The sequence below is a fragment of the Nomascus leucogenys genome, chromosome 16 (assembly GCF_006542625.1).
Source record: "Nomascus leucogenys isolate Asia chromosome 16, Asia_NLE_v1, whole genome shotgun sequence".
Taxonomy (NCBI): domain Eukaryota; kingdom Metazoa; phylum Chordata; class Mammalia; order Primates; family Hylobatidae; genus Nomascus; species Nomascus leucogenys.
The window spans coordinates 88,185,022-88,257,110 of NC_044396.1; the positions used below are offsets into that span (position 1 = coordinate 88,185,022).

The 72,089-nt window shown below is 39.0% G+C and overlaps 1 long non-coding RNA gene across 2 annotated transcripts; it reads left to right on the forward strand.

Annotated features, from left to right (window-relative positions):
• The first annotated feature begins 2,485 nt into the window (after positions 1–2,485).
• LOC115830657 lies at positions 2,486–40,969 on the forward strand. 2 transcript variants are annotated; one of them, XR_004026195.1, is made up of 5 exons: positions 2,486–2,882; positions 4,119–4,259; positions 13,124–13,243; positions 13,833–14,051; positions 40,868–40,969. It is a non-coding gene; the product is annotated as an uncharacterized LOC115830657 (long non-coding RNA). The 2 variants fall into 2 exon arrangements; XR_004026196.1 differs by lacking the exon at positions 13,833–14,051.
• The last annotated feature ends 31,120 nt before the right edge of the window (positions 40,970–72,089 follow it).

Genomic DNA, 72,089 nt, shown 5'->3' on the forward strand with positions numbered 1-72,089 from the left:
GAAGAACTGCCTGAGACTGAGTAATTTATAAAGGAAAGAGGTTTAATTGACTCACAGTTCAGCATGGCTGGAGAGGCCTCAGGAAACTTATAATCATGGTGGAAGATGAAGGAGAAGCAAGCCACCTTCTTCACAAGGCAGCAGGAAGGAGAAGTGCCGAGTGAAGGGGGAAGAGCCCCTTATAAAACCATCAGATCTCATGAGAACAAACTCAGGCTCACCAGAACAGCATGAGAGTAACTGCCCCCATAATTCAGTTACCTCCACATGGTCTCTCCTTTGACATGTGGGGATTATGAGGATTATGGGGATTACAACTCAAGATGAGATTTGGGTGGGGATACAAAGCATAACTATATCAACTGGATATTTTCTTGGGTTTTTGCCTGACTACTGGCTCCTTTTGGGGATGGCTCTCTGTGAATTTCTCAGAGCACACACTGTTTTATCCAATTCTTTGTTTCCAAGTATTATGACGTTACCTAGGGAGGTGTTGTTATTGGGCTCAGGGCATAACTCTTTTAAGATCAGCAAAGGGACACTAAAAGAACTGCCATCTCTCTTACAAATAAAACCAGCATCCTGAAAGTTGTCCCTGAAAAATATCATGATTTGAGGGATGTAGCTTCTACTACCTCCACCTCCACACTGCCTTTGGCGGGTGGTGGGAGATGGGGTGGGGGTTGTTGTTTCTTTGATGCTCTGGACCAAGGATGGTCATCAATATATTCTATATAATCATTTGTACAGTGGAAACCAGGGTAAAACATTAAGTTAGAGATGGTGAAGCCTCTGTGTTAACCAAAAAACCAATGCATCAAGTCATACACAATTCCACAATGTGTTTTCAAGTTATGGCTTGGTTTCTAGGGCTTATGGGATAGACTTTTCTGGACATTCGTAGACTCTCTCTTATGTGTTAGGTGACATCTTAACACCTTCTTCCCGGAATCTAGATATTTAAAGTCTTGATAGTCTCAACCTACAAAGAGAGGGGCAGGATCTCTCTTCACCATCTGCTGAAGGATTTCCTTCTGAGACCAGTGTTGCTTCCTACAATTCTGCCCTTATTTGCAAAAACAACACATACTATTCACCCAAATTAGGTTCTATCAACACAAATATATACAGAAACAGACAGTTGAAATTCCATATTTATCCTAGAGATACCACAGATGCTGCTAGGATGGAGACTGGCAAATATGCATGCTGGTTAGAGTGGAGCCCAGAACTCTAGGAATAGCTCCTATTAATGTAATCCAACTTATTCATAACAACTCCCTACAGTAAACTAACATTGACTGTCTTCTAATACGGGTGTCAGTGTCCACAAAGAACACACAGAAGACCACAAAGAACACACAGTCCAACAATATTTATGAGTTGCTGAAGCAAGGGATACCACACGCCATGTAATATGGTTTGGCTATGTCCCCACCCAAATTTCATCTTGAATTATAGGTCCCACAATTCCCACATGTCCCGAGAGGGACCCAGTGGGAGGTAATTGAATCATGGCAGCAGTTTCCCCCCCATACTGTTCTCGTGGTAGTGAATAAGTCTCACGAGATCTGATGGTTTTATAAGGGGAAACACCTTTCACTTGATTCTCTCATTTCTCTCTTCCCTGCCACCAGATAAGATGTGACTTGCTCCTCCTTGCCTTCTGCCATGATTGTGAGGCCTCCCCAGTCATGTGGAACTGTGAGTCCATTAAACCTCTTTCATTTATAATTACCCAGTTTCAGGTATGTCTTTATTAGCAGCATGAGAAGGGACTAATACACCATGGAAAACTATGGGGACTCCCACTAGGAGGATGTTGAGAGGAGCTTGCTATAGAATTTGGGCTTATGTTAGTTGATTTTGGGGACAGTTCACAGAAGTGGGAGTTTGCTGTGTTGTGGGTTGTTGTCAGGAATTGGGGTAATACTATGACTGGATAGCAATAATTTTGCTATCCTCCTGCTTCATGATTAATTCCTCCTGCTTCTTGGTTGCAGGATAAATTATTGAAACATCTGGTATTTAAAAAATGGCTGTGCAATTGCATTTAAGACTCTGATCAGTAGACATTGACCAACTGTAGCACAAGCAATTACTGGAAACAAAATGGTTCTTCATCTTTGTAGTAGTTCCTGAGGCCAGGAGGCTAGATGTTCAAACCCAGACCAAAAAACCAAACAAACAAGGCAAAAAACATATCTCAAAGTCCAGCTGCGTCTGTTCTGGAAAGTCAGATGGATTTTTCTTTTATCCTAGCCCCAGTCTGTTCTATTCAACTTGCTTTATTTATATACAGGCACGGCAAGATGTGCTTCTAGTAAAACTCCTTGTCTAGCTGAAAGAACATTAGAGGCTATGTAATTATCCACCACAACGTTTGGTTGTCAGGCCTTTGGGAAAGTTGTTGTGTCATGTGATTTTTGCTGGGGTCATACATTAGTTTTGAACCCTTTTTTTTTTTCTAATAGCATTATGCCTACCAGGAGAACTGGAACCCAAGCTGAACCCTTCTTGGATGATAATGTGGCCACTAAACAACCATTTATATCTGCTGTATCAACATGAATGATCTCATTCAAGAAATCTACTCACAGTTCCAGAAATTTCACTCTGTGCTCTCATAAACACTTTTCCTTTATAAATTACACTTATCACTGAGTATAGGCCACTGGACAGGTACATCTGTACAAAGATAGGAAATATAAATTGCTACCTAACTGAAAACCTTCTGCCACCTGTTTGGATACACAAAAGCAGAAAGCAATGTATTTTATTTTTGAAGAAAAGAAAGAGATCAGGCTCTGAACACCGACTCTGTGCTACCCACTAAGATATTTTGCACTCATCTATTTTTATTCTCCAAACTACTTCATGAGGTGAGGTTCAAATGCTCAATATGCTGTGAAAAGTGGGTAAAGTAGTCTCTGCCCTTTGTGTCTGCTCAGTAAACTATGCTTTCTTCATTAGGAAACACTCATAATATCCTTTGAGAAATCCACCTTCCCTATGTCCATAGGATATTTATGGAGTTAATCTCTGCTCTTTACTTGCAGGGTTGGGAATTTACCCCAAATCTGGTCAATCAGAGTGGTTAGTTTGATGTGGCACATCAAACCCAAGTTTGTCGAATTAGCATGAGTCCAAGAAATGTTTTTGGAACAAATAGGGGAGAAAGAGGCCTTTTCCTTGTGGATTTCTAGGCAATAGGGACAAGGCAAGTATAGAAATACTAGAGATCATCATCTGAGAAGTCCTGCTGGAGATAATCAAAGAAAACAGAAAAACAAAACAATGATGAGAGGATGATGGTGACAGTGTGAAACTGAGTCCTCAGGACACACGTGAATATGAATACAGCTGTGCTTAAAGCCTGTTTTCACTTAACTTCTTAGTTATGCAATCTAGGAAAATATTCATTTGTTTTCCCCTTAGCAATTTGGGTTGCATTTTTCTCTTGGGCAGGTGGAAGGGGAGAGGCTCATCAAGACAAAATTTCTTGCCTAAAAGCAAAGTTAGAATTAGGACAACTGGAGTTTCACTGAGTCATTTTGAGTCAGAGACCCATTCTCTGCCAGAAGACATAGTAAAGGAGAGTGAGAGTGAGTGCTCTGAAAACTCAGGGGAGATGAAAGCTTCATGAAGAAGATATGAACGATTAATAAAGCTTTGATAAACCATGTTCAGTAGAATGTCCTTCAGCATTTTTCATTGTGATATCTCGTCCTTGATAATCACAAGTAAATTTGTCTTTCTTTGTGGCAGGAACACCATTCTAGGGACAAATACAGAATTATCCACAACCCTGCAGGCAATTCACATCACTCATGCTTTTTGTAACCACTGGATTTTGAGACAGTGAAGTCCATTCAAAAGCAATTTGTTTTAATTTTTGAATTATTCCAAGGCAGGAGCAACAACTTTCATCACAGACCCTCTAGGTCCCCAATAATTGTGTCTCATTTTACTTTATATCTGCAATATTTAGCATAGTGCCTGACATACAAAATATTCTCAATAAGTGTTTGTTAAATGATTGAGTGGATTAATTAATTCTACCAGTGGCATAACAACCAAACACCTGATTCTTATCTGTCTGCTATCAATTTCCCCAGAGTTCAAATGGTGCCAGCTCTTCTCATTGATAAATGGACTCATCGTTCCTTCCATTGTGGATCATAGAACACCTGTCTTCTAGGAAACAAAAGTCCAGTTCTCTAACAGCCTAAGTTTCCATTATCCTCACAAGAGCAAAGGTAAGTCTCTCCCTTAAAAGGCTGTGAATAACAATATGCTCTGCCTTCATGATGCAAACAGGGCAGCTGACTTAAAATATAAATAATGACCTGAAAGCAAGGTAATTTGGAACTATTTCATAGCTGATGAGCCATGATTCCTCCCTATCATCAATGCATCTAAAACAGGCTCTCCTATCACCTTGTTCAACCTCTATCATAAAATTAATTACCTCTGGATAGACCCCATTTAATTGCTCACAAAATTGATCTTTTCAGATTTTATGGTAACTAGTATGTCATCAACAAAAGTGCCTAGAATAAATGGGATGCTTATTATACACTTTGAAATAAAACAAATCCATGATAGATATAGGAAGCTTTGACATGTGTGTCTCTAGTACCGTAACAGACACTTGTAGACAAGTGCACAATACCCCCAAAGATCTTTTCCTGGGTAGATTCTTTATTTAAAAAAAAAATAAAAAGGTACTTTGATTCAGTTAGAACATTAAATGCATTTCATTTCAAATAAGTATAAGGACTATTATTATTGTTCACGCATTTGTTAATTGTTTTATTCAATCTAGAGGCAGTTTGGGTATGGAAAGAACTTGTGATTTGGAGTTAGAAGAACTTGAATTCTAACCTTGTCTCCTGTATGTAATAACCACTTTCCTTGGAAAATTACCTTTTCTAAACTTATCCTCAGTAAATTAATTATAATAATATTTATATCTTTCAATTTTTTTGTAGTTTTTGAGATGGAGTCTCACTCTGTCACCCAGGCTGGAGTGCAGTGGCATGATCTCAGTTCACTGCAACCTCTGCCTCTAGGGTTCAAGCAATTCCCCTGACCCAGCCTCCCAAGTAGCTGGGACTACAGTCACATGCCACCATGCCTGGCTAAGTTTTTTTGTATTTTTACTAGAGACAAGGTTTCACTATGTTGGCCAGGTTGGTCTTGAACTCCTGACCTCAAGTGATCTGCCTGCCTCGACTTGCTGGGATTATAGCCATGAGCCACCACGTCCAGCCAATAATATTTATTTCATAGAGTGTTGTTAAGTTTAAATAAGATGATGAATACAAAACACCTAATAAAAGTCCTGGTCCAATAAAAAGACATTTAATCAGTGTTAGATGCTATTACGTTACTATCACTGCTATTAATAAACCAACAAGAAAACCCACATGTCATTGAAGTGAGATAGCTTGAGCTTGATAGAAAGATGATAGGTTTTAATAGATCAGTGTTTGGATTCCAACTATGATTTAGAATCTGTATATCCTTAGGTGAGTTACTGAATCTCTCATGCTCCATATTCTCATATATGTGCGTTTATATATGTAAGTTTAACACTTACAGAATCAGATGAAATGGTGCATGAGCGGGAGCTCAGAGCCATGCTTACTGTAGGGACCCCACATATATGGAAACCCTGGCTTCGGCCTCCGCACTTCTCCTCTTATTTCTCTTTGGAGTGGTAGGGATGAGGCCTGTGAAATGCATCTGTTGTTTACTTCAATTGGCTGAAGAGCTGGACAGAGGGGCAGGATTCTGACCAGAGGAAAAAGATCATTATTGCCTACATTTGGTGGAGCTCAGGAGCTGAATAATTCTATTACATTCTCAGGTGATGATTGCCCCAAAAGACAGGCCTGGCCAAGCATCCAGTCTTAGGACTGGGTGGGTGTGTCCAGGGCACACATTCTCTATCCTTTACTATCAAACTTTATGCCTTAGTACTCGACTCCTCAAACCACATTTTTCAGTTGAAGAAAATTATTTTTCTTCCTTTAAGATTCGTCTCTCTTTTAGCACCTGACTTTAGCCCTCGTGGTTCCTTCTGTCTGCTGCACTTGGATTCAGCTTCCGCTTGTTTCACTTAGACATTGCTATTCACTCTCATAATCTAGAGGACATGCCATGTCCTCCTCAGAGTCTTCTCTTAACCTCCAAGTCTAGGTTAGATGCTCTTTGTAATCAGCACGCGATTCCCCTCCCATGATGCTTACTACACTGCCCTATGAGCCCTGGCTTGTCCAGCTATAATTTACAGACTTAAACTCGATGAACTTACCTGTCTGTCCTATTCACCTTTAGGTTCATTCAGTGCAGGTTTTCAGTGACGATTTGTTGAATTGTTAGAAGGAAGATATACTAGAGTGGAAAGCTCATAGGTCAGAGAAGTGTCAAGATCAAATGTCAAGGCCACTTGGCTTAGAGCTCAAAGGACAAACCTCCATCCAGATAATCCAAAGGGCAGCGTCAATAAAAACGGCCCAACCAGAACCCAAGAAGTCAGAGTAGTCAGAGTGAAGGAAAAAAGCAATGGAGTGGCCAAGAGAAGAGGCATAGACTAGATTTGGATTTCTGCTGCCCTTATTGCAGTCTCTGGTTAGCCGTGATGGCAGTGAAATGGGAATGTTCCCTTATCCCCCTCACAGGGCATGTGCCAGGGATGTGGTTCACTTCTTCGGTGCCCTGCTGCTCAAACCCCTAGAGGGAGCATGCAGATGGGCAGATCATGAGGAGCGTTTTTGGGATCCAAACCCACGACAGCACCTAGGGTTGAGTGTTTACAGCTCCCAAAGCCCCGCTGGGCATGTGCTACAGTGCGCCCTTTCAGTTTTGCTGTCTGCAGCTCAGTTAGACCCTCTGTCTTATCGCAAGGACAGAGGGCTTTCTGTATCCCGGCTTCTTGCCCTAGTGTACCAGAAAAGTCAGATCACACGTGGGCTTGGAGGATGGGTGCATGGTTTTACTGGGTGGTGAAGGTTGCTCTCAGTGAGGTGGATAGGGAACCATAAGGGGGATGGAATGGGAGGAAGACCTTCCTCCCGAGTCGGCTGGACTCTCCTCCCACCTCCTGGGCTGAATGCTTCTTTGTCCTGCCGTCAATGGCCTGCCAGTGTCTGCTGGTGTTTGTCGATGTGCTCTTCTGCTCCTCTTGAAGTCCAGCCACTTGTGTCTGTGCCTGCTAGGATCTTGGGTTTTTATGGGCACAGGATGGGGATATGGTGGGCCAGAATGGTCTTGGAAAATGCGACATTTGGACGCAAAAATAGGAGTGCCTGTTCCCACTTAAATCCATCCGCACAGGCTTGAGGGTGGAGCCCTCGCCAGGGACCCCACCCTTCTCTACCCAGCACTTCCCTGCTTCTGTCTCCTATCAGTAGGCCAGATGTAGCTGGTCTTAGAGGTCTTAAATAAAGGGGTTTGAACCATGGGCTGGGAAGAGAAATAGAGGTGGCTCCCAACTGGCATTATCTACAAGTTTCTACAGGATGGACATAACACAGTATATGTTATTAAGAGCATTCATTCTACAGAAAAGTTGGTTCTGTGACTAGGAGATTTTTGAAAATGCTGGGTTAAGCCAAGTTAACTATAGTCTTACCAGACTTCTGAGAATCTTTATAATGCTAATATCAATTTCTAAGCTCTGACCATTTACCAAACAACATGACCATATAATCCTTTCTCTTTTTTAACGGATAATTTCATTGAGCTAGTATTCCATGAGACATGGGTTTAGAAAATATTGCGGTGCACTATTCTTAGTGTTTTGTATTATTTTCACGGCTGCTATCAATTCATGTGTTTATTTATAGCTGGCCTCGTTTTGGAAAAGATTTAAAGCAATCAGTACAGAGATGATCATTAGAGTTTAGCTTTGCTTGGGGCTTTTTACACTAACTGTTTTTCTTGACCTGGAATTAAAATCTTCCTTCATGAATTCTATTGAAAACATCAGAAGTTATTACTTTCCTCTGGCAGAAAAGATTCTCAGAGGTAGCATCAAGCTAGCTCATGAAGGTGGGAAAGTGAATGAGGGTTTCCAAGATCTAGTTTCTGAGTTTTTGACTTAGGATGCAACACAGACCCCAGTGCCTTATAGAGCAGATCCAGGGAGAAGACTAGTCATGATGTGGGAACCAGGGAGATGGGGAGACTCTGTGTCATTGTTCCACAATGCCGTTAAAAGTAATGGCAAAAACCGCAATTACTTTTGCACCAATCTAATACATAGGTACAGCTGCCTGACCTTGGCAAAACTTGCTTAACTTTCTGGGTCTCAAATTTATTGTGTGCATATCCTAAATAGTAGTATCTATATCAAAAGGTCATTAGACATTAAATGAAGTAAGGTTTATAGACTCCCTACCACAGAGGAGAAGCTCAATTAATATTTTGGCTATAATGATATTGATAAAGGCACAGATTCTCATCTTCAAGGTTGCCCTAGAGCCAAGGTTTGTAGCTCCTTTCTGTTTTGGTCAATCTCTCATTCTTCCCCAAATATTCCCTTTATCCATTTACTAGGGTAAAATTTCCTGCTTTTTCTGGGAGGGTCCCCTGGAACCCTAAAGAAATATGAATTATATCTGTACCTGGTCTCCTAAAATAATGTGTTTTCTTCTTCAGCTGAGACCAACTACATGTGGGGAGAGAAATGTAAGGGAGCTGCCCCCAAGGAGCTCTGTGCAATGTGCTGATGGATTGAGGGTGGCACTTTGTGTCTAATTACCAGTGTGGGAGGGCAGGGGCATGGAGGAAGGAGGAGAAAAATTGAATGGCAAAGGAAGCGAGGAAAAGAGACCAGGAGTTTTCTGCAAAGAAAGAAGAGTTAGAGGCCAGGCGTGGTGGCTCACGCCTATAATCCCAGCAATTTGGGAGGCCGAGGTGGGTGGATCACGAGGTCAGGAGTTCAAGACCAGCCTGGCCAACATGGCGAAACCCCATCTATACCAAAAATACAAAAAAAAAATTAGCTGGGCATGGTGGCGGGTGCTTGTAATCGCAGCTACTCAGGAGACTGAGGCAGGAGAATTGCTTGAACCCAGGAGGTGGATGTTGCAGTGAGCCGAGATTGTGCCACTACACTCAAGCCTGGGCGACAAGAGTGAAATTCCATCTCAAAAAAAACAACCAAACAAAACAACAACAAAATAAAAAAAATAGAAAAGAAGAAGAAAGAAGAGTTAGAAAACCACAGTATTCCTCCCATGAGTTGCACACACCCACCTGTTCTCAACAAGAAAATCTGGACAGCATGGAAGCTGCTTAGTTATATCGTGTGTAGCAATATAACCAAGTATAATATAACTAAAAACATGTTTAGCAATGACCTAAATAAAAAAACTGAGCTGTGCATTTCATTCATTTCATTTACTGTCATCCCCACACACATTCTTTTTTTTTTTTTCTTTTTTTTGAGACAGAGTCTCGCTCTGTCGCCCAGGCTGGAGTGGCACCATCTTGGCTCACTGGAAGCTCTGCCTCCCGGGTTCCCACCATTCTCCTGCCTCAGCCTCCCCAGTAGCTGGGACTACAGGCACCTGCCACCACGCCCAACTAAGTTTTTCTATTTTTAGTGGAGACGAGGTTTCACCATGTTAGCCAGGATGGTCTTGATCTTCTGACCTCATGATCCACCTGCCTTGGCCTCCCAAAGTGCTGGGATTGCAGGCATGAGCCATAGCGCCCGGCCAACACACACATTCTTTGTAAGCAGGTTTTTAAAAATTTTAAACTTTTAAAATGCTTATTTTTTAAATGATGACACTTTTCATTCAGTAATCCCCCTTTCAGAAAATATCCTATGAAAATGATCTAAAATGCAAGCAAATATTGGGCACATTTTGGGTCAGATGGCCTTCCATGCTCAAATGAGTAGAGTAGTTTTGTTCAATCAGTTTATCACTGTCATCTAGATTTAGAATGAGCTGGTTCTCCAGGTCTCCAATGATGCTGTGAGTAACCTTGATGAGGGTGTCTTGGTGTTCCATGATGTGGAGTTTGAGGAAGCTGACTCACTTTCTCACCATGACTTTCAGCTGTGTGCCATGCCTTTACCTGAGTCATCTGTTGCTCTCCAAATCCTGGCTCTGAATGGGTTTCACACATGTGCCTCTGTGTAAATCCTAAATTCCTGTTGATATTTTTTTCTCAGAGAGTCACATCCATAGGACTCAAAGCAGCTCTTATTTTTTTTTTTTTTGCCTCAGTATATTAACAATCTTATAACATTCCTCCCCAGAGTGTAGAATTAGCTTACAGTCATGAAAGGGTGGGTTTCATCTGTTTTCATCAGAATGTTCTATATCCACTGATTAATTTGCTTTTTCTTCAGTGACTCAGAGATGATTTCCTTTTCAGAAAACAAAAGAATTTTCTGACACATCTATCAGGGTAAAAAATTGAACACACATACACACAAACACTCTGTCCTCCAAAATACATATAATATCTGCTATTTCTTACAAGTGAGGTTGCTTGCTCAATATTTGAGTAAAACTAGTGATCAAGAAAGTTATGACTTTGTGTATCCTCACATTCTGCATTCATCTGCCATCCCATTGCAGAAACATGGGGCCACCCACTAATTGTCATATAGAGAAAATGAAAGTGGTATTGCAAAGCATGTGGCTTAAAGTGGGTGCTAAGGAAATGACAAGTGTTAACGAAAATGAAATTGCATAGGATATGGTTTTTCTTTACATCTGGGATCAGGCAGATACCGAAACTTTATTTGCCCATGGACAAGAGAAAGACGGGAAGGAAATCCTCCCATAGTGCCTACTACGTGTGTTTTAACATGTTTAGTGTTTTATTCATGTTATCAGAAAGTCAAACTTGTTTGACTCATGGAGTCTAATAAAACCACTTTATATTTGCTTCTAACCCTTTTAAACCCATTTAGGGCTAGCCATATTTTTGCTTCCCCTCAGTGACTTTCCCTGACTTCCTTGATTACACTTTATTTGCAAACACCATCTGAAGTCAGCAATTGAAAATGTCTAGTCCCCGTGAATTTTAGCTTGGAAAGCTGGGAGCTTACAAGTGCTCACTCATCCGACTCTCTCCATCCTGGGCACTTAGAAAAATAATATTTCCTAACTTGCATTGCAATTAGGTTTGCTGCCTACTTGTTGAATTCTGGCCATTGGAATATGAAAAAAAAAGTGAAGCTGTCAACCAGAGTCCTGTCAACCCCTCTCCCCAACACATATGCATACCCACTGACAAAATGTAGACATGTTATAGGAGGAGAAATGCAGATGTGTGGTGTGAATTGACTGGCTCTGTGGGGTTTGTCATCTCATCTATCTAGTCTGTCTTGACTAATTTCCTGAACTTGATTTAGTTTTAAATCTTCTTTCCTCAACAAGCTGGCACTGATTTTGAACCGTCCATTTAAAGTGACAGAGGGTGGCAATGTCCTCCTGTTTTTTCCCCCCACTGGGTCATTCTCTCTCCAAACTCATAAAATAGTTTTTTTCTTTGTTTTTCTTTTTTTTTTTTTTTTTTTTTTTTTTTTGAGATGGAGTCTCGCTCTGTCACCCAAGCTGGAGTGCAGTGGCGTGATCTCAGCTCACTGCAACCTCCGACTCCCTGGTTTAAGCGATTCTCCTTCCTCAGCATCCTGAGTAGCTGGGATTACAGGCATGCACCACCACGCCCAGCTAATTTTCGTATTTTTAGAAGAGATGGGGTTTCACCATGTTGGCCAGGATGGTATTATCTCCTGAACTCACAATCCACCCGCCTCGGCCTACCAAAGTGCTGGAATTACAGGCGTGAGCCACCGCGCCCGGCCCCAAACTCATAAAATAGTTTTCTGACCCCTCCAAGCAGAGAGGTGAGAGTTGAGGTAATGTGAACAACAAAGATTGTATCTGGTGTTTTCACATTTCGCAGATGAGTAGAGCTTGCCCTTTCGGTTTTTTGGGAGAGTGTTTTCGTGAGTTTCTGGTATTCTAGCACTGCGATTCCTATGATGTGGCCTCCTTTGGTTGTCTCCTCCCAAATTACCATTGGGCTTCTGCCATAACAAAAAACTACACAGCCCATTACTGCTAGGTTTTATCACCCTGGAAGGCTGCCCTTTCTGGCAAGACCCCTTTAGAGAGGATCCAGGGCTCCCATCCTACCTCATCTGGTCCCGAAGCCCCATGTATGTTTGGCTCTCAGAGAGGGTGACCTGACTTTACTTCCCAGGTGTGGCCCTCCACCCTGCAGCCTAAAGTTATGACAATATTCTCAGGCATGGATCAGCACCCATTCTTGCCCCTCTGCCTCAACTGCAGGAACACAAGTCAAACCATACAGTGCTGCAACAGTCTTCTTATCAGGCTCTCACCCCTCCACACTTGCATCAGCCCCAGTGTTCTTTCCAAAAGTACCCTTTGCAGACTCCTGACTCTGTCTACCCTTTTATATCCTCGTTTTGTGATAGCTACACAACCAGTTATTTTTCCATGGTGTTCTGTCCCACTTCACTTTGGAATGTAGCATCTGTTGAATTCATGCCTCATGAAGCATGAAGAGTTCCATTTTAACATCCCGTTACACATACATTGTCTCATTTAAACTCCATACGTGCCCTATGAGCTATATTAACTCTTACTTCATTGGTAAGAAACATAAACTTAAGGGAGGTTAACAGGGCCATATATGTAATAAGTCAGAACATATGAGGAAAAGGACTCTCTCTCTCTTATCACTTCTGCATCACTGAACATGCAACAGTAACTGGCACATAGGATATGCTTGAGATTTTTTCCTATATAAAGAAATAATATGAGAATTTACAAATGAGTTGCTATTTACTCTATACCGGGGTTTTCAGTCTTGGCACTGTGGATATTTGGGACAGACAACTCTTCATTGTGGGGGCCTGCCCTGTGCTTTAGAGAGTGATAATCAACATCCCTGGCCTCGACCCATGAGAAGTCAGTCTCAGCCCTTGTAATTAGGCATATCTCCGGGACTAGGTAGAGTACATGAAATTGTTTACAGATATAATGGGAATCACTTCAAAGCCTAGCACTTAGAAACTTTCTATGTATGATTCTTCATTCTCTTTTACCCACAGATTGGATGATACAGAGATGAACACCAAAACTATTTTAGAAACTACATGTGGAAGACCACTGAGATATAAAACTTAGAAAAAAATTGGTCCTGAATCAATGCCTTGAAGACAGTTGCACAGGTTAGTTTGCTGGAGCATATTCATCTTTAGAATGTTTCATAAGAAGAAATAAACTTTTACTCTGCTAAGTCATTGAGATTTGATTATTTATTTCTTATAGCAGCTAGTGTTACCATAGCTAACTCACTCTTTGCATAGACTTAGATAAGTAAAAATGAGAGCTGATATAAAGAGAAAAAGTGTAGTTAATTATATCTCAAGTGATTCATCGGTGTGATAAAATTCCAAAAAGTAATGCACAACAATGGATCAGTTAGACTCAAGAGAGACAAAGATGTGAAAGAGAACATGCTACACACCAGGGGTTCTTTTCTGTTTAACTTTTTCTGAGGTGATATCAGAAAATAAGGGAAAATAATGAAAAAAATAAGGGAAAGACTCTTTGCTTTAAGAAGACCCTCATGAGATTATTTTTTTGGAAAATAATTAAGATTTATATTAGGCAAGGTAACTGCATTAGTTTTTTAGTGCTGCATAAAAAATGACCACAAATTTAGCATCTTAAAACTGCATGCATTCATGCATTCGTTATCTCACAATTTCTATAGCTCAGAAGCGTGGGTAGAGTTTAACTGGGTCTTCTGCTCAGGGTACCACCAGGCTGAAATCCAGGTGTTCACCAGGATTTTTCTTCACCCGGAGGCTCAACTGGAGAAGATTCTGCTTCCAAGCTCCATCACATTGTTAGAAAATTAACTTCCTGTGGCTAGAGGATTCGTGGCACCTTGCTTCTTCAAAGCCAGCAATGGAAAGAGTCTTCTGCTCCAAGACTGACATGTAGTCACTCAGAAAGGGATCATATAATGAGGTAATGACCACCCAGAATAATATCCCTTTTGATTAAGTTAAAGTCAATCGATTAGAGACTTGAATTGCATCTGAAAAATTTATTTTCTTTACCATACAACATAAATTAAAGCTCAGTATGGATCAGCAAGAGGACTCTGCATTTTCAAAGATGTTTGGAAACCAGTCTTTTTCTGTCTTTGTCTCCACCTACATTTAAGTTCTTTGAAGTCTCTCCACACAGCTACAAATAGAAAAAGAGAATTACAAATTGTCTATGGGAGATCTGTTATTTAATGGGTCAGTTCTAAGCATGAAGCAAGTTACTCCTACTCACATTTCATTGGCTGGATGTCACCTCTGTGTAGTTGCAGGGAAGTTGTAAAACGTAGTCTAGCTGTGTGCCCAAAAAGAGAAAAAAGTGGACATTGTTCCCAGTTCTCAGTCCACCCTTCTGATCACTGCCAAAGTATCCGTTTCCCTTGTCTGTCCCACAGCAAACCTCTCATATCTTTCCCAAGAGAATCAAGCTGGATATTTCACATCCCAATGCATCCTGTTCAAAATCTAATATGGAGCATCTCCAAGAGGTGCTCAGCTTTTCCATCGGGTCTGGGTAGGTCTTCCTATCATTCAATAATTTATTTTAAAGAAAAAGAAATTGTCTATCCTCCAATCTTCCTCAATTTTGAAGAAATTCTAAATCAGAAAGTGAACAAATGAGAAACCACAGAAGAAGCTGCTCTGCAGCAATTTGGGTGTCCCACTGAACAGGCTTTATGAAGGTCATCCACCCTGAGAAGGCAGGTGCATTTCCTAATTAAATCCTGCTTCTGCTCTTTGGAAGAAACATCATTGTCCCTTGTTCTTTATGGATCTTTGCTCTATCCTCTGGGAGTTTTTTCTTGTCCATTTTCCAGGGTGCATATTTCAGATCTGACAGGTTTCTGTAAATCTGTAAAGTCCACTTCTGCTGGTATACATATGGAGTCTTGAAAGCTGTTTTATTTTTATTTTTGGGATGGAGTCTTGCCCTGTCACTCAGGCTGGAGTGCAGTGGCATGATCTTGGCTCACTGCAACCTCCACTTCCGAGGTTCAAACGGTTCTCTTGCCTCAGCCTCCCAAGTAGCTGGGATTACAGGCACCCACCACCATGCCAAGTTAATTTTTGTAATTTCAGTAGAGACAGCATTTCTCCATGTTGGCCAGGCTGATCTCAAACTCCTGGCCTCAGGTGATCCACCCACTTGGACTCCCAAGGTGCTGGAATTACAGGCAGGAGCCACCACTCTTGGCCTTGAGAGCTGTTTTAAGTATCAAAAATGATGGTTTCCAGCTTCATCCATGTCCCTGCAAAGGACATAAACTCATCCTTTATTATGGCTGCATAGTATTCCATGATGTATATATGCCACGTTTTCTTTATCCAATCTATCATTGATGGGCATTTGGGTTGGTTCCAAGTCTGGAAACCATCATTCTCAGCAAGCTAACACAGGAACAGAAAACCAAACACTGAATGTTCTCACTCCTAAGTAGAAGCTGAGCAATGAGGACACATGGACACAGGGCAGGGAACATCACACACCAGGGCCTGTCGAGGGGTAGGAGGTTAGGGGAAGGATAGCACTAGGAGAAATACTTAATGTAGATGATGGGTTGATGGGTGCAGCAAACCACAATGGCACACGTATACCTATGTAACTAACCTGCATGTTCTGCACATGTATCCCAGAACTTAAAGTATAATAAACAAACAAACAAACAAACAAACATCAAAGAATCAAAGGCTGTTTGGTAGTATTTTTACAATATGATTTATCCCCAAAGTAAGAGGGTTATAATCTACTTGTTGCTTCCTTCCCCATGCCTCTTACTTTCCACTTAATGGGTTGACATTCTGAGGCACGTTGCATAAGCCTTCTCAGAAGGTCTTGTTATGATTGGCACCTGTCACACACAGCAGTGACCACTGTCATTATATATCTTAGGTTGGAACTTTCTCTTTGCCTGCATTGTTTTCCTAGTCTTTCATTCTTACTCAAATAAGACACCCAAACGTAAAACTGTCTCAGGCTCTGCTTTCAAGACAACTAGGCTGAGACACTACTTTTTGCAGAAATGCTAAATCTTCAAGGGTCTTTGTCAATCCAAGGCTTTTTCAATCTTACTTCCTATTTTGAGGTCTCAGAAGTGGTGATTTTACCAACCCTTTAAGGTCCCAAATGTCTGAACTGCCGCTTGTCTCTTTCTTTTTCTACTTATAAAGTAGCCAGTTATTGACTAACATCATCATTTTCTTTTAATACTTTCCTAAGATCAGCCAATATAAAGCAACACACATTGTCACCCCGACTCCTCCTGGTCACTCCTTTAGAGCTATATGCTCAGTCAACACATGTACTGCTCCCAAATTAAGTCAAGCAACAGTTTTAATTGAAACTTTTCACTTTTTTTATTATTTTTATGTTTTCTAATTTTTTTATTATTATACTTTAGGTTTTAGGGTACATGTGCACAATGTGCAGGTTTGTTACATATGTATCCATGTGCCGTGTTAATTTGCTGCACCCATTAACTCGTCATTTAGCATTAGGTATATTTCCTAATGCTGTCCCTCCCCACTCCCCGCAACCCACAACAGTCCCCAGAGTGTGATGTTCCCCTTCCTGTGTCCATGAGTTCTCATTGTTCAATTCCCACTTATGAGTGAGAACATGCAGTGTTTGGTTTTTTGTCCTTGTGATAGTTTACTGACAATGATGTTTTCCAGTTTCATCCATGTCCCTACAAAGGACATGAACTCATCATTTTTTATGGCTGCATAGTATTCCATGGTGTATATGTGCCACATTTTCTTAATCCAGTCTATCATTGTTGGACATTTGGGTTGGTTCCAAGTCTTTGCTATTGTGAATAGTGCCACAAAAAACATACGTGTGCATGTGTCTTTATAGCAGCATGATTTATATTCCTTTGGGTGTATACCCAGTAATGTGATGGCTGGGTCAAATGGAAACTTTTATAAGATAATTGTAAATTCACATATGATTACAATAAATACTACACAGATATCATTTCTATGCTTGTCTCAGTTTCCTCTAATAGCAATATCTTGAAAAACTATATTAAATATCGCAACAAGGACTTTGAGATTTATACAGTCCACTGAACATAATTCAAATTGGCCCAGTTTTACTTTATGCATGTATGTGTATATCAAGTTCTCTATAATTTTATCACTCTTGTAGGCTCATGTATCTACCACCACCGTCAAGATACTAAGAAGTCCCAACACCACAAAGATCCTTATTTTGCCTTTTTACAACTATCCCCATGACTATGCTTTTTCCATCCTGACCAGCTCTGTCACTAACTCCTAACCACTAATCTGTTCTCCATTTTTAACATTTTATCATTTCAAAATGCTGTATACATTTAATAATACAGAATTTAACCTTTAGGAATTTACTCTTTTCATGCAGCAGAATTCTCTGCAGATTCACTCAAGTTGCTGTTTATTCATCCTTATTGCTGCATAGTATTCCATGCTACCTATGTACCAGAGATTGTTAACCATTCCACTGTTGAAGGACATTCAGACTCATTCACATTTCTGGCTATTACAAATAAGGCTATTATGAATACTCATGTAGAGGTTTTTGTATGAAAATAAGTTTTCATTCCTTTGGGAGAAATGCCCAAGTATGTAACTTCCTGGTCATAAGGTAAATTTATGTGTATGTGCAGTTGTATATGGAACTGTCAAACTGTTTTTCAGTGGGTATACTAATATACATTCCTAACAGCAATGTATGACTGATTCATTTTCTCTGTATTGTCACCAGCCTTTGGTGATGATGTTTTTTATTATTAATTTCACCCCTTCTGATAGGGGTATAGTGGTATATCATTGTTGTTTTAATTTGCATTTCTCTGACAGCTAATGATGTTGGACATTGTTTTTATGTGCTATTTGTTTTATTCATATCCTCTTCAGTGAAATGTCTCTTCATCTTTTTAAACTGTTGAGTCTAGAGAGTTCTTTATATGTACTAAACACCAGTCCTTTGCCAGATATAAAGTTTGCAATATTTTCTCCTAGATTGTAGGTTGTATTTTCTTCTTCACATAGACTTTTCTTCTTCTTCACATAGACTTGCTCATCATCACGGCCATCAGAGAAATGCAAATCAAAACCACAATGAGGTATCATTTCACACCAGTTAGAATACGATCATTAAAAAGTCAGGAAACAACAGGTGCTGGAGAGGATGTGAAGAAATGGGAACACTTTTACACTGTTGGTGGGACTGTAAACTAGTTCAACCATTGTGGAAGACAGTGTGGCAATTCCTCAAGGATCTAGAACTAGAAATACCATTTGACCCAGCCATCCCATTACTGGGTATATACCCAAAGGAATATAAATCATGCTTCTATAAAGACACATGCACACGTATGTTTATTGCGGCACTATTCACAATAGCAAAGACTTGGAACCAACCCAAATGTCCAACAACGATAGACTGGATTAAGAAAATGTGGCACATACACACCATGGAATACTATGCAGCCATAAAAAATGATGAGTTCATGTCCTTTGTAGGGACATGGATGAAGCCGGAAACGATCATTCTCAGCAAACTATCGCAAGGACAAAAAACTAAACACCATATGTTCTCACTCATAGGTGGGAATTGGACAATGAGAACACTTGGACACAGGAGGGGAACATCACACACCGGGGCCTGTCGTGGGGTGCAGAGAGGGAGGAGGGATAGCATTCGGAGATATACCTAATGTAAATGACGAGTTAATGGGTGCAGCACACCAACATGGTACATACATATGTAACAAACCTGCAGGTTGTGCACATGTGCCCTAGAACTTAAAGTTCTTTATTATATTTTATATATTTATTAAAGTATAATAATAAAAAAAGAATAAAAACCAATTCTTCTTTCCCTAAAGAAAAAAAAAGAACTTTCTTTGTAGCCACTGATGAGATGCAATTTATCAATTTTTTTCTTTTTTGGATTATGCTTTTGGTGTCTAGTCTGGGAACTCTTAGACTATTCTTAGATCCTAAAGATTTTCCTCTTTTGTCTTAAAGTTTTATAGATTTGTGTTTTATATTTAAGTCTATGATCAATTTTGAGTTGATTACTTTATGATGTGTGAGGTTTACATTAAAGTACAATTTTTTGGCCTATGAATGACCAAATGACCCTGCCTTATGGGTTTAAAAGATCATCTTTCCTCCATTAAATCACCTTCTTACCCTTGCCAAAATCAGTTAAACATATTTGTGTGCATCTGGTTCTAGGATCTTGGTTTTATTCTGTTGATTTATGTGTCTAACCATTTAGTAACACAACACAATCTTAATTACTGCAGCTATATGGTAAAGCATTTTCACTTGTATTAAGTCCACATGCTGAGATATTTTCTATATTGTAGTTTTTAGTTTCTTAATTTCCATTTGGCTATTTTTTAGTAACTTCTTTTGCTGAGATTTTTCAGTTTTTCATTTGTCTCAAAATAATTTGTGATTGAATTTTGTAGCATTTTTATAACTACTTTTAAAAAATTTGTGTCATGTAATTCTAACATTGGATTCATCTCGGTATGGCATCAGTTGATTTTCTTATTCAAGTTATGATTTGGTGGTGGTGGGGTATGATATTAAAGGTAATTTTCAGCTATATCCTCAACATTTTGTCTGTTATATTAGAATAGTTTTGTTTCTATTTAAATATTTTATTTTTGCAGGCAGTCATCTAGTCTAGGTTTAGAATGCAGCCTTTGGCCTAATTCATGAACTGTGGTTTCAAGGAGAGTTTAATTTGCAGAACCTTTACAGTGTTACCCTCACCTACTTGGTGCGGCGCTGCTGGGTTCCCACTGGTTCTGGCTAGTGCTCCCTCAGGGTGCAGATGCGGGGTTCTCAAGTCTAGCCACTAGGTGTCTTTCATTGGTGAAAGGTATAGTGGGATCCCCACTTACTGAAGCCTCTGATTCTTCTGCTGTCTCTGGATGGGGAAGGAGACTCTTGGGTCTGTGCGGACAAAGAGGCTCCATGGACTTGGCTGCTTGCTTTACTGGGTCATTACTGCAATCATGCCTGACCCATACAGAATCTTTTAATGGAAAAAGTCAGTCTCAGGCCCAATGGGAAAGAAGAGCTCTTTGCCTGGACTCCTACTGTTTTAGGGTCTACCAATCAACCCCTTTTGATGGTGGTTTTGGGATAAACTGATGTTGTCAGAAAGGCTCCTGTTGTATTTGCAGGCAGAATGAGCCTACCTGAGCTATCCTCTGTTGGTGAGTCAGGGATTAGTAAATGCCAGGTCTGGGTGGCCTTCCCCAGTTAGATGACAGGATAAAACATGCCCTGCTGCTGTGCTGTGCTGTTCTCCAGTCTTGGAGTTTCCAAATCAGCTCGCCCTCTTCCTACACCCCTTAGAGTTCTCCTTTGGTTATCTCTTCCACCAGTTCTGGGGTTTATAGTGGCATTTCCTGGAGAGGAACAAGGAAAAGCTATGCCATCTTATTCGTACCAGAAGTCCAAGAAACATTTGTACCAAGTGTTTGGTTATGATATAAGAAGGCCCTGTCCTTTTATTCTCTGATACATGTTTCTGCACTACCCATAATAAATAATCAGATTTGAGGTACATTTTTCTGCCCCAAATAGGATTTGCCCTTTATCAAAGACATGTGTATTGCTGTCTATAGCCTGTTGATATGAACACATCATCCTTCACCTAATATACAATATGTTCCACAGCCAGGCCATTGTTTCTCTATTTTATTTTTAATTCCTCCCACATACACACCTTACAAACATTCCTGATTTGCTGGCCTTAACCAACGTTTCCACCTCTATTCAAATTGTCCCTTCTACCTGAAATGTTCTCTCTCCCGTGCTTTTTTAGAAATGCTTGTGGGATTTCACCTCGTGTTCTAATGATTGGGAAAGTCAGGGTCAACTTCTAAAAGACTGTGGATGCCAAGTTAAGGTTTTTGCACTTTAGCCTGTAGGTAAAAGCAATTTCCTGGCTGGCCTCAATCCTCTGAGAACCCTTATTAGTGGTTACTGAGGCCGTACTGTCTGGGTTACTTGATTTGTAAAGAGGGAAGCATGCCTCACTGCTTTGTTTTGGAAGTCAGTTGACATTCAGTTATTAGACTAATCCAAATTGTGTTTTCCAATGAATGTCTCAAGGGAAAGATTCCAATTCACTTTGGCTACTTAAGAGAAGTTGTCAGAGTAAATTAAGGACTCTGCTCTTGCTCAGGCAGTGGACATCTCTAGCATAATACCTGTTGGTTTTTCTTGATGTGCAGAATACCCTTGTTTGAAGTCTGATTGGGCCACATAGCCATAGAGAAAGTGGTTCTTCTGGCAGGGCACAGTGGCTCACGCCTGTAATCCCAGCACTTTGGGAGGCCAAGGCAGGTAGATCACGAGGTCAGGAGATCGAGACCATCCTGGCTAACATGGTGAAACCCCATCTCTATTAAAAATACAAAAAAATTAGCCGGGTGTGGTGGTGGCGCCTGTAATCCCAGCTACTCGGGAGGCTGAGGCAGGAGCATGGCGTGAACCCGGGAGGTGGAGCTTGTGGCGAACCAAGATTGCGCCACTGCACTCCAGCCTGGGCTACAGAACGAGACTCCATCTCAAAAAAAAAAAAAAAGAAAAAAACAGAAAGTGGTTCTTCTGTAGAGAAATAAACATACATCCAAAAATATAGCTTCCATGAATTTATATGCCTATTATATTTAAGACACTAGGTTCTAGAAAGTGTATGAAAATGTTAACAATATAGCGCCTGTGTTCAGCAGGTATAAAATGTTTATTTATTCACTCATGCACTCCTTATTCAATCACCTTTTCATATACTGATTTAATATTTACTCTTTGCCAGTTACCTGCCGGTTCTTTTGCTAAGTGCTAGTGTTATAAGGAATAAGGCTTATATCCCTCAAGGAGTTCTTCACCAATCAGAGGACAGGTTCTCATACAGAGTCTTATCAAACGATGTGACAGAGCAGTGGCTTACTGCCACACTGTTACCACAGACATGCAGGACCCCACAAAATATAAATAGGAGATTTCTAACTCAAAATGCAGGAAAATTAGGCATTCCAAAAAAGCTATGGAGGAGATTTTAAAGGGTGAATAGGCATTAAGGCAGAGAAAATAATGCAGGCACTCAGAGGCGTGGACACAGGCTAGGAGAAAAGTTGCATCCTGTTTGTCTGAACACTGAAGAGTAAGAGATAGCCTTGGAGAGGTAGGCAGGGAAGAGTCACTAACAAGCATTAATGGCTGTGATTTGCATGGTGCTTTACTGTTTACAGCTTGCTTTGTTTGATTATCACACAAAAATCCTTGATGATTAATTCAACTCATGTGGCTCAGTATGCAAGTGTTACATGAAGATCCATTAAATTAAGCACCTATCTAACTGCCTCCTTCTCTCCCTTTTATCTTTCCTTTCCTCATTTGTCCATGTGTTGTTTCTCCTTTCCTCCTTCCCTCCCTCTCTCCCTCTCTTTCTTTCTTCAAAAAATATTTACTGAATACCTACTAAGTTCCCTGAGCAATGTTAGACAACAGAGACGAATGTGAAAAACAATTGAAAAAAAAAACCCTTATAAATTTTGCATTATAGTCTAGAAAAACCATATCCAAGTTAAAAGGCAAACATTTAAATATTTAAAATTATTCTGAGTTACATGTTAGGAAGAAAAAATAAGAGAGGCTGAAATGGTAGATAAAATAATGATAAGGAAATATTCTAATACAGTGATATTTCAATTAGATTCAAAAGAAGAAAAGAACCCCCAATAAACATAGTTGTAGAGGAAACAAAATAGAGAAAGCAAAATTCAAAGTGCCAGAGTGTAGAGTAAGATTTGAAATGAGACTGGTGCAGATGGATCGCAGAGGGGGAAAAGAAATACAATGTCAATGGTAATTACACACAGGGGCCAGGTCATCCAGGACTTTGCAGGCCTGTGAAGGGGATTTGGAATTTATTTGAAGTGTAATGGGAAGACACTGGCTAGTTTTAGCCACGGACTGGCATCATCTGGTTTGTATTTTTAATAGTATACTCTGAGTGCTCTGTGGAGAAACAGAATGTAGCAGACAGTGAGACTGGAAGATCTGAGACCAGTCAGGAGGCCATTTAAATAATCCAGGTGAGAGATGATAGGGGTCACACTATTGTTGGCAGTAAAAGATGAGAAAAAAGTAAAGATGGTGCAAACTTTTCAAGATAGGCTCAAGAGGTCTTCAGAATGGAAAGAATGGGGATTTGCTAGTAAGTGTGAGAGAATCAACAGTTACTCCTAAGATTCTGGCTTAAAAACTGGATGGATGATGTGCTTATTTATTTGCTGAAATTGGGAACTCAGAGTGGATCGCAGCTTCCCCACCCCAATGCATATATATATATATATATATATATATATGCAAGACAGATATATATATGTGAGATTTTATATATATATATATATATATATGTTCATATCAGCAGCAGCAGTGGACTCTGTGAGGATCTGGTTGAGTTTGATTCTGATCATCCAAGCACACGAGCTGCAGGACCAGCTCCACAATCAGGAACATGGAGTTTTTATCCGATTTCTTTGCAGTGAAGGCAGGTAGGCACATGGCCTGGCTGCTGCAATTGGATGTGCTCATAGGAGACATCAGGTCAGACTCAGTATCCAGAAGAAGGTGGAGGCATACAGAATCAGTCACAGCAAGACAGACATCTGACTTTCAGCAAAGTCAGTGCAGGCTACAGAGCCCTGTTCTCAGCGAGAGCAGCTTTTTTATATGTTTTATTTATTACATCTACCTATGATATTATTTGGCTCTGTGTCCCCACCCAAATCTCACCTTGAATTGTAATAATCCCCATGTGTCAAGGGGTGGGACCAGGTGGAGATATTTGAATCTTGGGGATGGTTTCCCTCATACTGTCCTTGATAGTGAGTGAGTTCTCATGAGGTCTGATGGTTTTATAAGGAGCTTCTGCCTTCACTCAGCACTCATTCTCTCTCCTGACACCCTGTGAAGAGTTGCCTTTCGCCATGATTGTAAGTTTCCTGAGGCTTCCCCAGCCACGCAGAGCTGTGAGTCAATTAAACCTCTTTTCTTTATAAATTATCAAATCTTGAGTATTTCTTCATAGCAGCGTGAAAATGAACTAATCCAACCTATTTACTTACTCATGTGCTCCTTATTCAATCGCCTTATTTTCTTTTTCTGACACTCCAGGAAAGAACCATGGATCTGTTTAGGACACGTTCATGTTATGAGACATTAAAGAGATATAAAAGGAACATTTGGTTGTTTAAGTCTGGGGATCAGAAGTGAGGTTGGGGCCAGAAATACCAATTTGGAAATTACCAGCAAAATAGGCATTAGAATATATGAGAGCAAGGGGAAAGGGAAAACAGAGTCAATGCATAGAAAGTGACAATATGAAGACTGACCATCAAGTTGGTGATATGATTTTGCAAAATGTAAACTCAGGTCTGTTGAGGGCCCTACTGTGGCTACTGGTTTTATTTCAGGATATTCATCTATTACTGAGCCCCACCTAGATGCTCAAAACTCTCTGGCACTTTCATGAACCAACAATACAACTTATCCGACTATCAACTAGACTGTGGGAAAAATTCACACATACACAGAAAGAGAGAGAGGTGAGAGAGAGAGAATACAGACTCATCTATTTAACTGAATTAATAGCTTTTAGGAAAAAATCTTTGATTAGTAGTGGCCTTTTTTAAATGAGGCACTAGTGAGTAAGTATTGGCTTAACTAAATCAGTTATTGTGTCAGTATTATTTGGATAAGCAGCCTTTCTGCAAATAGATGAGTAGTAGGGAGAGCAGAAGGAACATTCAGATAAAAGTCAAGCCTGGACAAGGCAGGAAGCATGAAAGGTCATGGAGTGCTGAAGATGCTTGGTTCTCTTAGAGCATCAAGTTGCAGAGGGAAGCAGCAAAATCTTTGACTTTGTATAGGTTTCACGGAGACACACAGTTAGTGGCAGGTGGGAGATTTGATTTCAGCTCTCTTGACTCTAATAAGTGCAGAGCTCTTTCCTTTATCCATGCTTTTCTTGTCTTCAGTTTTTTACCTGCTTAATAATTTGGCCTGTGATATGTGATATGATTTAGCTGTGTCCTCACCCAAAATCTCATCTTGAATTGTAATCCCCATAACCCCCGTGTGTCAAGGGAGAGACCAGGTGGAGGTGATTGGATAATGGGGGAAGTTTCCCCCATGCTGTTCTCATGATAATGAGTGAGTTCTCATGAGATTTAATGGTTTCATACCTGTTTGGTGTTTTCTCCTGTGTTCATTTCTCCCTCCTGCTGCCTTGTGACTTAGGTACCTTGTTAATCTCTTTGCCCTTCACAATGATTCTAAGTTTCCTGAGGCCTCCACAGCCATGCTGAACTGTGAGTCAATTAAACCTCCTCCCTTTATAAATTACCCAGTCTTGGGCGGTTCTTTATAGCAGTGTGAGAACAGACTAATATAGCCTGTTTTTTAAACTTATTTTTATGTGGCTATCTGAAGCATTACCATTGTGTGTATAGCTCACGTCCTATTTCTATCATACGGTGTTGCACTTGAATACTTTCTTTAAGCCAAATCTGCACCCTGAAAATCTGGGCCCTAGGATGGGACCTACTCAAAGAAAGTTTTGATAGTGTGGGTGCCAGGAGCAAATACTCAATTGTTCATCATGGGTTCAAGTTCCTGCGAACTATCTGATGGCTCTTGGACCCTGCGTTCTGTTTCTTCATCTGTAAAATTTAGGTTCTTGTGAGGATTAATTTTAAAAGAAACACATAAGCAATTAACTCCTGAAATGAACCAGCTGTGGGGCCTTAAATAAGTTATGAAATGTTCCCATGTCTTCGCTTTGTAAAGTAGTGTGGAATCATTAGTTGTGCAGCTCTATCAATCTCCTCTCATTACAGGATTGCAGTGTGACTAGAAGGTTAGTTGTTGTATACTTGGGTAAATTATGTAGTTTCTCTGTCTCTTTGTTTTCTTTTCTAAATAGGAGGATGATAAGACCTTATAGAGTTGTGAGAATTAAATAAGATTTTCAAGTAAAGGATTTACTACAATGCCTGGCATACAGTGAGTACTGAATACATGCTTGCAATGATAATGATGATGATGTGATGATAGAATCAACAGGAACGTAAAAGGAATCCAATTCCATTTACTCCTGTTGCCTCTTCAATACAAACATGATACAGCACCCACTTGCAGGTGCAACTGTGAAGGCCAAGAACTGTGGCAGCTGCCAAGAAAAGGAGATGGCCTCTTGCCAGGTGCAGAGGTGCTAGCGTGGCTGTCAGGAAGTGACAGAGCATTTGCTGAGAAGTCAACATTTGCTGACAGCTCACACATCAAAGCATTTTTTCACAGCTTTCAGTGCTGTTACCATATGCCAGTGTTCATGGGAACAGCCATGCCTGGATAAACCAGATAAACTGAGGAATCAAAAGGCATATTCAGACCAAGACTAAAGAGAACCTTCTTCACCTCCTCTATACTTGTTCAATATCACCACTCAGGACACCTTAATTGCCTCGCTGCCTTTCTGAGTAGGTCACTGAGAACCTTGTTCAACCTTATCTGTCCATGTCTGTAGCTGCTATGCTGACTCAGGCCACTTGCCAAACCATTACCATGCCAATACAATGTCAATGACCATTTCAACACCCTCAGCAGCTTCCCACTGCTCAAGAACCGTGACAAACGAGATTGGGAACACTGAAGTAAAGAAGCTAAAATATCATAAGGATGAAATTTTGACCAAAAGACAGAGGTATTTTTGTAAGTGTCTATATGATCTTCTATTCCTCTACCCATATCTGCTAACATTCCAAATGCATTTACTATCCTGCTCCCCATTAATGAATCTGTTCCAGCCACCCTGGCCTCCTTACCCTTTCCCTAGCAAGCCAAGCGTATTACTGCCTCAGAAACTTCACTTGGTCTTATTGCCTAAAATCCTCCTTCTCCAGGTGTCCCTGTGGCTTGCTTCCTCATTCTGTTCCATTTTTGCTGAATATTTTCTTATGAATGAAGACTTATTAGACCTCCCTGAATATAACAGCAGCCCCCAATGGCATCGTTGTATCTCTTTCTTGATAGGACTTACACACATAAACCTATGTATCCCTTGATTCCCTCTACTAACATAAAACTTTGTGTAGGCACTTCCTTGAATTTTTTTCAATGAGTACATTCTCAGATCCAAGATGAATGTCATAAAATAAGCCCTTGATGAATATTTGTAAAATAAATGGATAGAATAAATGAAGGGCCACTGGAGAAACGTGTTAGTAGGTTTTTCTGCCTCTGGTGACTTCTACCTTAAGTTCACCCCCTTATGTTATCTTTAAAGCAGATCTTACCATAAAGGATTCACTTAAATGCCATCAATGGTTTTCTATTGCTTGGGAATTACAATGAGATTGGGAGGGTCAAAGTCACAGAATTAAAATAGTATGATGATATTCTGACCAAGTGACTTAGGAGTAGTCAAACCTTCCCCTATCCCATCACACTCCCCTTGCGAAGCCTACGTGCACAAGAAGGAAAATAAAACAAATTACCCTTTAGTATTTACTAAGGCTCTGGCCACAAACCTTAATGCAAAACCTTAGATATGAACTAATAAACAAGGCTGAGCTCATGGAAAGATCAATTTTACTAAAACTAAATGTTTCACCAAGATTCACCAAGTCTAGCCAGGCTATTTCCCTCTCTGTGACTCCCAAGCTCCCACTCCTCAAACCCAACCTGATAGCTCTGATCTTATAGCCATGATGTGAAGAAATGACAACCCCTTTTTCTCAGGTAAAAAGGAACTAGAACCATAAAATGGGGATTGGCATAGGAAACCGCTCCTGGGTATGACCTGTCACCAGTCCCAGATAATACAGTCCTCTTGGAATTCTTCTAATATGTCACATCACTGGGCTGAGGTTTTAAGTCTTCTAATACAGTGATGTTTCAATTAGATTCAAAGGAAGAAAAGAATCCCCGATAAACATAGTTGTAGAGGAAGCAAAGTAGAGAAAGCAAAGTTCAAAGTGCCAGAGTGTAGAGTGAGATTTGAAATGAGACTGGTGCAGATGGATCACAGAGGGGGAAAAGAAATACAATGCCAATGGTAATTACACAGGGGCTAGGTCATACAAAAATGCCCTAAAATCTTGAACCCTATCTGAATCAAAAAGATTGGCATTTGGTGCATTGAGAGAGGTATGGTAAGAATGAGCACTCTCTAGAAGCCATTTTATTGATTTTTGTTTTTCATGTTAACTCACTTAAATTAATAGTAATGTTTCTGGATGATTGGTCAGGGTTGGCTGTAGCCCTGGTAGAAGGAGATGATAGGAATCTTAAAGTCCTGCTCACCACCTTGGGCAGCTTTCTCTAAACCTTCCTATGTTCTACACATTCTCTTGTGACCTTTGAAATGTATCATTCGAATTCTAATAATTCTTAAATAAGGGTTTTTATTATTTTTATTTCTTAAACCTAAGTTTAATATAAGAGACATGATAGTGGGATTTTTTCTTTTAAATTTTTTAAATTCAGGGGTCCCTGTGCAGGATGTACATGTTCGTTACATAGGTAAATGTGTGTAATGGGTGTTTGTCGTATAGACTATTTCATTACCCAGGTATTAAGACTAGTATCCATTAGTTATTTTTCCTGATCATCTCCCTCCTTCCATCCTCCATCCTATGATAGGCCCCAGACTGTGTTTTTCCCTTCTATGTGTCCATGTGTTCTCATTATTCAGCTCCCATTTATAAGTGAGAACATGCAGTGTTTGGTTTTCTGCTCCTGTGTTAGTTTGCTAAGGATAACGGCCTCCAATTCCATCCATGTTCCTGCAAAGGACATGATCTTGTTCATTTTAATGAATGCATAGTATTCCATGGTGTATATGTACCACATATTTCTTATCCAGTCTATCATTGATGGGCATTTAGGTTGATTCCATGTCTTTGCTATTGTGAACAGTGCTGGAGTGAACATATGTGTGTATGTGTCTTCATAATAGAACGATTTATATTTCTCTGGATATATACCCAGTAATGGGATTTCTGGGTTAAATGGTATGTCTGTCTCTAGGTCTCTGAGGAATCGCCACACTTTCTTCCACAGTGTTTGAACCAATTTACACGCCCACCGACGGTGTAAAAGCATTCCGTTTTCTCCAAAACTTCACCAGCATCTGTTATTTTTTGACTTTTTAGTAATAGCCAAAGAATGTTTTTTAGATCATAAATCACAAAAATACCTTAATTCAGATAACCTCAAAAAAACACTATCCAAAAATTTACCATTCATTCCATTTAGTAGTTTCAATTGTCCAACTAAGCTTTCCCAATAGGTTATATAAAGTGTATTACTTTTATAATATTAATTGCTAATCACTAATTTTTAATACTAATAGGGCTTACATAACAAATACCACAGATTGAGTAGCTTAAACAATGTAAATTTATTTTCTCACCACTCTGGAGGCTGGAGGGAAGTGATCAAGGTGCCAGTAGAGGGTTGATTTCTGAAGCTTCTCTCCTCAGCTCTCTTCTGCTAGTGTCCTCAGATGGTGTCTCTGTGCATATCTGTGTCCTAATTGTCTCTTCTTATAAAGATACAGTCATATTGAATGAGGGCCCACCCTAATGGCCTCATTTTAACTTAATTAGTTTTTGAAGGCCTTACCTATCTCTAAGCAGTCTGAGGTATTGGGGGTTAGAACATTAACATATGAATTTGGGGAAAGCACAGTTCAGCCCGTAACACCACGAAATTTCATGTGTCAGAATTGAATTGCAAATAATCATGCTCAGCAACATAAATGCCAGAAATGTGGATAATACGGAATTTTTATTACTGATTTCCTCACAGTCAGATCAGACTTTCAAAACAGAAACCCACCATCCCTTTCAGAAAAATTTAACTCTCAATACATGCCCTTTCTTTCTTGTCTTCTCAGCTTCAGGTAACGGGGTCTCAGGCAGATACCCACATGGAGTCCGGGCTCTGTTTTCAACACCCAAGGCAAGGACAGTGTCTACACAAACCATGGATTCATCGACGCTCACCGTGACCACAGCCTGTTTTTCTCAACCTCAAGCTTTTCTGACTTTTCAAACAGAAGTCGCTTAAGAGGGCAGAGGAGTCCCTTTGTTATCTGCTCATCCCATTTCTCCCACTTCATTTCCTGCCATTCCTTATTGCTTCCTATTTTCAGGATGATATTGCTTCTCATTCGGATCTTCACAGAAATTTACTCTCGTCTGTAGTCACTGAATTTATTTTTCCTACACAGCTAGAGTGATCTTTCAAAAATATAAATAAATGTCCCTACTTCAGAGACATCCTGAGATTCTGTTTCACCTTCAGCATAAAGGGCAAACATCTTAGTATGGCAGAAGAGCCTGTTTATTTCCTAATGCCTGTCTACGAGTCTGCAGCCTCATTTCCTGAATGCCCCTATGCAAAACATATATTCCAGCAATTTTGAGCTACCTACTTTTCCCCAAATATGCTATGTTGCACTTCTCCCATTCCCTGCTTCACAAAATACATTTACAATGTTCCAGCCTGTTCCAAAAGCAAACCCTGAGGGCCATATTACATTTCTGCTTTCATTCCTTAACCCCCTTCATGTAGAAAAGATTCCAAACCCCTCCGGATTTCATGAGAGTGTTATCTTTAGAATTTTGTTTTCTCCCCGTGTTTTCTGCTCTCTCCTTTAGTGCGTGACCTTATTATTTATTTTTCAGAATTGTTGAGACAAGAGCAAAATCAGATTCTGTTTCCATAATTGGCAGTGACACCAAAGAAACCGCATTGCATGCCATCGTTGAGTCAGTCTTTGTTACCTTTGCTTAAGCACACACTGCTCCTACAGTGGCCTCTTGGATGAGTCTAGGTAGCATCGACGCATGCCTGGGCACTTGGGTGAGCTGGCAGGGCTGGCCTACATGCAGCCTCTTTGCATGAGCCTTGAGGAACCTCCTGAAAGGGAATTCCTGCTGAAGAAAAGGACACAGTGAACTTGGTATGGTAAGAGGCCTTAGCCTTCAAAAGGAAGGCTGATTCTGAGTCCAGGAAGGTGACCGTTCTTAAACAGAACAGACACATTTCTGCTCTGCCCTACATCTCTCACCTCAACCACATACATCCTCTGCATCCACAACAGACACCCTGGGTGTCTTTCTGTTCCTCAATGTTAAGTTGTGCTGCTGTATCACCAGCGTTGCGTAAAAGTGTCACTCTCTCCACGACCTCCTCTCCCAGTTTTTTAACCCATTTTTGCCACTGAGCCCTCATAGCTTCACTATGACTTTATGTGAGAATTAATTTTTCCCCTTTTTCTGGGACAGGATGGATGAAAGGCACAAGGAAGGAAGAACATACATTGATTGCATGTTATGTATCAAGTACATTATCTATTATCTGTATCATTGTATTATCAAAAAACATCCCATATGTTTTTTATACCATATTTTTTAATCAAAAATGTACCATAATTGTTTAAAAAAACCTACCATACAATTGTAATTCTTTTCCCTGTTTTAAAGATGATCAAGCTGAGAATGAGATGCTGAGTTGTTAATCTAGTTGTTACAGCCAGCAGGTGGAAGAACAGCAACAGAATCCAGATCTTTTCAAGACCAGAGCTGATGTTCTAATGTCCTAATCCAGCCATGGGCTGACCATGAGTCTCCTCTGGGCTTCTCTGGGCTCACTGATGTAGTGACACTAATGGCAGGTACCTCAGCCCCTGTATCACACATCCTGCTGCTTCTGTCTTTCCAGAGCTCTGCTTCTGTTTCACCTCTGTCCTTTCTAGTGGATGTTGGCTTCATGCTCTGCTTCCAAGTGTAGACCCTTATTGTTCTAAACCATTCAGTGTATTACATTCCCTTATAATAGGAGTGATTTAATTAGACCAGGAGAACTGAATGATAGGTCCAGCACTCTATGCCTGGGGGAGATGCCTCTGTGCTGTCATCTTGAATATGAACATAGAAGCACATTCTCTGCTTTTGGTAGCCCTCTTGTGACTGCAAGGAATGCCAGACTCAGAATTAGGAAAAAGCTGGAGCTTAAAATAGCATGAGAGAGAGAGAGAGAGAGAGAGAAACTTTTGTATTATTCACCCTTTCATGAATTTTTTCATAATTTCCAATAGTTGCCTCTAAAAGCGTTATGACTGATATGGATGTATTGGTCATTATGACTGACATGGATGTATTGGTATGACTGATATGGACGTATTGGCTGGTATTCTCTAGAGGGACAGGACTAATAGGATAGATGTATACATGAAAGGGAGTTTATTACAGATAATTGACTCACACAGTCACCAGGTGATGTCCCACAATAGGCCGTCTGCCAGCTGAGGAACAAGGAAGCCAGCCCGAGTCTCAAAACCTCAAAAGTAGGGAAACTGACAGTGCAGCCTTCAGTCTGTGACTGAAAGCCCAAGTGCCCCTGGCAAACCACTGGTATAAGCCCAAGATTACAAAATCTGAAGAACTTGGAGTCTGATGTTCGAGGGCAGGAAGCATCCTGCAAGGGAGAAAGATGAAAGCCAGAAGACTTGTCCAGTTTAGTCCTTCCAAATTCTTCTGCCTGCTTTTATCCTAGCCACCTGGCAGCTGATTAGACTGTGACAACCCAGATTGAAGGTGGGTCTGCCTCTCCCAGTCCACTGACTCAAATGTTAATATCCTTTGGCAGCACCCTCACAGACACACCCAGGAACAATACTTTGTATACTTCAATCCAGTCAAGTTGACACTCAATATTAGCCATCACAATGGCTTATCACAGGTTTTATTAGTCTCTCTCTCCTCCTCTCTACACACAGTCACCAGCACTGTGGCAGATGATGGAGGTTTCTCCTAAATAGACAGCCCACCTGTTACCTGGTTTCCTCCAACTCACCTTCATGTCCTTTCCTAAACATCCCTTTCTCAGGGAGAAATCCACTGACCTCCAGGCCCCTAATTGTACATTCTTTTCACACTTTGTACCTTTTCTTCTTAGTATTTTTTTTCAAAATCTAAACTGATTATTTGAGTGAATGCTTACTATGAGATCATTCACTAGATGATGAGCTTCCTCAGAGTGGGGCAATTTTGGCTAAGCTTGACCCTGTTTCTGTAGTCTCAAGCGTAATCTGGGCACAGAAAACATTTGTACAAGGGCTGAATGCATAAATAAACGAAGAGCCAGCTTTTAATAAATGTGTGTTGAGTGGGAATTGAGATTCAACATATTTGTATGTAATGTGGATTCAGGAGTGACACTGACAATTTATATGCACTGAGTGCCTTGGATTCTCCTACAAACTCGATGCATTGGTTTGACTCTGCTGTCTTTGAAGGTGGTAACTGGAGTTCATTGGAAATGTTGTATTTGCCAGTTCCACTTTATTTCCTCAGCCTGGATTTCAGAGGCAAGCAGCATGCCTTTCATTTATCCAACTTATCTAGAGCCTATTCAATAGAATAATCAACTTCCAGCATGTTTCACACTTGTTGCTTGTCAAAGCCTCTTACAGTCAAGAAATGTAAGTAATCAGTGCAGTGTACCTGACAACAAGTAGGATGAGAGGTTCAGGATTTTAATTTTGTTCTTTCTTCAAGAACAAGTGTCTCTCTGGCAGCTGGAGTGACCTTTCTGTTCTCCTTTACACAATGTGAAAGCATGTTATTGGCCTTTCAGCAAGGCCTCTTTATGTACTTTCTGCGTATTTTCTCCTTATCTTCTTTGACTTCTCACCACAGTGTTTTATGATATATTTTTACTTGCCTGTCTTTCCCAAATCTATCATGACTCACTTAACGACGAAACTTTTGAGTCAGTCACCTGGTCCCCGGTTATCGTTTCATGTAAACATGTTTCCTGAAGGTTACCACAGGCACTACATGCTATGTCAGCCATGACAAAAACACAAACGAGGCTTCTGGATGAATACGATGCCTGAGGGAATGAGTAAGAGTTCTGTATGAGACAATTTTGGGTGCTCAGGAAATACATGTGGCATGAGTCAACAAATGAATTGGATGAATGAAGGACAAAGGACTGATGGATATTAAATTATCTTGAACAAAAAAAGCCATCTGTTAAGTCTCAGCATATGTTGTATTTAAAATAAACACTAGTCTGACATCTGCAAGGAAATAAAAAGTAATTGGAAATTTACTAGTATATTTATATAATAAAAATGGAAGATTTTGCATAATTTTAAATACAATTGATCTTTCAAAATCCTGTGTACAATGTGCTTATGCCCCACACTCAAATCTTCCTACTTGCAACCCCACCACATTTCTCTGTCGTATCTCTGTTGTTCCCAAGCCCTCTTTGGACTCTATTTCGCTGCTGTCTTATATACTCCCTGCTACTCATATACTACAGATTAATTTGGTCTTCCTGAAGGTGGCTTGATGATCTTCTCACTGAGTAAACGTGACCTATTCTATTAACTTCTGAAATCTTGACTTGTTTTTAACCCTTTTCTCTTATAGCATCAAAAAACCGTGGGTATCTAATAAGCAAACACAGAATATTATTTGTTAGATGAAAAAAGGCAAAAGGCTTGGTCATCTTTTGTTTCAGTCATACTAGAGAGAAAACTATATCTGCAGTCTGAAATTTTGTCTCTCTTAACTCAGTAGTTAATTACTGTGCATGTTGGTTCACTGTTTTTCTTTTTTCTTTTGTTTCCTTTAGATCTCACTGTTCTCATCTAAAAAATGGGACAGTGAGGCTGGGCAGGGTGGCTCACGCCTGTAATCCCAGCACTTTGGGATGCCAAGGCGGGTGAATCACAAGGTCAGGAGTTCAAGGCCAGCCTAGCCAACATGATTAAACCCTGTCTCTACTAAAAATACAAAAAATTAGCTGGATGTGGTGGTGGGCACCTGTAATCCCAGCTACTCGGGAGGCTGAGGCAGGAGAATGGCGTGAACCCAGGAGGCAGAGCTGGCAGTGAGCCGAGATCGCGCCACTGCAGTCCAGCCTGGGCAACAGTGTGAGACTCTGTCTCAAAAAAAAAAAAAAAAAAGACAGTCGGAAGTAGGATTGGGAGTGGTCTACATTGTGTCAAAAATCTTTTTCTAACTCTTCCATTCTTTCTTGCAATAAAAGTGAATTGAGGCCGGGCACGGTGGCTCACGCTTGTAATCCCAGCACTTTGGGAGGCCAAGGCAGGTGGATCACGAGGTCAGGAGATCAAGACCATGGTGAAACCCCGTCTCTACTAAAAATACAAAAAATTAGCCAGGCGTAGTGGCGGGCGCCTGTAGTCCCAGCTACTCTGAGAGGCTGAGGCAGGAGAATGGCGTGACCCCGGGAGGCGGAGCTTGCAGTGAGCCGAGATCGCGCCACTGCACTCCAGCCTGGGCGACAGAGCGAGACTCCGTCTCAAAAAAAAAAAAAAAAAAAAAAAAAAATGTGAATTGAAAGGTCCTAGGGGTTTATTTTGTCTTCTTTTGATGTCACTTTTCACAAGCAGAAGTCAGAAAAGGACACTCTCCCTAGGAGGAAATTCATAACAAAGTGTTCTGAAATTAAGCTGGAATTTACACTTGCAGATGGCAGCTTTGACAGCATCCATCTCAATCCTAATTTGAAAGGGAGTTATTAGATGTATATAGTTCTCATGCTATTCAAACAAAGTAGTGTCTCCACTGCTCCCAGATCACTCCAGTCACCACTTTCAAAGACAGCAGATCACGTGTTCTAGGAATGGTGATGATAACAGCACCCTACATCTCTGGGATGGAAAATAAGCACTCGTAATGTGAGAAGAACTTTGCAACACAGTTTCTAGTCTCTGGAAAATGCAGCTGGACAGAATTGAGACATGTGTAAAAGCATTTCCTCCATAGTCAGAACTAGTTTTATTCTTACATTAGCTGGTTACTAACCATATATCCTCAGGCAAGTTACTACACTTCTCTGAGAGTAAATATCCTCTTCTATAAAATGAGAACATGTTGCTTTCCTCACAGAATCCTTATAAGGATTAGACAAGGTAACTTGGGTAAATATTCCAGTGCAATACCTGGCTTATCAGTAGATACTTGACAAATGTTCAACCGAATGAAAGAAGGTTAAAGCGAATCTATTTTAGTCTCAGTTTCATATAGGTCTCAATATAATACCTTCCAAAAAGAAGCAAGAAGCACCTGCTGTATCTGCAAAAGAAGGTGGCAGGAACCAGATTTGTGCTCTTGTCTCCAGAATGAGTTCATCAAACATTTTATGTAGAAGACCAGAGAGTAAATAGGCTTTATGGATAATATAATCTGTTGCACCTGTTCACTTCTGCCGCTGCAGAGTTGAAGTAGTCATAGGCAATGTACGAATGAATGAATGTGGCTTTGCTGCAATAAAACTTTACTTATAAACATAGGGAGTGGGCAGAACTTGACTAGAATACGATAGTTCACTGACTCCTGCTCTAGACTACGAAAGATGTTGGAGCAGATGAATAAAAATGAGAGAGATTAGCAGAGGATTTGGGGATTAAAGGACTCATTTATGGTGAGTCCCTTATTACCCTATCACCCTCTTCGCACACCAAGCACAGGGTAACAGGTTGGAGAGCATCCTTCTTCATCTCAGGTGAGAGAGGGTTTGAAGAGACCACTCAAAGAGGAGCCTTTGTGAACTTGTGTCTAACTCACCCCTGAGACATTACCTGCTAGCCCGTAGCTTGAAGGGAGAAGAAAGTAGCTGAATTGGGACTCACTTGAACTCAGCATTTCTAAAGACAAAGGATGCATTGTGGTCTTTTGTGGACCAATGTGGGCCTCACATAAGAGAGTTGTCTTAGCTCTTGCTTGAGAAGGGTGAGTGAACTTGATTGAAAAATGACAGAGGCATACCAAAAAAAGAAGCTAAAAGGGGAGCCCTACATGACCAGCTGAACTAGAAATGCACTGTCTCACTGCAAGGGGGACGGTCCAGCCATACAGATGTGCTAACATTATCTGCAGAAATTCACAGTTGTTTTCTGAGAAGCAGGGTTAAACACTTGCCAGCCTCAAGGAGAACCTGTGTTCTCTCTCAACAGTTCCACTCAAGTAATATATTCTCCACCTCTTTTCTCCCTCCTTCTTCCCCATTCCTATTCTCTAGCCTGGAGGGGTCTCAATCAAGCTTAGGAAGATAGGCTGAGATAGTAGAAGAGCAATTTAGAGGAAGAAAAACGAAGCCAACCACGCACCTCTCTTGGAGTTCGGGGAGCCAGACCCAGGAGAAAGAAATAGCTGCAACATTGATTAAGTTTAAAGTCTTCGCCTGTAATCCCAGCACTTCTGGAGGCCGAAGCGGGCAGATCACTTGAGCTCAGGAATTTCAGATCGGTCTGGCCAACATGGTGAAACCCCATCTCTACTAAAAATACAAAAATTAGCTGGGAGTGGCCCATATCTGTAAGCCCAGCTACTCGGGAGGCTGAGGCAGGAGAATCGCTGGAACCCGAGAGGCAGAGGTTGCGGTGAGCTGAGATCACACCACTGGACTCCAGCCTGGGCAACAGAGTGAAACTCCGTCTCACCAAAAAAAAAAATAAAAAAAAAAAAAGGTTTTGAGTATTTCACTGGAACAGACAAATTAATTCTTTCTTAATTACCTATATGCTACTTACTTATGCTTGACCAGAAAAAATATAAGACTTAGCCTAAACATAATCCAGGGGCAGAACATAATCATCACCACAGAATAAATGTAAAAGGAAAGTAGGAGATAAAAATAAAGTTACCTTATGATTGTATCCCATGAGATATGCTTTTTCAAGGTAATGGATATAAATGTTAGTATCCTCTTTATATCCAAGAACATGAACTTAGTTAAAACTGGGCCAGCAACTCTATATTCTATCATACCTACTGAACTTTCTTTTAATGAAAGAAGCATTTCAATGCCCATCTTATTCCTCAAACATTGCTGTTTGATTATAAAACCAGATCATCAAACAGTTTGGGAATCTAAGCTACGGGATATAGACTAACACCTCACCTCAACACAGTACATTTCCTTGTTCTGGATACATAAATCTAGAAATGTACATCATGACGCGTTAGCATCTTAGAACTGCAGCATTCGTTATCTTAGAATCAAAGCAGCCCTGTTTCTTGGGATAGAGCTTATTAGAAACATAACCTCAAGATACCTTACAATCTAAGATAAAAAGCCTCTCAAGATCTTAACACCATGGAAGCTTAGAAAAGTAGTTTTAGACTTAAAGAAACCTAACAATAATAAATAGAATCTTAGAAATTTAGAATTGTGGCTTCTTAGAATCATATTACTTAAAACCTTATAGGTCTTCTATAATCTTGGGATCATAGAATTGTTAAAGGTCAGAATCCTAGTGTGTTAGAAAACTGAAATAATAGCATTTTTGAGTCCTGCAATTGAATCTTTCTGGGATCTTAGGTGTTATCTATTTCAACTTCTACACAATGTAAAGATCCCTTTATAAAAAGTGTTAGCAACAGCAGCAGTATTGAAATTGTACAAGAGATAATTCTTTGCTAGTGGGGAGCAGAAACAGGCACTCGCCTGTGCACTGCTGGATGTTTGTCACAATTTCCGACCTCTACTGAGTGGTTTCCACTAGCACCTCCTCAGTGATCAGCCATTGACAAATATCCCAACCACTGTTTTATATATCCTTGGTGTGTGGATTTCCCTGGGGGAAGAAATTATCTTCTAAGATTTTTTTCAACATTTAAAATTGAATGCATACTATGTGCTAGATCTGATCTCCTGCGAATCTCTCAGTTATTATCTTTACATTTTACAAAAGAGAAAGTGGAGGTTTAGAAAATTTGACTTATTGGGTCAGGATTACACAATTGATAGGGGGTTGGAGAAGAATTTAAAGCTATAATATTTTGACTATCCCATATCTTTAAAAGCTGAAACTGTCCCGACTTTACTGTTTGGACAGCATTGGCTGTAAGAAATCACTTCTTTTGTTGAGTCAGATCCTATTTTTTTTCTCCAGTCTATATTCATAATATCATTATCATATGGTTATGGGTTTATGATTAAAAGGCTACATATGCAGTTAGTTTCTAGAATCAGACTCTCTGGAGTCTGATTCCAATTCTTGACATATCACTGTGACCTTGGATAAGTTCTTCACTATTTTTTGCCTCACTTTCTTCAACTGGTATCTGGGTAATTTACTGTTGTGTGTCTAGAGACTCCCCCAAAATTTAATGTCTTAAATTAACATCTATTTTGATATATCTCATAATTTTCCAGGTAAGAAATCTGGGCAGAGATTGGTTGAGCTGTTGTTTTCTCCCCAGTGTTGACAGACGTCACTTGATGGTATTCCACTGGTAGGGTGGCTGGTCTAGGATATCCAGGAAAGGCTTCTCATGTGTCTGGCACTTTGGCAGTGATGATTGGGAGACTGGCTTCATATGCAACTATTGACCAAAGGGCAGGCAGGGCCTCTACAGGTAGAGTGCTGGAAATTCTTACATGATGGTTCTAGGATCCCAAAGTGAGATTTCCAGTAATGAAGGTGAATGTTGCATGGCCTTTGATGACCAAGCTTCTGGAGTCACTGAGTGTCTTTTCTATTGTTCTCTATTGGCCAGCAGTCGTAGCCTGCCCAGATATAAGGGAAGAGGGCATAGACCTCACCTTATCATGGAAGAAATATCTGAGAATTCACAGTCATATTTTAAAACCACTGCACCTATAAAATGAGACAATAATAATTCTTACCTCACTGATTTTTAAGTCTTAAAAAAAAAGCTACACTTGTTAAAAGCTTATGACACAGCTTAGCATGTAATGACTGATCCGAAATATGAGCTGTTTTTATTTACAGGTGGGTTCAAATTCACAGGAGTATCTCTGCAATTGCAAACTTACAGAGTCCTTCTTCCCTTCTCAGAGCAGTGGAAACATTAAGGGTTGGGTGGAAGCCAGGGTGCTTGAGGACACGGAGTTAATTTAGACACAGCTCCCATGAGAGGGGCTGTGAGATTAAAGAAATAATCCATTTTAGAGTATAAAAGAGCTGCTTCCATAAGTGATCAAGGCAGAAGGGCTGCCCTGGATTTATTCATGTCTGTATTGGAAGTGATGGCACATGTGTGCTCCCCTTATGTAGCTACTGTGCTGGGCACACGTACCAAATATACTTAGGAGGGGAAATAATAAATCATTAATGACTATGAGCTTCTCCTTGAATGGAACCATGAGGGGGGAGGATCCCCCAAGCAATTCAAACTCAATTACTCTGTTCACAGAGTGTTTGAAATAGAAACAAATGAAGAAGGCAATTGCAGAGGCAGGCAGCATTCATCAGTGCAGCTGGATGCATTTTGTCCTGGGCCACTGGTTAGATTTTGTAAAATAAAAACAGGAGTAAAAATAATAAGAGTGACCCCTCACATTTGCAGAGCATATCAGAATTAGCAGTCACCTGCTAGTTGTCATCCCCTTGAGTTGTCCTGTAAAGCGCAAATGGTTAAATACAATTGTCCAATGGAATGACTGGATTTTAGACACATCGATGGTCTTCCCCACTGTTACAGACTATCAGTTGTCAGGCCTAGAGCCCAGTCTTTTGGGTACTTGCTTAGGCTTACTCCTGTTTATTACCAGTGCTTCCGTCTAGTAAAGGTCTATTTAGTATAAAATTAGGAAATGGCTCAGCTTTTGTTCTTTCTCTTACAGAAGAGAACAATCCAATAATGAGAACATCCTGGAGGATCACAGAGTCCAGAGTCCCCAGAGAGAGGGAGAGCAATCATGTCTTCTAGATGGAGAGTTACTTACACATATCTAGGTGAGACCATATGTGTAGAACAGATGAGGTGTTTCTTCTGCCGTAGACTCTCTCTTGTCTTCCATCTAAGTGTCCTCTGTTCTGCCGGCTTTTTCAATGTCTGGGTCTGGATGAAGGTGACTCACCTGCATGACAGTGGTTCATGAATTTCTGGAGCCCATGGCATCCACCATAGTGACTTTGTTAGTTTGTTTGGGCTTTCATAACAAGCACAGACTGGGTGGCTTACACAACACAACCTTATTTTCTCACAATTCTGGAGGATGGAAATCTGAGATTAATGTGTAAGCAGGGTTGATTTCTTCTGAGGACCCAGTCTTTGGCTTGCAAGTGGCTACTATACCCCACTGTGTCTTCGTATGGTCTTCCCTCTCTTCATATCCGTGTCCTAATCTCCTCTTCATATTTGGACACTAGTCATGTTGGATTAGGGCCCACCCTATGACCTCATTTTAACTTCATTACCTATCTAAAAATCCTGTCTCCAAATGCAGTCATATTCTCGGGTACTAGGGGTTAGACTTCAACATATAAATCTTGAGAGGGACACAATTTAGCCTATAACAGTGATCTTCAGAGTAGATTCACCTGCCTGTCTCCATCACTCTGAGCATGTTAATTCACATGTTAGGTATTAGCACTAAAGTGTGCCAGGCTCTGTGCCAATTAGGCCCTTAGTGTACAGCAGAATACAATGCAACCACAAGCCCAAACTCGCAGAGTGAAAGATGAGCACCTCTCTTATAGTTTGTAACGTAGCTTTTAGCTGCATTACGATTCCTACCTTAAAGGTTTGTTGTGAATATTAAAAAGTATTCTTACAGTTAGGGCTTTAATGGAGAAAGAACCAGAGAAGATGCTGAGAAAAAGTCACCAAGAATCTGATATGCAAAAAGGATAGGGTGGTGTACTGGAAGTCAATAACAACAACAAAAGTGTTTTGAGGCAGAGGGAGTGTTTATTATATTTAATGTGGCTGTAATGCCATTAAATAAAAGAACAGAAAAGCAACCACTGAATTTGGCAAAATGGAGGGAATTATGTCCTTGGTAAGAACATATTTAGTAGAGAGGTAGGGGGAAAAACCTAATGGAAGTTAATTGAAAGGAGAATGTGAGATCAGCAAGTGGAAAAAGGGACTATGGTCAACTGTTTTAATAATGTTTTCAATGAATGGGACTCAAATTTTGAATGACCATGAACTTTGCTGTTAGTAGCATCTTACTGACATCTTAGAGATTTGCTGCCAGAGGGGAACAGAACAAAAACGTAGTGAATTTTCTCAGTTCCAGTTAAAAAAAAAAAAAACAGTTAGGATACCATCTTGGGCCAATTAATCATAATCAAGGACTCCAAAAGAATCTGGAAGCTTCCAGGTAGATCTAAGGCTGAGATGGAAGAAAGAACATTTCCCAGATGCAGATTGACATGAGGGGGAGGGATGTTTTTGAGTAGAGGAGGAGTGGTGCTGGATAAATAAAGCAGAATATAAGGACTAGATAATTGTTTCACTAAATGTATGTGACAACTATGTGAGGCAAATAGGGGAGTATTTCACAGTTCATGCAGAAAGAAACAGTCTCCTGTAGCTCCCCAGTGAAGAGTATAAATTCATACCCAGAGGCAGTTATATAATGTCATGCATTGAAAGTCAATGCTATATTTAAACAGCCGTAGAAACAGAAGAAGTGGATCTTTAGGAGTTATGCAGTTGTTTTCTGGAAACTCTCCTGTGCCCTATCAATGATGCCACATGGGTGCTATTTACTTTGCCCACCCATGAGGACCACCTGAAGGTCAGGAATAGGTGACATTCTTTTCTAGGGATCTCAGCAGAGTTCTCTTAATATATGCCTCTGCTAAAATTGTTAAACCATGAGAAGTACTTTTTTGCATAAATAAGCTTTTAAAATCCTATTTTGCTGTGTTTCTCTTCTGTTAATTTAGCAAGCAACTCAAGATCTCATGAACTCAAGATAAGTACATCTTCTTGACTTGGTCACGTCCAGGCTTATCTGTATGCTTTAAGAGGAAAAAGTGAAAAGCAAAGAATCCCTCTTGGTCGGTTCCGATTCATTATTAAATGTCTGTGAGTGTGTGTGTGTGTGTGTGTGTGTGTCTTTTTTTCAGGCAACAATATGATAATGCCATATTTTATATAAGAGAATAAGCCTATGGTCGTACAAGTATTATCGGAAGAAAAACACACAGTAACAAAAGTGATTTGGGGTTATCTGGAGCTACATTTTATTTTGTATGTGATATAATTATATGTGGACTTGATTTTGATAATCTAGTCTCCCCTGTCTATAAAACTGCTAAAATGTCAGGCCCTATTTTGTATTTGCCTTGTCCTGGTAGTTTAAGATAATGCTGATTTCTAAGGGTAGCTGGTAGAAGTGAAGAAATTATAAGAGTATTAGATTTGTTGCTTAGTTAGTATATGCTCAGCCTCTTAGATTACACAGTTGAGCTAATCATTATAATTTGTTGTGAGAAAAAAAATATTTTTCAACTCCAGTCTGATTCTTGAATAATAGGATTGGACAGACCAAGCCTGGGCCTTTACAGTGACCTGCTGTGCATGTGCATGGTTAATCTACAGTCAGCATCTCATGAAGGCAGCCTAGTGTAGCAAAAGGAAATGGAGTTTGGATTCCAACAGTTTGGAGTCAATTGAGTTATTTCTGTGTCTTACTATTTCTTTGATTTGTGGTATATTATGGCCTCTTTGGGTCAAGTTTTCTTATTCTTAAAGCTGCAGTGATAATATGTAGGTTTAAGGATTTTCATGAACTTTAAGAAAATTGTGGTAAATAGCAGTGCCAATTCAGCATATGGGAGAGCCCTGGAAGGATGTTTCTTTCTTACTCTGCTGGCTTTTTTATTTTCTGTCTGCTTATGTCAAATGGTGATCATAGAAGCATGAACCCCAGTGGAATTATGGTCATCTTCGTAAACGGAGCTTTAAGAAATGAGTAAGGATTGACATTACAAGTACACAGCTCTCCTTGTTCAACTTTCCAAGGGATAAAAAATTGTCGGCCGGGCGGGGTGGCTCCTGCTTGTAATCCCAGTACTTTGAGAGGCTGAGGTGGGTGGATCATGAGGTCAAGAGATCGAAACCATCCTGGTCAACATGGTGAAACCCCATTTCTACTAAAAATATGAAAATTAGCTGGATCTGGTGGCACGCACCTGTAGTCCCAGCTACTCGGGAGGGTGAGGCAGGATAATTGCTTGAACCCGGGAGGCGGAGGTTCAGTGAGCTGAGATCCTGCCACTGCACTCCAGCCTGGGCTACAGAGCAAGACTGTCATGAAAAAACAATTGTCAAAATTGTACTAGAACAAACAAAAATACACGATCAATATTTTACTGTGTATCATGTCATAATAGCAGCACAATATAAACATCAGGTTTTTTTTAATTATAAGTAATGGCTGCCTGACCAAAAAAAGTATGGTCTCTTCATACATTGTCTTCATGCTGTATCTAAGGGATAGTGGGTATTCCCTGTTATGCTTCATATTTAGCTATACTGATACCATGAGATTTCACAATTTCTGCCCTGAATGTGAATAGCTTATAAAAGTAATAAAAACAGACCAAAAATAGCGTTATTTGTAAAATGTCTATGGATTTTCTGAGAACTAGCTTATATTTTATTACAGTTGGTGCTCCCAGTAATTTTATAGAAGGGCATTAGTATACCCATGCTATTTTAATCGATGAGGAAGCTGAGGCCTGAGGAGTTTAACCAAGGCAAGGAGCACCAATGATATTTGAACAAGGACATTTGTCCTTCAGCCCAGCTCAGAGCTTATATTGAAAATAGCCAATTATTGTTTCAAGTCAGTTATTCTGGGTCAGTATTTTGTTTGACACATAGGATATATTCAGCAAAATGATGTGGAGCATTGCCTTAAAAATGAAAGTATATGTAAATGGGAAGAGGGTATGGAGAGATAAACCTGAGATTCAAATTCAACTTGTATTTATTAATGGCTACTTTGTACTAGCCATTCTCAGTGATCTTCTTCTGAAATGTGTGATTGAATTCTCTCAACATACTCATTTTCAGTTAAGGAAACCAAATTTTAGAGATAGAAAATAACTTGATTAAGGACACACATCCAGCAGATAAGGGAGCTAGAATTTGAATGCAGCTTTCCTTAATACAAGCCCAGTGCTATCTGTATTGTTTCCAATGTGTAGTTCATGAATACAAAGGCATTTCATCAGGCCTATAGAAATTCACACAAAAAAAACTTATTTCAGAATTTTCTAAGTGTAAGGTATCGTGTGTGTGTAATAGAATTCTCTTGCTTATTTGTAATTGTGCACCTATGAAAATCCTTATAATCACAACATATATAAAAATCAAGTGGTATTTTAAGGGTAAGCAGCCAGAAACTGTGACTCTTCATGTTAAGACAGAACAAAGATCTGAACTGACAGTTTTCAAGGCCAGTTTGAAAGTCAGACACACACATAAATGAAGGGTCTTTTTTGTGTCTCCCTGTTGGTACTATCAAGAATACAGCAGTCCATGTCACCACATTGCCATTTGTCATGCACCTGGCAAGCTAAGCACTGAGCAGAAGTTGATCAGAAAACTTTTTATGAGAAAACCCATCCTGAGAATGAGCTAAATGATGGGAATTTATTTTTAAAGTGTGAGTCAGTGCTTTGAGAGCCAGTATGAAATGCCTAATGCATGGGAGATCCATAATACTGGGAATTCATTAAATGTTGATGAATTGAATGAAATGGAAATTTCCTTGGATTGCTTCATTGTATTCATGATTCTGGTAATCCTAGAACTACATGAACTGTGTCTTTTGTATTTTGGACCCCTTTGGAAGTCACCCAGAAAGGCTTCCTGAAATTTATTTTTTTATTTTTTTATTATCTTTATTTTTTTTAGACAGAGTCTTGCTCTGTCGCCCAGGCTGGAGTGCAATGGCATGATCTCAGCTCACTGCAACCTCCACCTCCCGGATTCAAGCAATTCTCCTGCCTCAGCCACCTGAGTAGCTGTGATTACAGACACCCATCACCACACCATGTTAATTGTTGTATTTTTAGTAGAGATGGGGTCTCACCATGTTGCCCAGGCTGGCCTTGAACGCTTGACCTTAGGTTTACCAGCCTTGGCCTCCCAAAGTGCTGGGATTACAGGAGTAAGCCATTGCGCCTGGCCCTGAAATGTGTTTTATGAGAATCAGAGGTTTAGGATTCCTGTTATTGATCTATACCGGCTCAATAACATTGGGTAAAACATCTAACCCTTCTGAGCCTACCTGTTTTTGTGTCCTCAGACACAAATCTATTTTCAAATGGAGATTATAGAAATCACCCCTTCATTTTATAAGTGAAACACATGAAGCCCACAGAGCTTGCTTAATGTCACAGTAGTCTTTACTGTGCTTTACAGTAGTTGAGATAATGGAATTTTAAAATAACAATGAAAATGAATAATATTGTTACCAGGTATATGGCCTTGAGCAATTCATTTAATTTTTTGGCCTCAGTTTTTCCGTCTGTATAATTGAGGGTGTTGATAGTATCAATCACAGAAGTTAGGATGAGATAAAATAACCTTAAAACATTTAGCACAGTGTCTGGTATGTGAGAGCAGCCAATTTCCTCTTTTCTCTTTTCTTTTCTTTTCTTTTCTTTTCTTTTCTTTTCTTTTCTTTTCTTTTCTTTTCTTTTCTTTTCTTTCTTTCTTTCTTTCTTTCTTTCTTTCTTTCTTTCTTTCTTTCTTTCTTTCTTTCTTTCTTTCTTTCTTTCTTTCTTCTTTATGTCACCTCCTCTCTGCTAGGCTCTGTGCTAGGTGAGAGGTATATGACTGTGACAACTACAGATCAGCTCTCAGTCTCATAAATAATGCAACCCAGCAAGGAACACATACATGATAAAAACACTTATTATTTTAAAAATAGTCCTTGTGATAATTGCTATGAAAAAAAAACCAGAAAAATATAATACCAATTGAAAGAAGAATAGGATCCAGAAAAGCATCTTAAAGAAAAGTCATCCTTAGCAGAAACCTGAAGAACACCTAAATTGAGAAGATGTCATAAGAAATCTAAATGTCAAAAAAACAACAATGCGTAAATCCAGGTAAACAGTGGGCAATTAATGTTAAGTAGAAGAAACAGAAGCCGTCAAGAGGGTCTCAGTAAACTAACACAGGAACACAAAACCAAATACCACATGTTCGACTCATAAGTGGGAGTTGAACAGTGAGAACACATGGACACAGGGAGGAAAACTTATACTGGGGCCTGTCGAGGGGTGGGGGGCAAGGGGAGGAATAGCATTAGGACAAATACCTAATGTATGGGGGCCTTAAAACCTAGATGACAGGTTGAGAGGTGCAGCAAACCACCATGGCACATATATACCTATGCAACAAACCTGCATATTCTGCACATGTATCCTAGAACTTAAACAAGAAAAGAAAAATAGCATGTGCTAAAATATGCAAGCATAGGGACCTAAGAGACAGTCACAAGTCCCTCTGTGATGGTCTCCATGCCTGCGTCCTGAGCATATCTCCCATTGTTTCCCCATGAACTCTTCACTCCAGCTGTACAAAACTACGATAGCTCTTCTGCCACAGTATATGCTGTTACGGTCTGGGGTGCTTCCCCTCTCTTCTCCAACATCTTATTCCCAGTTTCCTTTCAAGATCAGCTGAAACACCTCTCCTGGAAAGCTTACCTTAATGCCACTGACTTGAAGATGCACTTTCTGTGACTGCTCACACAGTTAGCATCACAGAACATACCAGGCTTTATCATAATGGTTTATCCATATGTTTCCTTGCTCTATGTATTATGAGCTTCTTAAAATTAGTGTTCATAATGCAACCCCCATATGAGTCTACAAGGGCATATGTGTGTGTATCTTTGTGCAGAGTACATGTTGAATAATGCATCAACACTATAAAATATATAAGATTGTTATGCCCATGAAAATTGTTAAAAATTAGTAATAGTTGCAAAAGGAGTCTGAGAAAGCTTCAAAAAATATCTTCTTTACAACTTTTTTGACAGAGTTGGTCAAAAATGCCATCAATGGTTTATGTTCCACTTCCATAGTCTTATAATTTTTGCTGACAGCGGATAGCCAGGACATACAAGTTCCACACCAGTTTATATCTAGGTGGGGTCCTATTACTGAGAAGGTCCTATGACCAAGAGAAGGTAGGAAAAAGTCATATGAGCCACTTCCAGGCTAAACCACTTTCTGTGGCATTCTTCACATACTGTCTCTCCCAACCTGACTGCTAGATTCCCAGAGTGTCCGTGGAAGCCATGTGGTCAATGAAGATGGGAAAGTTTTTGTTATCTACTTCCCTAATTGATTGGATTGGAAGGAATTCCTTCATCTGCTCGTCCAATGACTGGATATTATTTAAGCGAGAAATACCTTGTACTTATGGCAAATTACTGCAAATTTGAGGTTTTCCGTTTTAGCAGTAGAGGCTCCCTAACGAATACGCCTTGTATCAAGTGTTTTCTATGTGCCAGTCTCTCTGCTAACATTAAAGATACTCAAGTAAAGCAGTCTCTAAGCTTTGAAAAAGTAGATATATAACTGGCAACATTGTGAAGTGGAACTGAGCACCATGATGATCTGCAAACATGAGCCTTTCAGAGCTGAGAATATGGGGCTGTCATTTCCTGTATTTTGTAAATGATGAACTCGTTTCTTTTCACGGTAAGGGTGCTTCTCTAGATATTCCATAGGTGGGGCTGCAACATAACAATAATGGCTGTCTCCAAACCTGGCAGGTCATTGGAATCTCTTGAAAAGACCTTTCCTTTATTTTTTTAAGTGAATATTTTTTGGATCTATTTTGCATAAGTATTATTCTCTAAGTATGAGTTGGGATCAAGTATGTTTGTGGACACCATCCAGGTGATGTGGATGATTGGCTAAGTTTGGGAACTACTTATTCAGGTGACCTTTAAAATGTATCTTAAATATGCAATCCCAAATGGCTATTCGTCAGCTTCCTCCAACTTCAAGCTGCCACTAAGCCCACCCCCTTCTCACTTTTAGGAGATAACCTTGCCTTTTACTTCATGGAGAAAATTGGATCCATCTAAAAATAATGATTCTATCTTTTCCCTACCAAGCCTCTAGCTTGTACCTGTATACTCTGCTGTCACTCCTGTTACAAGGTTGAACTGTTCCTACATTGTTGACTCTTCCTACTCAAACACTGTGTGTGTGTGTGTGTGTGTGTACACACATATATATATATACACATGCATATACATATATATGAGTATATATACATATATGTGTGTATATATATGTTTATATATGTATATTTATATATATAAAATCCCCTCTAAAATAATACATTTTTTTTATTCTGGATCAATTCTGCTTGCCTACAAAAATCTGTGATAGCTTCTGTCTTTTACAAAATAAACCTAGCTAATTCCCTTCTCTACTCATTTCAAGTTTTCTTTTATAACAAAGCTACGGAAAATGTCCTAAATATTTGATTACTCTATACCTTCTGTCCTTTTTTTTTTAACTCTTCACATTCAGGCTTTTATATCATAGTTTCTTTGATTCTGCTCTTGGCATGATCTCTAAAGACCTCAATGCTATGAATTTCCTGCTTCTCCATCCTCTGATGATCAGGTATTTCAGCAGCATTTGACATTGCAGATCTCCTATTGGAAATATCTTTTCTACTTGGGCTCTGGGATGTCACACCTTCTGTATCTCCTCCCATTTTATTGCCCAGTCCTGCTTACCCCTGCTCATCTTTCTTGTTTTGTCTCGTATTACATGATTTGACATACACCACACAGCAGCTCCACCAGATGACATAACCATTCTTTAACACTCTTTGTTCTATAGTCAGCCCAAATGCTCATCTGTTTTTCTCAAGCCCAAAAGGGCCTTCCCTATGAGACAGACATTCACATTCTTTGCAATAAGTCTATAAGGATGGAAATTGCTTGATTATGGACCAAGGTGGGGAGTTGGGGAAGATATAATAATTCCTCCTGAAACATTGATGCATTGGCTCTCTGAAGCAAGTCTTCCAATGTTCTCATTATCATTGTCTTTCTCTATAAAAGAAAATGCTTATAGCAAAGCTTTCTGTTTATTTGGCATGTGCAGTGCAGGTAGGCTATTCTTCTCCTTTCCACATGCCTATTTTTATTTTAGGTAGGAGTGATGGAACTTTTTTTGGGAATGGGCAGAAAGTAACAGAAAACTCAACTCATTTCCACAATTGGGATTAAGACATGCTGAGTCTGCTTGGCAGACTTCGAGTGAATGGAAAACCCTGAGAAACAGTTTAGTCTAAGGGGTGCTAAAGTGTTCAGATTCCCAAGTGACACCAGAGATTTGGAGGAGAAAACCGGTGTCAGGGACAAAGTGAGGCTGATGCCTGAGTCTTTTCCCAGGTAGAAACTAAAGAAGCTGATGATTGTCCCTGTGAATAAAGAGTAATATGTAAATTAAACAAACCCACTTCTTTATTCTTTCAACACATGCATATTAAGAACTTAGTATTGGAATGTGCAATTCTGGCCCTTGAAATATGTCAAGAAATAAAAGGAATTCTTTCTCTCATGCTGCTTATGTTTTAGCAAAGGAAGACAGAAAACAAATAATATATTTAACATTAGATGTATTACTTACTAGATGGTGATAAATGATGTGAAAAAGAAAAATTAGAATAGCATAAAGGGCATGGAGGCAGACTGCAATTTCAAAAAGGATAACCAGGGTGAGATAATAATCTTTGAACTATTACCTCATCATTTAGGACTGTGGAATACCAGCAAATATTTTTGTACAAGTACACACTTCTTCATTTAGGCATTAAAAGATAATCAAACAGCTCTTTGCAACATTCCAAGACAAAGATGATCTATTGAAGATATATACCTAAACTTAGTGATAGCTTGAAAAGCAAGCAAGCATGCTGTGGAACCAGTTGAAAAGAATTTGGCTCAGAGGAAAGGGAGCTTTCCTTTTCCTTGCAGTGTTTTATTTATTTGTTATGACACTTGAGGTGTGAACACATCTGTGGTCTAAATTATCAGCTGTGAAGTAATGGGAGGCCTTAGATTGATACGGGTAGTTGAATAGACACAATTCCAGCTTTGAGTTCAGCAATTTCAACCCTGGCTGAGAGTTTACTCAGCAAAACAATTGGGGTAGAAATAGCAAACCCTAGACTTGGCAGATCCTCAGAAAATGACAATACCAGTATTGTTGAGAATCAATAGGGAATGGGGCATATATGCTTTTGATTCACTAAAGAATATAAAGCATGGGAAAGAATAGACTCATGAGAACTTTGTGAGATGCTCAGAAATACTTTGAGAGCCATGGTGTTCGACTATGAATAGTGTGAACTTGACCAGGCTATAATTGAGTTTAATTAGAATATAACATAATTTGTTCTCAGCGTCATGTATGGTTTAGTGATACCTCATTTACAGATACATAGGCACACTCATAAATCTGGAAGTGACATTTTTCAAGTTCTGGGTTTAAATGCCTGCAAAGAATTCTTAGTGACGTATTTATCATTAAGTAAACACATGTTAAGTATCTTCTACATTCCATTTATTAAGCAAACTGAGGTTTAATAAATGTTTATCATCTTTGATTTTCCAGTATTCAATATTCCTCTAGTATCACCTTGGTTTGCTTTTGAAAAATAGCATTTCTCACGTTGTGTGTAATCTTGGTGGGAGAAAATGCCTACCTCCTACTGTCAAAGTTTATGAGAGCCGACCCCATTCTCCTTGCACCAGATGAAACCTGGATTGTGCTGTAATGGTGACCCAGTGACATCCAAAATGTCATTCTCTCCAGAGTGTTAGAAATCTAAACCATTGATGGAAGGACGTGAAAAACAAATATAGTAAATGCGACAATGTAGACACTTCCTGCTTTACAATAACTCTGTGTTTCTTAAGACCTCACCATCTCTATGACTTTATTCCTCTATATTCCCAACAGCCTGGGGAGTTAACTGACATACTGCTTACAGGGGCTTATGGGCTCTTGTTTTGTGTAACTATTTTTCATCATCTGGTATCTTATTCTTAAAATATATATTCAATAATCATTTTAAGGACCTACTTGGTCAGTAAGTCCCTATTTAGTGTCAAGCAATGTCCAGGTAACTTAGGTCACATTAAACTGCTTAAGGAATTAGACCCACCCTCAGGAAGCTTACAGTCTAAGGCTATGGATTATACATTTGCAAAAGCAACAATTGTAACAGTCACATATTAAACAAGAAGTGGTCAGGAAGAGAGTACTGTGAAAAAAACATAGATATAAAAAAATATTAAAGTATGAGGATCAGGGAAAACTTTGTTGCAGAATTTTGAGGTGCTTTCGGAATGGTTTAGTCCTATGGCAATGGAGCACCAGTAAGAATAATAAAGTCAGCCAGTGCTTTATTCACATATGTGCCTGCCACTGTATTATTGGCATTGCACTCTGCACACACTGACTTTTTTTTTTCAACCCAGCCATGAGAAAATATTTCCTATCACTTTAAATAAATTAAAATATAATTTCTAAAGCTACAGTGTTGTCCCTTAGTGTAAGACATCAGCAATACCTTGAATATGAACTCGAAAATAACATTATAACTCTTTCAAAGGTAGAAATTCAGACAAAAATAAGTAGTTAATGGAGACAATCCAGAAAAATAAAGAAGAGCCCTGACTCTGTCTACAGAGAAGGGTTTTTTTGTAAATGAATAACGGAGAAACAGAACTAGCCACTTGGAAGGATTCTAGGGCCTAACATTTATGGGAAGGATATTATGGGAAACATTGCATTAGGTTCCCTTTAAAACCTGAAGATGGTTCTGCTCTTGCAATGAATACCTCTTTTTGTCCTCTCTTTCTGGAGAAAACAAGAGCAATTAATATTCTCTGATGATGGGTTATTTTTCTAACGTAAGTCATATTAAAATATATGTGTCATTGCTGAGAAGACAAATTATACACTTTGCAATAAGGGAAGATAACAGGTAAAGTTTGCAACATGCCAATGAAAATCCTATTTCAGAAAATAATTTGTTCAGTTTAGAGAGTATAGTGAAATATGTATCTTAGTGTTCAAATAAGCTCAAAAGTTATGAATAGAGGTTTTGTGGCCATGATTTCTGCTCTGTATGGGAAAATAAAGAAATTAGAACATTTTACTTTTTGGAAGGCTTTGTGTGTTTGAATTCTTGGATTTGGGCTGAGAGTTATAGACAAACTCTTAAGTATTCACCCATTTGAAGAAGTAGGTTAGACCATATGAGGATGCAGGATTCTACCTATGTTTGAAATAACTTCCTCCTTGCCAAAGTAATAAAATAAATGCAGGAAATAGCTGAGTATTGCTTAATAGAACTATGCATATATAAAAGGAACAGTAAAAGTCTTTTGACAGCTTCCTATATCTTAGTATCCCATAACTCACTCTTAATTGCATTTAAAATAATAAAAATGAAGCCTTATCCAGAGAAAGAAGTCATGTCTACTTTTGCAAAGATTCTGTAATTGGTGAATCTTATGTCAAGGGAGTGGTAGCGAGTTCTGTGGAATTGCATATATTCTTCTTTAACGTCTATGGCTGTTGTTTATAGTCAGTAAAGTTCTACAAGTAGGTCCAGAATGACTCAGAAAGTTGTGTACAGCACATCACCTGTGCAGAATAAGCTCAAAGTGTCCTTCCAAGAAGTCATCATTCATGAATACACTCCAAGGCAGGGTGTTCCCTGAGGTCTTCTCTTCTGCGTAGGACCTTGTCAATTCTGTTCATAAAAGACAATCCAGATAAGAAGCTGACTTGTGGAGATGCAGAATATCTCCTTCATTTTCTTTCTGGATGAAATAAAGGGATAGTCATTTTGTGTCCAGAATAATTGAAGAGTTGTTGGAAGCTCATGCATCAGAGAACCTCCTTTAAGAAACGGTTCTTTGGGGTGAATAGGAGCTTTTACTTCTCCCTCATCACCTGCCCTCCAATTGAATTGGGGGCATTTGGGAAACTCCCTGATGTCCTGCTCCCTCTGAGGACCTTGTCCAATCATATGTAGCCTCTTTTGCTAGACATCAAGATGAAAAATGGTAATTGTTCTGCTATTGAAAAGCTAGTACCTTCAAATATTTATGATAATCATTTGTAGTAAATATTGTAAGTATCCCTCCAAAGATGGACTAGAGATCATAATCTAAGACTATGTGATGGGGAAAGAGGCTAGCTTTCCAGAGAGAGAAAAATTAAGCAGAAATCATAGTAATTTATGCTCTATAAGAATGATAGTTCACATTGAGATTTCACATGTATTTTTTGATCCCTCTTACCAGTACTGGGTAAGGCAATCTAAGATTATTTTCTCAACTTTACAGCTATACCTCAGAGAGGTTAACAGATTTCTATAAGGTCACACAGTCAATTGGCAGTGAAACTAGAAAAGAAAAGACGTCTTCTGGTTCCAAACCCTGTGATTTTCTACTGCCAGTCAGTAACAGTGAAACAAGTGGAACACTGTTTTGTTGTTACTATTGTTTTTGCTATCGTGGAGAAAGACAAGTTATGTACTTTCTAATTAAATTAACACGACTTAGAGATAATTTGTATACTGCTTAAGTTCTTAAGTTTTGACATTAAAATTCCAGGATTTGAATTTCAGTGTCTATTACTTATTAGCTGTGAAAACCTGGAACATTTAAAACAATTCACTAAGACTCACTTACCTTAGTTATAAAATAGGGATAGCCATGGTATCTACTTCATAAGATCATTGTATATTGAACTAAGTTTAAAAATGCATACAAGACACAAAAGAGTCTTCAGTAAAAGGTGGCAGTGAAATGGTTGTGATGTTGATAATAATAGTGCTGGTGAAGGTGATAACGGTGGTGGTAATGGTGATGGTTGTGGTAACGATGATGAGGGTGGTAGTGATGGTTGTGATGGTGGTGATGTAATGGTAGTGGTGACTGTGATGGTGGTAGTGGTGATGGTTGTGGTAACGATGATGAGGGTGGTAGTGATGGTTGTGATGGTGGTGATGTAATGGTAGTAGTGACTGTGATGGTGGTAGTGGTGATGGAGATAATGATGGGATAGTGGTGGTGATGGTTGTGATGGTGGTGGTGTTGGTGATGTAATGGTAGTGGTGACTGTGATGGTGGTAGTGATAATGGAGATAATGATGGGATAGTGGTGGTGATGGTTGTGATGGTGGTGGTGGTGGTGATGTAATGGTAGTGGTGACTGTGATGGTGGTAGTGGTGATGGTGATAATGATGGGATAGCAGTGTTGATGGTTGTGATGGTGGTGGTGATAGTGCTGATGGCAATGGTGGTGGTGGTGGTGATGTTGCTCATGATAGTGGTGGTGGTGATGGTGGTCATGATGGTGGTGGCAGTGATGGCGGTGGTGGTGTTAATGGTGGTAGTGCCAGTAATAGCAGCAGAAGCAATAGAATTTCAAAGGTGTAAAAAGTAATATATTGAGATAAAACATGCCTAATTTTATGTTAAGTTTAGCAAGACTCTTATTGTTCCCCCTGTTGCAAATTGTTCTGCTCTGTGAATCATGATCTGTAGACAAAAAGAACCTAGATTTTTGAGGCCATAAAAACAAAATTTTCAATTCTCATTGGGCCATTCCACTCGTGATGGGCTATTGCTGTTAGTTTTGTGCTGAGCACTAGAGGGTGAGGATAATTTCATGTTTGTCCTTGTTTTTTTTCTATTTTAACAGTTCTTGGATAAATAATCAATCTGAGGGTTTGATCAACTACCAAGCATGTCCATGATGATTTCTTTTGAGAACCCAGAAAATTTCTGGGAGAGAAAATTTCTACTGGGAGAGTTTGTAGCCCTAGTTGACTCACTGCGGTAGATTATATTGTTTACCAAATATCCTAGCTCTCTCCCTGTGATATATCTTCCCACAAGGTGGTTTTTCTTTCCCATCCTGTTGGTTTTATGATGGTCATAGGCTGTGCATCGAATAATTAAATGTGAGCAGAAGTGATGGGTGTCCTCATCTCTTTCTCCTGTCTGCCACAGGAGCAGCCATATTTCACATAGAGATTTTCCCATCAGCCCTGTCCTGTTTTGAAGACTATATGAAACAGAGGTGAGGCTGAACTATGATATATAAGTAGCATGACTGAAAAATAAATCCTGTTTCTTCTGAAGTTGTTGGTACAATATAATGTAGCCTGACAGATACATCACACTGCCTAATAAACTACTTAGTTGCAGACCATGTGTTTTTTGTTGTTGTTGTTGTTGCTTTTTTGATTTTTTTTTTTTTTTGAGACAGAGTCTCACACTTTTGCTCAGGCTGGAGTGCAGTGGCATGATCTCGGCTCACTGCAAGCTCCATCTCCCAGGTTCATGCTGTCTTCCTGCCTCAACCTCCCGAGTAGCTGGGACTACAGGCACCTGCCACCACGCCTTGCTAATTTTTTGTACTTTTAGTACAGATAGGGTTTCACCATGTTGGCCAGGCTGGTCTCAAACTCCTGACCTCAGGTGATCCACCCGCCTCGGCCTCCCAAAGTGCTGGGATTACAGGCGTGAGCCACCGCGCCGGGCCAGACCATGTTTTAATTATCATTAAATCCATATTGTCTACTACAATGCCTAGAATATACCAAGTGCTCAATAAAAATATTATTAAATGACAAGTGAAAGCAACATATCCATTTATTAATATTACCTTCGTTTGAAAATCCACAAGTATATCTGCATTTTGAAAAATTACTAAGCTTTATCTTCTAATCTTTTACAAATAATGGTAAATAACACAAGACTTTATATGGCCAACATTTAATACATGCATGTTGATTTTCTAAAGACATCCATTTCTTTACCTTCCTGTCTCTCATAGCATCTGTTAATGTATCCCAATAGACTTGAAATTTCTACAAGAAAAGGAATCATTTTGTTTTATTATTTATTTCCCTGAAATCTAGATTATTCCTGCCAGATTTGCCACACATATACACATTTAATATATACTTGTTAAATGACTGACAAAATGATTGGTTACAAAGAAATATATTTCCCATGGGTATATTTCAGGCTGACAGTCATGAAGTTATCCAGACATAGGCGGGCATTTTTATCTCAAATAGTACCCTTTTGTCCACCTTAACCAAGCTAACCAACGATCATCTATTTATTGCATAGTGTCAGTTGTGTTCATAATATTGAGTATTGATTGACTGTGGTTTTATTAATAAAGTGTACCATGTAGAATATAGAAGAATAAGATAATTTTGGCTGGAGAAATGTTGTTCTTGCTTGTTGTTGTTGTTGTATGTGTATGTATGTTTCTTTCTACTTAAGTGATAAACATTGCCCAAAATGGGAAATTGCAATTGGTGTAATTTTGATGATTAATCTCTGCTAAATTTAGTTATATGAAATGCCAGTTATGAGTGAATTTACTCACATTTATAAAACTTGTGAGGTCCATATGGGTGAACAGATTGCTTTATTCGCAGGTTGTGCCATGTGGGGGTTATAGCCAGAGATAAATATCCCTACCTTTCTGTCCTTGATGTCAGCAAGAATCAGCTTGCAGCAGTCAGTGCTTGTGGTAACTTGGAGCTAGCCATACGAACATCAATTACTAAGATGTGCCTGGCCTGGACAATGAATTGCTTCTAACCTGCCTCTTTGCCTGCTGCCTCTCTAATCTTTCTTCATTTTACTGCCAGATTCAAATTTCCAAATCACCATTTTTATCAGGTTGTTTCCCACCTTCAATAGCTTCACTTTGTCTACAAAAATCCAGGCACCTTGGACTGATATTCAAGGTTTTCTGTTAGTCCCACTTCAACTACTCTTTCAGGCTGAATCATTACCTCTTATCTGCACGAATGTAGAGTTGCAGCTGAACTTGATCATTCAATATCATCTTTGCACCCGATTCTTTTCTGCCTCCTCTTACTTGCTCAAGTCATTATCTGTGTTTGAAAGCACTTTCTATGTTCTTCACAGTCATTTAGTTGGTACATATTTATCGAGTATTGGACTATGGGTCAGGCCTTGTCCTCTCCACTAGCAATACAGGAATTAAAACAGCCTAGGGACCTGTTCGCTTGAAGCTTATGAAACAATATATTATATTTCAAAAATCCTTATAAATTTCCTCATCTGAATATTTAATCTTACAGTTTGTTCAACTGGAAGAATTCTCTCCTTCTTCTAAAAAATTTTAGTGCTTACTATATCTCCCTAATTGTTTGTGCCTGTCAAGGACAACCATATACATACTCCTGTATATTTCCACACTCAAGCCTGGTTCCTGGAACATGGAACATCTCAAAAACACTTGTTCTTATTATTTTTTAAATGATTGAAAAAAGGAACCAATACCAGACATATTTTGAGTGTTTACTGTGTACCAAGTATTGTGCAATGTACTTAAAATATATCATCTCTCACCTCCACAAGAGCCTGATATGGCACATGCATTTCTTACAACTTTCTTAATGAGAAACTATTAATGAAAAGTTAAGACAGGCAGTATGTAATTTGTTGAAAGAATGGAACATTTTTTAATTAAATAGTACTCAGCTCCTCTCTTTAACGTAGAACTAATCTGTGACCAGACGCTGCGCTTACAGAGTCAATTGTGTTCATGATGATGTATTTGACTCTAGTTTTATTGTTTTAGTGGATCATGTAGAGTAATGTAGGCTAATTCTGGTTTGAGAGAATTTTGGCTACAAAGTTATTATGGCTGAAGTGGGATCAAACTCATGTCTATTTTATGGCAGAGCCCACACATTTTTTTTTTCCTATACTACTCTGCTGCATAAGTGAAATAGTGGGAAAGTACTCAGAGGTATTCACTGCAGTAGATGTTGTTGGTGCTTTGCCCATATCCCCTAGGCAAACACCTCTAAACTCTGAAGGCTCTTTATTCCATACAGCTATGGGGATTTTATCTGGCCGTGATAGCAATGACAAGCCACATTTGTTGGAGGGTTAGTGTCTTCAAGATCCATCCTCAACCACTACCAGGCAAGGAATTAATGTGTAAATGCCCTAGTGCCCTGCTGCCTTGGTGGGGATAATGAAGAAGTATGTTCTACACTATATCCCTCATTTATTTAGTGAAATTAGGCTCTGGTATCCTATAGAAGCAACTTGCTTAATAATGCACCTTGTATTGAATTGTTTTGCTTCCCTATGTCACTTTTTGATTCTCACTAGTATTTCTTGGAATTCTTCCCCAACTCCACAACCAAAAATATGTACTATTTGCATTCCAGGTCTTGTCTAGATCTGCTTCTGGGACAACCCAGAACAAAACACCTTTCTGATTTCTAGTTGTCAGTGGCTGTCTTGTCACCCCAGCCTGCTGTCTGCTGCCAGAATCCCTGTCTGCTTCTCATTGTAGGATCCAGAGGTCTGTCACCAATGAGCTTCCTACTGCTTGGCTCTGGTTTTTAGCTCTCAGCCAGTGGGTAGTGATGTAAGAAGTTTCTTTCCTACTCATGGCTACGATTTTGGAAATGTTTGCTACCCTCCTCCTAGGGTCAGTCGTGCCAGGCTGAGTGGAGCTTCAGAGAACCCACAGGAGCCTGGCGAGGCAGGCGACTTTTCTGGCTACCTTTCTTATATGTGGCCAGCCTGCCTCCTTCCCAGGACCATAATTTTATTTTCTCAATTCTGTTCTCTTTTTTCTTTAACTATAGACAATTTTTATTTGACAATTTTTAAAATAAAAAATTTTGAGAATGGGAGAAGAGGGTGAAAGTACAAAGCAATTAACAAAAAAATCATAAAAAATACTCAATATATGGCAAACAGAACTAATCAGTAAAGACAGAGCACTTAACACATACTGTATAGAAAAACTTGGAAATCACAGGAATAAACAATTCAAAGCTGTTGAAACTGGAGACTGAATTTGGATGGGCTGTCTCTGTTTTTTATTATCATTACTTTTGACATTATTTAATTTATTTAAAAAAGTATATGTATACATTTAATAAAATTTCTGTAAAGTAGTTGTTAAGAAATCATACCTTGTATATTTATTAAATCATTGTCCTATTTGACGTAAGAAGTAGCCTGTATTAAATATAAGGTATTTATATGTTTATACACATACAAATTCACACAGAGACACACACACACTTTTAATTTTTAAAAAAATGAATTATATACTTTTTTAAAAAAAGTCATAGATTCAGGCCTGAAAATGCTCCTTAAAGAAATCAGAATTGTGTGTAAATTCTGAATTGTGTGCCAAAAAAGCATATAATTTATTTTTTAAAAAATTAAAAACTCTGCTTTTTTGTTTATCTCTCTCTCTCTCTGTTGCCCAGACTGGAGTGCAGTGCCACTATCTTGGCTCACTGCAACCTCCATCTCCTGGGTTCAAGTGATTCTCTTGCCTCAGCCATCCAAGTAGCTGGGACTACAGGCATATGCCACCACCACGCATGGCTAATTTTTGTATTTTTAGTAGAGATGAGTTTTGCCATGTTGGCCAGGCTGGCCTTAGACTCTTGGCCTCAGGTGATCCACCTGCCTCAGCCTCCCAAAGTGCTGGAATTACAGCCGTGAGCCACCGCACCCAGTCAGTAATCCTATGACTTTTTGATGAGGAAACTTAACCCTGACCCTCCCAGGCCTTTGCTGGGGAATCTGAGCCTGCTTCTGTCTTTCTGAGTATTACCTTGGTCAGACTTAAAGACTCTGTGAGGGAATAAAGTCACATCCAAACCTAACTCACAGAATGGAATCCAAAAATGTGTTCTCTGGGTAGAAGAGTTTGCCATGACCTTGCTTTGGTGTCTTGGTCTCCACCACTTATAAATATGAGCCATTTTTTTCTGTTTAGTTTATTTTTGCTGACTTCTTCTCTGACGAATATCATGTACCTCATTTCAATTGATACTAATTAGCTTGCTCCTTGCTCTGAGAAGCAATATAATAAAATGTTCTGCAATCAGATTTGAGCTTAAATTATATTAATTTCCCTTATCAGATATTTGACTTTGAGTAAGCAACTTAGACGTTTGGATCCCCAGTTGCTTTATATCATGTTGGTGGTAGCTTCAAGACCCCCAAAGTGCATTGTAAGGATAAGGAGTATATTTTGCACATTTTTGTTAATACTTGTTGAATATTTAGTAATTGGGAGCTGTTATTTAGTTATATGTCTGTTTTTGGCATTTCACTTTTGATTTTTGCTTTATATTTAAGCATTTTTTAATAATACAGAGAGACTCGAATCTTTCCTTGGTAATAATAACAACTTGGGCTTTAGATCAACATTCATGGAAGATGTAAGTAAGACCCTAGTTCGGAGCGGCCTTGAGATGATTTCAGAGGTCAGAAGCACAATCATTTTCACCTTTGACAGAGCTGAACAGTGAGTAATGACTGACTTAAGGTGCCTTGCTGGGAGGCCATCATAAAAATTATGGAGTTGTCAGTGGCAGTGATTTGGGTTACATCCTTACTTTGGTAATTGTTTATTGTGCCAACCTTGTGTGATCTTCAGATACTCAGTTGGAAGCATCCATCATCTGACATCATCTGACATCATTCTGTGCTATGAAAGCATGTAATCTAGCACCCTCATCCTGTCCCTGAACACTGAGACTCATCACAACTCTATTTTTTCCCAGAAAACAAGTTGTATTTTTGTACCATAGCACTGGATACTTTATTTTTAATTATAACATTTTGTAAAAGATTAAAATCCTACTTGCCAGATATATTAGCAATGGATTTGGAGCAAATGACTTTGCTTTGAATATTTTTTTTTTTTGCCTTGAATATCTATTCTGCCTCTCACTCACTGTATAACTTTAGCAATTCACTTACCCCCTTAGTTTCTATTCCCTCAACTATGGCACTTGCTTTGCAAGGGTTATTATGAGTGATAAATGGAGCATTCATGACAAAGCACTTTGTGAACTATAGTCACAATAAGAGAAGGAACAGAAAGAGAAGGAGGAAGAAAATAATGAGGAGGGAAATGAATAAAATTGACAAATGTCAGGTTCCTCCCTTTTCAGTGTTCTTTTAACTTCAAGACTAAACCAACTTCCATCAAAGAGGTAGATAGTTTATTTAATTTTTAGATTTACCTTGCACAAATTCCAAATTTGCCATGTCTATTTCTACTGCAGTTGGATTTATGGGAAGCAGCACAGGTGTAGAGTTTCTTCCTATTCCATGTGTCCTGTAGATTCATTGTTTGCTCCTAGCTAAAAATAAGCCCCATTTACATTTTGTATGAAGAAAAGTAAGAATAATACTCTAAAAGCAATCGATAGATGGTTCTACTTGAAGTAACACTCTTCTAAGCAGACAGTAATGGATACTGTTAAATGAGTAGAAGCTCTCACTATTGTCATCAGTGCCTGTTCATAATCAGATTGTGAAAAATGTGATTTAGCTAAACTGCTTAGGAGTAATGTCAGAATATCTGGGATATAAGACCAAGCCCCTAAGGTTGGTATGAACTTGATTTTGAGTCACCCTCTATCATTGATATAAAATTATATCTGGGAACCTAAGAGAAAAGCCCCTCCAAGAGTATAGGGGCAAGATTTGGGATTACTAGGTCAATGTATGTAGATGAATATTTTTTGAAATGTGGTCTTGAAAATACCTGCATTTATTGCCCAAGCATTGCATTAAAAAACATAGGTAATAAGACCTAAGGAATTAGAATCTTGGAGGTAGAGCCTTGGGATATTAATATTTAAAATGTTCCCCAGGCCGGGCGTGGTGGCTTAGGCCTGTAATCTCAGCACTTTGGGAGGCTGAGGCGGGTGGATCACCTGAGTTCAGGAGCTCGAGACTAGCCTGGCCAACATAGTGAAACTCCATCTCTATGAAAAATACAAAAATTGGCTGGGGATGATGGCACATGCCTGTAATCCCAACTACTCGGGAGGCAGAGGTTGCAGTGAGCCAAGACTGTGCCATTGCACTCCAGCCTTGGCTACAGAGTGAGAATTCATCACAGAAAAAAAAAAAAAATTTAGCCATGCTAGAATCTGTGTAGCAGTATATCATTGTGGATCGAATTTGTAATTCTCTAATAAATATTAATAATAATGAGCATCTTTTATTGTGCTATTTGCTATTTACATATCTTTTCCAGTGACCTGTTTCCAACTGTTTACAGACTCAACATTATTCCTAAATACTCAGTTCAGCTACTGTGGAAAGCAGTTTGGAGATGTCTCAAATAATTTAAAGCAGAGCTACCATTCAACCCAGCAGTCCCATTACTGGGTATATGCCAAAGGGAAATTAGCTCACCATACTAAAAAGACACATGCACTCTTATGCTTATTGCTACACTATGCATAATAGCAAAGACATGGTATAAATATAGATGCCCATCAGTGATGAATTGGAAAAAGAAAATATAGTAAATATACACTGTGGAATACTGCACAACTATAATAAAGAATAAAATCATGTCTTTCACATCAACATGGTTAGAGCCAGAAACCATAATTCTAAGTGAATTAACACAGGAGAAGAAAACAAAGTACTGCATGTTCTCACTAACGAAGTATTGCATGTTCTCACATGTACATGATAGCTAAACATTGAGCACCCATGGACATAAACATAGAGACAATAGACACTGCAAACTACTAGAGGGGAGAAGGAGGGAGGGGGGTCATAAGTTGAAAAACTGCCTATTTAGGTACTATGCTCACTACCTAAGTGCAATATATTGAAGTTACAAATCTGTACATTTACCTCCTGTATCTAAAATAAAAATTGAGAAAAAAATCCCACCAAAACATTTTTAGATGTGTAATGAAAAAATCAGAGAAAGTTCCTCCATAATCCTAGGACTAACATTAAACAGACAGCAGTAGTGGTTTACTATCAGAGTAACATAAGCTTGTGCTGCCCTAAATATAAGTAAAGCATCAATAATGCATTCAGCTTATTGATATACTAGATTTATCCAAACCCCCTCACTAACTATATGGTGTAAAAAGAGGAATTTTCTTTTCTTGGAGGAAATATTTCCCTCAGTCTTACTGTTCTTGACATATAACTTTTGACATTCAAATTTTTTAAAAAAGACAAAAAAGCAAGAAAATATGACACCTTATCAAAAGACAAAATAATCAATAGAACCAGACCCAGAGATGAGATTGTACAAATTTTTTAGTCAAGTAATTTAAAGTAACTATAATAAAAATTAAAAGGTAGAAGACACATTTGAACAGGTGGGTTACTTCAGCAGAAAGACAGAGACTAGGAAAAAGAGAACCAAATGAAATTGCCAGATATAAAATCATGCTATCTGAGATGAAGAATTATTTTAATGGGATAATCAGCATACTAAATAAAGCAATATAAATAATTTGTGAACATTAAGATTAGCTAATAGAAATTTTCCAAACAGAAATAAAAAGAAAAAAGTATAAAGAAAAATGACAGCACATTTGAGATCTGTGAGGAAATATTAAATTTTCCAAAACATGTGTAATTGCAGTCCCAGAAGGAGTTAAAAGAGAGGAAGGATCAATAGAAAACATAGAAGAATAGAGGATATAGTAGTCAATACTTACATGAAATTAATTTAAAAAAAACCCCACAGATCCAAGCTCAGAAAATTCTAATAAGCATAAAAAAACACAAAAGCAAAAAAACGCAAACTTGGGCATGTCATGGTGAAACACCTGAAATCAAAAGAAAATGAGAAAACCTTAAAAGCATTCAGAAAATAAAAATGGAAACATTTCCCTGTATATGAAACATAAGATAAAGACGAAAATAATGTAAGAAATACAAAATTTGATTAATACTATCAATCTACTTGACCTATTGAAAATTATGTAATGCTATATCCCACAAAAACAGAATACACATTCTTCTCAAATGAACATGGAACATTCACTAAGATAGAGCAGATGGCACAAGCAGAAAACAAATATCAAGTGGGTAGTTTTAAACCAAATTATATCAATATCTACATCAAACACAAATAATCTGAACACCTGAATTAAAAGGCTTAGATGGTTGAAATAAATTAAAAGCAGTAAACATGTAGTATTTGCTGTTGATCAGAAATCCTTTTTAAGTATAAAGACCGAGATTAAAGTGAAAAGATGGAAAATAATTACACACTGGAGAAAGATTAATGATAAGAAAACTGGAGTGATTATATCAATATTAGACAAAATAATTTCAGAATACAAACCAAGATAAGGAAGGATATTTTATAATGACAAAAGAGTCAAAATTATCAGAAAGATATAACAATATTAAATTGTTTACACCCAATAACAAAGTTTAAAACATATAAATAAAAATAATGAATATAAAGGAAAAATATAAAGTCTACAACCATAGTTGAAAATTTTGACACAATAACTAATGTGTAAGTACAGAGAAATTCGGTAATATAAAAAATTTGCATAATGCCATAATTCAGCTTGACTTGATTGATTTTGTTACCACACAATAATAGTTAAATGCTCATTATTTTTAAGGGAACATGGAATACTCACCAAGGTAGGCGAAATATGAGCAACTAAATAAATCTCATTTAAAATAACTGAAATAATATAGAGTAAGTTCTATAGTAATATAATTAAATTAAAAACCAATTTAAAATATCTGAAAAATCTCTAAACCTTTGGAATTTAAAGAAACACAATTCGAATCGAACAAATGAATAATTTTAAATTCCTAGGAAAGAAGAGCTATATAAAATCAATTATCTAAACTGTCACTGTAAGAAGCTAGAAAAGGAAGAATAAATTAAATTACACAAGTATATATGTAGCAGTTAGAACAAATTACCTTTGGTTATAAAAAGGATAAATATAAAAAACAAAATAGGAAATTTACAAGGACCAGTGAAGCTGACAGTATGATTAACTGAAATGAAATAAAGGAATGAATAAATGCATGGATACAAGGAATAGCATTATCTGGGGACTTGGAAGGGGTGAACAAGGATTAGCTTTGCTGGGTTTCAAGTTTGTACCTAGAACTTTTATATGGTACTTTGCACAGATAATGTCAGGTTATAACAATTTTTTTTAATCCCAGATACAGAACCTGATAATTAGGGAAATTACATCTCCTTTAAGTTTACCATGCTGGTAAGCATTTGGGGCAGGGAGTGAAACAAGTTCATTGGGTCCTGCGTCTATACACTTTCCTAAATATCACTGTGATCAAAAAGCAGCTTTTTGCTTTAGGCAAGAAGGTCAGCATCTTTTTCAATCTCTTACATATTTATTTTTAAGCAAATGTTTTACACACACAAGTCATACGGCAAAATTAATGGCATAAGCTTTGAAATCAGACAACAATTTTGAATCCTGAGACACACACACACACACACACACACACACACACACACACTTGGAATAAAACCATACATAAATCTTTGTATCTTATTTTCTTTTAAAATTATATCTCTGGCCGGCTGCGGTAGCTCATGCCTGTAATCCCAGCACTTTGGGAGGCCGAGGTGGGTGGATTGCCTGAGGTCAGGAGTTCGAAACCAGCCTGGCCAATATGGTGAAACCCTGTCTCTACTGAAAATACAAAAAAAAAAAAAAACAAATAGCCGGGCATGGTGGTGGGGGCCTGTAATCCCAGCTACTCAGGAGGGTGAGGCAGGAGAACTGCTTGAACTCAGGAGGCAGAGGTTGCAGTGAGCCAAGATTGTGTCCCTGCACTCCAGCCTGGGCAACTGAGTGAGACCCTGTCTCAAAAAAAAAAAAAAATTATCTCCAAATGTGGCTTACTGAGTTAAAATGGATAAACAATTTTTAGCTCCTTACTCAAAGATGCTCATTATAATTATATTTAAAAGAGGAAAAAAGATAAAAATTGGAACTGACTTTAATGCCCTACAATAATATTAAATTAACAAAATTAGAAGACTTTGGGGGTAGGATTAAAACTTTATAAAATATTTATATGTACATCCATATTATATCTATACCCATGTTAACCTCAACCATGCCTATCTCAAACCCTTGGTTTGATCAGAAACTGCACATGATTATTAAATAGCCCTTTCTTTTATTCAACTGATTGTTTATTCTAACTCTAATATTGCCTCTATTTTCATAATCCAAGACTTGCCTTGGGTCTCCTGGATTGATTCCTACCATTGGCTCTGGCCTCCATCCATACATATTCTGGCCATAGTGGTGACAAATCTTGAGTCTCACATGCAGATTTACAAAGTATAAACACTGAGCAGTGAGGTGCCTTTCCCTCCTTCATCATTACCCTTATTATCTTGGAGTAATTGAATAGAATAAACTCCCTAGAAAGCCTATCACAGACCAAAAAAAAAAAAAAAAAAAGAAAACTTTCTAGTAGGAGATGAGAGTGGATAACCTAATGATTCTTTTTTATTTTTTACTGCACATCTCTGTGATAAAAGCAAATGTAATTTTTATGTAGTTATGAGAAGGAAAATTGAAACAGGGATCATTTTGTAGTATTATATCCCTGTGCACTTGTTCCAACTTCCCTCTGCAATTGCTGTTCACCACTCTGGTGTAATTGCATAGGTCATTTGTGGAAAAGCATAATTATACCTTAAGGTAATGTTCTCTCATGCATTATTAAGTCATGACTTTTTCTAAAGTGGATAGAGGGAGGGAGCTGGTTGACTGGAAGAGAAGTCATAGAATTGTGCATCAGGCGAAGCATCAAGACCAGGCTAATCTCTTTAGGACTACACCCATGCCTGGAACATCTTCACTAAACATATGGACCACATTGCATCAAAATTTCTTTATGTGTAATAATCTCTTTCATTAGGCTGAAGATCTCTTGACGGTAGTAATGGGTTATAAATAATTTTTATTTCCCCAGTACTTAGCATATTGCCTGGCACAGAGCACGAACTCAGTGTTTTCTGCTGAGTGAACGTTGAGGAGATTGCCAAGCAAGAAATGTGAACTGGATTTTCTTTGGCAGATTATGTTCTATTCAAAGACATCAAGACCAGTGAAGGAGATGGTGTTAGAGTCTGCTTGAATCTGAATTTTCACAAAGGAAAAACAAACGTAGAGTTTAAAAAGTTAGGCATAGAGACAGAGCTTGTTTGAATAACTCTGCTTTCTTCCAGCTTATGACTTCACCCCTATGAATATCAGAATTCTAATTTTTAAAAAATGTGGATCACCGTATCTATTGATACGGTTAGTGCTAGGTTCAAATGAAATCATGCATCTAAAGGTAGAGAATGCAGTGCCAGGTTCACAGAGGGGCTTAATTCAAATTCAAATTATTGTATTTTGTTACAAGGTGCTGGGCATGGGACAGGCTTATTTACAGTCAATGTATCTTCTTTTTCTCATTCGATGACCATGTATTAATTTAATTCAATGACCATGACATTAATGGCATGCCAAACGGAGTGCTGGGTTTCTTGGTGCTGTAGCCAATGAGACAGAGTTAGGTGGGAAAGTTAGGTAAGTAAAGAGCCATGATTCATCACCGTCTAGCATACCTTGCCTCTGCCAAATTTATAAAACAGGTGAAGTTCATCTTTGATGCATTCCACCTTTAATAGTTTAACAGCTGATGTGGTTTGGCTGTGTCCCCACCAAAAATCTCATCTTGAATTGTAATTGCTATAATCCCCATAATATCCCTGTCAAGGAAGAGGCCAGGTGGAGGTCACTGACTCATGGGAGCACTTTCTCCCATGCTGTTCTTGCGCGTGATATTGAGTTTTCATTGAGATCTGATGGGTTTGTGTTTAATAATTCCTCCTGCTTTCATTCTCCTTCCTTCTACCTTGTGAAGAAGGTGCCTTGCTTCCCCTTTGCCTTCCATCTTGATTGTAAGTTTCCTGAGGCTTCCCCAGCCATGCTGAACTGCAAGCCAATTAATCCTCTTTCCTTATAAATTACCCAGTCTCGGGTGGTTTTTTATAGCAGTATAAAAATGGACTAATACAATCGCTTAAAGAAGAAATTACGGTTGCAAATGAATCAGACTTGTGTTAATGGGTTAAAATATTTTAAGTGCCTGTCCTTCAAGCTTGACACATAATAAGTGCTCAGTAAATGTCAGCGATAGTATTATACAGGAAAATGCTACTGACTTCAGTTCCCTTATTTATAAAATGAAATTTGAAAAACAGAATTATAAATATGGAACTCAACAAAGAAGGAAAGTGGGAGAGAGATTTGTACGATTTTAATTTTCAACATGATGGCCTAGGAAAACTCTCTGAGGAACTGACTTAAGCAAAGAACTTAATGAATAAGAGAAGGAAGCAAATCTATCTATCTATCTATTTTTCTATCTATCTATTATCTATCTATCTATTTATCTATCTATCTATCTATCTATATCTGTGGGAAGCCCATTATCTATATCTGTGGAACAACATGTGAGAATACATTGAGCGCAGGAATAGATGATATCCTTAGAGACATCACACAAGTGACAACACACCTCAGACACACAGTATGTATCCAAAAAAACTCAGTATTTTATTTTATTTTTTCACTGAGACAAGTTCTTACTCTGTTGTCCAGGCTGGAGTGCAGTGCTACCATCTCAGCTCACTGCAACCTCCGCCTCGCCGCTCACGCCATCCTCCCACTTCTGCTTCCTGAGTAGCTGGAACTACAGGTGCGTGCCACTATACTGCAAATTTTTGTGATTTTGTAGAGATGGGGTTTTGCCATGTTGCTCAGGCTGGTTTTGAACTCCTGAGCTCAAGCCATCCTCTTGCCTTGGCCTCCCAAAGTGCTGGGATCACAGGCATGAGCTACCATATCCTGACCAAAACATTCAGTATTTTAGTTGTTTAAATTTGTATCATTATTTACCTTTTATACATTATTTTCGTGTATATTAGTTTATTGATCTTCACAATTGTGCCATGATGATGTGGCATAAAAGAGTGAGAAGGGACTTCTAGGTCTCACAGTGACGGAAGAAGGTCGTGAAACCATATTTCCTAACTCATTCTTGTTATTCTTTCCTTAGCAGCTGAACTTCCCTACTTCCCCCTTCTGTCCACATTTTCTAATCAAAATCTTTTCAAGGTCCTATTTCTCCTGAGTTTAAATACTGAACATATTAGAAAACAATATGCCTGTAAACTAGATGTTAACTTAAATCTCATAGATTTGTAAGCCCTCTCTTCCACCCATGCAATATATTTCCATTTGAACAGACATCCCTAGGGCAAGGTTTCTCTAAAAAAAGACTTGATTACAGGGTGTTTTAGTTTTTCACGGAGCAAGGACTTGTTTTTTCTTCCAGTTCCTCAGATCACATCTTACTTTTGGCTGCCTTCTCCTTCTACAATCTGTCGAAGCCCTCTGTGGAACAATAGTGTCTGCAAGTCAATGGCATTATCACAAATCATAGAGGTGGCTGTCGGACTCACATTTACAATCTACAAGTGTTCACACTGGTTTATTTTTGGCAAGATGTGGCTGCTGCATGGCTCATAAACAGGCTTCTGAAATAGCTCTGACAGAGAAAAATGCTCATGATGTTCTGGTCCAGATGCTCTCAGGGATCAAAGTCTCCTGGCTATGAGTAATCCCCTTGGAAGCTGTGCAGTTGGCTTTCCTGGGCTTCATGCTTCCCTGAATGTCATGGATAATATTATCTGGGCATCCTTCTGGACAGATAGGGAAGAGCTGTCTGCATTCCATACCCTCACTCCCAGGTTAGAATGAGTGAAAAAGATAAAGAAATATACAAGTTTGAATCCAAACATAGTCACTTTTAAACTATGATTTTCAATAAGTTATTCAGCAATGCATAGCTTCTATTTCTGCAATTGTAGACACAACATATCTACTTTTTCTTTTTTTGAAAATGTCACCTACTTTAATTTGGAACCAACTTCTTTGTCTGGTGCATGTGATCAGGAAATAATGAAAATATCTTCCTTTCCGGAAGAAGTGGAAAACAGGCCCTTTTGTTCTTTAAAGTTTGAGCCCTCCTTGCACTGGAAAAGGCAAACGATTGTGACATTTTCGTGGCTGATTTTGACACACTCATTAAATATTTTTAAATCTTAAACTAATCATAGAATCAAAAGAAATCACAAACATACGACAGAGAGGTCTTGTTTACCTTTGATCACATTTCCCTCAATGATGGCATTTTATATAACTATTACAACATCACAATACCACAGGAAAATGACATTGACACAGTATAATAAAACATCAGCTTTTAAGGATTCCATGTGACATTTGGAAGTCTGTATTCTACCATTCACTTTTCCTTACTGTAGAATTCTCATCTGAAGGAGGCATTCACAGAGAGACAGGACCTCTCCATTAGCATCTGGCCAAATTATTAACACTACAAATGAGGAACTCTTGGTTAAAGCTGACTCATAGAACATTGTTGAGGCTGGAGGTCTAAATGGAAATGGCTTTTCTCTTTCTTTTCTTTGATTGACCCACATAGTTTCACTTCCAAAGAGGATATGATACACATAGAAGCATTAGACAAATGGCTGAGTATGTTCAGAAGAAGTAAGCACTGTCTCAAATTGCTGGCCACTTGCATGCCCAGAGCGTGCACAGAGAAATCTCCTTTAGGTGAGAATTCATTATCAGAACAAAGAATGCAAGGGAGGGAGTGGTGCTGACATTTTTAACTTAATTTAATTTAATTTCACTTTAAGTTCCGGGATACATGTGCAGAATGTGCAGGTTTGTTACATAGATGTGCATGTGCCACAGTGGTTTACTGCACCTATCAACTCATCATCTGGGTTTTAAGCTCTTCATGCATTAGGTATTTGTCCTAATGTTCTCCCTGTCTTTGCCCCCCAACACTGACAGACCCCGGGGCATGTTGTTCCCTTTCCTGTGTCCTTGTGTTCTCATTGTTCAACTCCCACTTAGGAATGAGAACATGCAGTGTTTGGTTTTCTGTTCATGTTTTAGTTTGTTGAGGACGATAGCTTCCATTTTCTTCATGTCCCTACAAAGGACATGATTTCATTCTTTTTTATGGCTGCATAGTATTCCATGATGTATATGTACCACATTTCTTTTATCCAGT